Below are 64,884 nucleotides of genomic sequence, written 5' to 3' on the forward strand. Positions count from 1 at the left end.
TAAAGAGCCAGTGCAGCAAACAGGCAGAACCTCTTTTACAGAAAAGGAAGTAGCTTTTTTTGGCTGTTGTTAATGACTCAAATTCTCATAAGCTGGCACAGCCCAACCTACTCTGCCTCACCTAGACAAACAGAGAAACTCCCGCGTTGTTGCAGTTGCCAGTTACTCTGATTTGGCAAGCGTGGAGTTTTATTGATGCAAATCCTACAAGTTTAGGATACGGCTGTAGTCCACATGGCAGTATTTTCAAAGGATTAGTCTCTCTGTTGTAGCTTTCTCTTTCCTGTTTTACAAACTGAGACAATAATACTTACTACAGTTCCTGTTTGGGTCTGTTTACAGTCACTCAGTGTTCAGCCTGGGCAAAAGTAGAAAGGATTCAGGTTCACTACAATCTTGTTACCACCAATGCAGAAATAAAGCAATTTATTTTTGATAAAATTGTCATTAGTGCAATACATCTTAAAACAGAAGAATGAAAGTATTTACACATAACTTAAGCAACAAAACCAACTGTGGTCTGAGGTCATTTTAGTGTTTCTTAAAGTAAAAATAAGGCAAATTAAAAAAACCCTTCAGTGTTCTTTACCCAAACTAATCCAACTTAAAAATTAACGATTGTCTACACATACTGTTAAAAAGTACATGGTTTTCCAGACAAGCTCAGACATTTCACAGCAGAAAAAAAATATTCCAGAGTTACAGAATTGTTCTTTTCTTAAGTAACGTGTAGATATTTTCAGAAGGCTGAGAGACTTCCATTTCTCCTGGCTGAGAGACTCTCCGTGGACTGGATTTCACCTAGACAGGGGGAGCTTTCTTCATCGTGATTAAAGGAGTCGTACGTGCTGAGCAAAGTCCCATTTGCCACTCTCTCATCTTTCCGCAAGGAGAGGGGCAGATTGGCGAGGGTGAAGTTAACATCTTTGAAGGCATGCAGCAAAAAGATCCCCACAATAATAGTCAGGAAGCCACTGAAGGTGCCAATAATGTCATCGGCCGCCATGTGCTGCCATTCCTTGAAAAGGATGGCAGAACAAGTTAAAACGGATGTCGTAAAGATGACGTAATAGATTGGAGTCACTATCGAGGTGTTGAATATATCCAGAGCCCTGTTTAAATAGTTGATCTGCGTGCTCACACAGACAATAAGGCTTAGCAGCAGAATGTAAAACAAAGGATGTTTCAGCACTGGTTGTCCTGCAAAAAGTTCCTTTATGGCGATGCCCAAACCTTTTACGCAGGAGACTGATAATGCTCCAATTACAGAGCAAATTGTTATGTACACAAGAATGTTGGTCTGTCCATGGCGAGGTCCCACCACAAATATTAAAATTAAAGACACAATGACAACAAGAGTTGCGAAGACCACAAAACCTGCGGGTGGGGGAAAAAGAAATAATGTTGTTATTTATGTACACTAGCAAAAGCATCTCAGAAGTACCAAAAAAACACACATCAACAGTGCGATCAGCTCAGTTTTAACTGAAGAGTTCAGAATGTTTCTCACTACTCTTCCACATCAAAGTGAAAATGATTTTAGAGTGGGTTAGCTAAAACAAAGAATTAAACACGGGCATGTTGTATTACCTTTACCAGTTCATCAGCAAGGTGACTACAGGATTTGATTGCTAAATTGCCTTACAGACAGATTCACCGAGGTGTAGTTGCCACTGGACACAGACTTGTATCTGAATGCTTTTTAGGGAGATACCCTTTGTCAGGCTGCTGCATTCATTGGCAGGTTTCCAGTATCGGGTCAGTCCTTCAGATCAACTTTTTAATCTCTGTGCTGGCTGTTTCCTTGTGTTTACAATGGGATTTGTCTTTCCACATATAGTATTTTGCAGGTGTATATTTGTGACTGCCTCATCTTCCACATAAGCAGAGCTCGTCTCCAGGGTTACACTTCTCAGCAGACACTTACCACAGAACCTATTTCTCATTTTAAGGATGGCTCAAAGTTGGGCTTAGATTCCATTAAAATTTATGGAAGGCGTTTTTATCCAACTTTGCTGCTGCATTTGTTTACACTGTAACCTCAGTGGTTCGCATCAAGACACTTGGTTCAAGGGCAGACAAGTTCAGTAGCATCATGCAAAGAAAGCTTCCTATGGAATTATGTCACGGCATTCAAATCTCTGCTTCACTTTGACAACATGAAGCAGACATGGGCTATCTTCCTGGAACCTGAAAGCAGCAGTGAGGAGACTGTAATAAAAAAATAACAAGCTGCATGCATAAAAAGCCAGCGTTTTTCTTACCTGGATCACCTAATTTGTGGGACATTTCATTTAATGTTTCTACTTCCTCCTCTTGTGGAGCGTGAATTACCATCACAGTTGATCCCAGTATACTTAGCAAACACCCTATTTTTCCATGTAGATTAAGTTTTTCATTTAAAAAGAAGGATGATAGAATGGCACTAAGAAGAAAAAAAAAAAAAGCACCAGCAAACATGGAATTAGTAATATCTCATTAATTTGCTTGTCAGCTTACACGTTGCTCTGGCTGTACAGGTCACTAGCACAGGGAGTGTGAAGCTTTGGTGAGCAGGAACACTGTTAATGTCCATAAGTCAGTTACAGTAAATTAACTAATTGAGCATTTACTTGAAATAGATACATAGTTGATTTTCTATCTCAAGATACGTCTTATGGATAGAAGCACCTGTTAATATTTGGCATCTTTCTCCAAAACCCCTTTTTTATGATGCTTCCTAAAGCTCTGTATCTAAGAGCTTGTAAAAATATTTTTTTAAAATGCTAAAATCTTAACTCTAATCTATTTTAATCTATTAAAATACTATTCTTGTATACAACACATTTGAAATGCAGAACATAGGTAACAGCTTTTCACAGAGGGAGGTGTAGATGCATTGCTAAAACCCTTATAGCACAGTCACTTCACATTTGGAGAAACTTTTAAGTTACTTCTGATGTTTATCAGCACATTTTATGTATCCCTAAGAAGAAACTACATTTATTACAGCATAATTCAGTGACACTTCTTAAAAAAAATATTTTACTTCTCTCTCGAAATCACACTGATGTTAAGTGTTTCTTACCTTACAAGAACACTGAGAGCTCCTAAAGGAGTCACTAATGTAGCTGGTGCAAAAGCATAGGCAGCAAAGTTTGCTACTTCACCAGCTCCCACTGCAGAGTAATAATAGTAATAAAAGAAAAAAAAGGAGTTAGGCTTTCTTACGCAACAAACCCGTGAATCAGTGCAAGTGCACTGGCAGATGCAAACATGCAGTATGGAAAGAATGGAATCATAGAGTGGAATCACAGAATGGTTTTCTTTGGAAGGGACCTTAAAGATCATCCAGTTCCAACCCCTCTGCCGTGGGCAGTGACACCTCCCACCAGACCAGGCTTCCTTGAACAACCTGTGCCAGTGCCTCAACACTCTCATGGTGAAGAGTTTCTTCCTAATGTCTAGTCTAAATGTTCCCACTTCCAATTTAAAGCCATTCCCCCTCAGCCTATCACTCCATGCCCTTGTAAACAGTCCCTCCCCAGCTTTCCTGTAGCCCCCGTCAGGTACTGTAAGATTGCTATAATGTCTCCCCAGAGCCTTCTCTTCTCCAGGCTGAATAAGCCCAACTCTCTCGGCCTGTCCTCCTAGCAGAGGGCTGTGCTCCAGCCCCTTGATCATGTTCATGGCTCTCCTCTAGACTCATTCCATATCCATGGAGAATTCTAGTTACAGCATTCAGCTATCAGTACTAGCAGAGCGCAACCCTCTCATTACTATATTTTAAAAACAGTTAAAAACAGGCTTGTGGAATACAGCAGGTATTAAAATTGATTCAGTCAGATTATTTATTATTTTTAGGTGTATTATTTTGGTGCCTATGTTGTAGCCTGCCAGCTTGAGTTAGGAACTTCTTCACAGAGAAATAGCAGGATACAAGGCAAGTAAGTCCAGAGGTTAAGCAGTGGAAAAAACCAAAAAGTTTCAGAAAATAGATATCATCCCAAAATGCGCTTCCCTGTAAGAATCTTGTATATCTAAGCACTTCTCTGCTAAGACAAAAACCAGAATGCACATGCTAAGGATAAGGTACAGCAAGTCCAAAGTCTGCCAAGCGCCAGTGCCCAAAAAAGAAAATAAAGTTGATGTAACTTCTCTCACACCACAAGTTCTTTTAATAAAATCATTAGAGCTGCACCATCAAATCACCAGAGAGCACTACCATACATTGCAGAATCCCCCATCTTGCTCATTTTTCATGACCACTGCTGCTGCCTGGGGCAGAGTCATTCTGTGATTCTGTGATTTAATGAAATTATAGAAAGCAGATTCTATATTCGGTACTTACTGGAAAGAAGTCCAGCCCACCACAGCCACTCCTTAAGATACGCATGACCACCTTGACCTAAAATTGAAAGAATGTTTGTTCCTCCATAAAATACATACATCAACAAGCAGTAAGCCCTGTCACAAAATCACCAAAATAATTTTTGCAGCCTGTGCCCTTAAAAACACGGGCAATCTTTTGATACCTCAGCTTTACAGGGGAGCTGAAATAAGGCATTCAAATTTCTCACGTGCATATGCCTCCCACAGCCTACATGGAAAAATGGTTATTTAATTTCTTTCGTATCAGTAAAGGCACTGATGACCATATCTTCATACTTTAAAAACAGTTCTTCCAGCTCAGTGCAATGATGTCAAAAGGCAAGTTTCATTTCTCTTACGAGAACGCTACTTTGTGGAAATCATGTGTGACTTATGTGGTTGATTACACACATAGATATGTGAAATGCAGTAACACTTTCCCATTCCAAACCAGAGAGCTTGACTTACGTATCTTGAGATCAATCTTTCAGAAGCAGAGATGACAGGTGCTGAATTAAAAATATTCATATTCAATCCTCTGAATCATCTGAGGATGCTGCAATCATCCTACCTAAACCTCTGCTCTTTCTGTTTAAAACTACTGCCCCGTGTCCTGTCACTACAGACCCTGCTAAAAAGGCTCTCTCCATCTTATAAATCTCCTTTACTTATCAAAAGAATCATAGAATCATAGAATAACCAGGTTGGAAGAGACCCACCGGATTATCGAGTCCAACCATTCCTATCAAACACTAAACCATGCCCCTCAGCACCTCGTCCACCCGTGCCTTAAACACCTCCAGGGAAGGGGACTCAACCACCTCCCTGGGCAGCCTGTTCCGGTTCCCAATGACCCTTTCTGTGAAAAATTTTTTCCTAATGTCCAGCCTAAATCTCCCCTGGCGGAGCTTGAGGCCATTCCCTCTTGTCCTGTCCCCTGTCACTTGGGAGAAGAGGCCAGCACCCTCCTCTCTACAACGTCCTTTCAGGTAGTTGTAGAGAGCAATGAGGTCTCCCCTCAGCCTCCTCTTCTCCAGGCTAAACCACCCCAGCTCTCTCAGCCGCTCCTCGTAAGACCTGGTCTCCAGCCCCTTCACCAGCTTTGTTGCTCTTCTCTGGACTCGCTCCAGAGCCTCAACATCCTTCTTGTGGTGAGGGGCCCAGAACTGAACACAGGATTCGAGGAGCGGTCTCACCAGTGCTGAGTACAGAGGGAGGATAACCTCCCTGGACCTGCTGGTCACGCCGTTTCTGATACAAGCCAAGATGCCATTGGCCTTCTTGGCCACCTGGGCACACTGCTGGCTCATGTTCAGTTGCTGTCAACCAACACCCCCAGGTCCCTCTCCTCCAGGCAGCTTTCTAGACAGACTTCTCCTAGTCTGTAGCACTGCACAGGGTTGTTGCGCCTCAAGTGCAGGACCTGGCATTTGGCCTTGTTAAACCTCATGCCACTGGACTCTGCCCAGCGGTCCAGCCTGTTCAGATCCCTTTGCAGAGCCTCCCTACCCTCCAGCAGATCGACGCTTCCACCCAGCTTAGTGTCATCCGCAAACTTGCTAAGGGTGCACTCGATGCCTTCATCCAGGTCATTGATAAAGACATTGAACAGGGCTGGACCCAGCACTGAGCCCTGGGGAACCCCACTTGGCACTGGCCTCCAGCTGGATTTCACACCATTTCCCACCACTCTCTGGGCCCGGCCATCCAACCAGTTTTCCACCCAGGAGAGTGTGCGCCTGTCCAGGCCAGAGGCTGACAGTTTCTCAAGCAGAATGCTGTGAGAAACTGTGTCAAAGGCTTTGCTGAAGTCCAGGAAGACCACATCCACAGCCTTTCCCTCATCCAGCAGCCGAGTCACTTTGTCATAGAAGGCGATCAGGTTAGTCTGGCAAGACCTGCCTTTTGTAAACCCATGTTGACTGGGCCTGATCACCCGGTTCTCTTGCATGTGCTTCATGATAGCACTCAAGATCACCTGCTCCATGACTTTCCCTGGCACTGAGGTCAGACTGACAGGCCTGTAGTTCCCTGGATCCTCCCTGCGACCATTCTTGTAGATGGGCACAACATCAGCCACCCTCCAGTCCAGTGGGACTTCCCCAGTCTTCCAGGACTGTTGGAAGATGATGGAAAGGGGATTGGCCAGCACATCCGCCAGCTCCTTCAATATTCTTGGATGAATCCCATCCGGCCCCATAGACTTGTGGGTGTCTAGTCGGGCTAGCAAGACTCTGACCACCTCCTCTTGGATCTTGGGAGCCTCATTTTGCTCCTCTAGCTCCTGGGTTTGTACACAGATGGAACGACTTTCTTTACAATTAAAGACTGAGGCAAAGAAGGCATTAAGTACCTCAGCCTTTTCCTCATCCCCTGTCACTGTTGTTCCTTCTGCGTCCAATAGGGACTGTATGGTCTCCCTAGTCCTCCTTTTATTATTTATACATTTATAGAAGGATTTTTTGTTATCTTTCACAAACTTTGCCAATCTGATTTCTAGCTGAGCCTTAGCCCTTCTGATTTTTTCCCTACACAATCTCACTTCCCTCCTGCAGTCCACCCAAGAGGCCTGTCCCCTCTTCCAGAGCCCATAAACGTTTGTCCTCTTCTTGATATCACTCAAGATCTCTCTGTTCAACCAAGCTCGTTTTCTCCCCTGCTGGCTTTTTTTCCAGAACATGGAGATGGCTTTCTCCTGAGCTGCTAGGATTTCCTTTTTGAAGAGCTCCCAGCCCTCATGGGCTCCCTTGCCCTTAAGTACTGTCTCCCATGAGACTTTGCCAACCAGCCTTCTCAAGAGTTCAAAGTCTGCCCTCTGGAAGGTCTCCTTGGAGCCTTCTCTTCTCCAGTCTGAACAACTCCAACTCTCTGTCCTCACAGGAGAGGCGTTCCATCTCTCTGATCATTTTTGTGGCACTCCTCCAGACCCACTCCAACAGGTCTATGTCTTTCCTGTGTTAAGGGCTCTAGAGCTGGATGCAGAACTCCACGTGAGGTTTCACCAGGGTGGAATAAAGGGGGCAGAATCGCTTCCATTAACCTGCTGGCCAAGCTGCTTTTTATGCGGCCCAGGATACATTTGGCTTTGTTGGGGCACAGTTACTGGCTCACATCCCACTTTTTGTCCAACAGTACCCCCAAGTCCCTTTCTGCAGGGCTGCTCTCAAATCCATTCATCCCCTAGTCTATATAATATTGGGGATTGTCCCCACTCAGGTGCAAAACCATGAACTTGGCCTTGTTGAACTTCATAAAGTTCACACAGGTCCACTCCTCAAGCCTGCCCAGGTCCCTCTGCATGGCATCTCTTTCCTCCAGCGTATCACCTGCCCCACTCAGCTTGGTGTCATCTGCAAACTCGCTGAGGATGTGCTCAATCCCACTAAGTCACTGGTGAAGATACTAAATTGCACTGGTTCCAGTATGAACCCTTGAGGGACAACGTTTGTTATAAGTGGTAATCACATGTGACATACAGTTTTCTAAAACAATCTCCTGACACTCAAACACAGTTAACATTCTCCTAAATTCACTCATTCAGGAGCACAGGTGCAGTTAAGAGTGTTGGTTCCAAGTTGAATTAGCAAGTACAATTCAGTTTTAACTGACATGCAAAGGAATCATCCAACAAATGTCCCTAGAGGGCATTACATGTGAATTAAATAGGATGTATCACACAATTAGGCGTCTCTGACACCAGAGAAAGAACATATCAGCTATATGCTGTAGGTTTGCTGTAGCAAACAAAAGTCAAAACAAGATCACAGGTTTAGTAATCTTCTGTTAAGCAGCAAAACAGAAATGTCAGCAAGTTTCTCAAGCATGTATTTACCTGCTCTCATGGAGCCTTTCCTAGCTAACCGGAGAAGGCCTTTCTTCTTCAGGATGAAACTTCCTCCAATGAAGATGCTGGAACTCATAGCCAACACCAGACCAATACAGAAGTCATATCTCCCACGAGTTTCGCTCATCTCGTAAACTACTAAAGACTGTTCACATCGATCAATGAACAGCAGAACTTCTGTTACTCAACACAAGATGATGCAACACTGAAACCTGCACAAATCAAACACATCAGAATTAAACTGGTAGAAATACATACTGTGTAGGAAAATCCCCAACAGTTCATGTGACTGGTTCTGATGTGAATGGTCCCTGATATGAGTGTTTGGAAAAAAAAAAAGAAAGCAATCTTTGAAGCAATCTTTGAAGCTTGAACCACAGATGGGTGACTAAAAACACCCAGAAGGAAGGGCTTCTGATCTGGCATGTAAAACTGAAACCCAAGCAGATAGAAGCTCTTTGAAAAAAGTTAAATCGCCCATCTTTAAGTTTTCCTTATTTTTCTTTCCATTAAGTGCACAGATATATGTCTGGCACAGGATGTTACCAACAATACTTACATCAAAATCAGTTTGTACGAGAGATTGAGAACAGCCACAGCATTTCTTCCATATAAACTCACTAGAAAAATGAAAGAGAAGATTAGAATGGGTCCTTAGTCATATATTAATTTCCCTAACAGAAATAAGCTTGAGATGTATCCACATGCACTTAGCCCCCAACAAGCAGGGAAGTCTGGAACAAGAAATAAGGCATCTTGTTTGTTGTTATATTTTGCAAAGAGTTTCCTATACCTGTATGAAGCATCCTTCCAGCTTAGTTACAGTAACTTTTAAGAGTTTATAGTTTAGATGCCTTCACCTACCCTGCTAAGACTCCAGATTCAGTTAGGCAAGACCTTCAAAAGGTCTTAGCAAAAGATAGCAATTTTTAGGCTAGAAATCCAGATTTTACATATTCAACCTCCAGCTTAACAAGATTTATTTCAGTGCATCTTTTCTCCTGTTACAAGCTGCAATAAGGATATCCTGGCTTCCACCTAACACACAAATCTTGAATTTATATACAACTATATAAATAACTTTAAAGTGAAGAAAAAAAAAGCTCAAGGTACTTTCAAGGTGATTAACCTCTCTGTAGTATGAAGGGAAATCAAAACTGGTTTTAGGCTTTGATTTCAAGATAACTGATAGTTATGACAGTATAGAGAACTGTTCTAAAGGAAGAAAACACCTATAGATAAACCAATTTTTTTCCAGTAACACCAAACACAGATCTGCCACGATTATCACTTAATTCCCTAAGTAATTTTTTTCCAATACTCAAAAGCTTGGCATATGACATAAGTTGCATTAACAAGCTTTTGATTTTAAAGTAAAGGGAAGAAAAGGATGGAATAAAATGTTTCCGTTTCAGTGCTCACTGGAATCTGAATTCAACAGCTTTAATGCTGAGATACAGCAGCAGCTTCCTCAGGCAGAAGTACAATGCTGGTGCCAAGGCACTGCAACATAAAGCATGCTCTTTCATGCCCAGCCAGAGATGGATGCACCCACTTGGCATCCAGGATTAAACAAAAATCATATCCCAGTCTGCCATGCCAGTTCACAGTTCCAATTCCTATATCTGTTTCTTCAAAACCTGTTTTCTTCCAAAACTACCTTTCACTGTACGTTGTTGCTTCCGACTTCGATTAATTTGCTATATCCCTAGGAAAAGCCTAGCAGAGAGCTATAGGTAAATTAACATTAAGCCTAAACACAGAACCTCTTACTTGCATCCGGTTACGGCGTGAAAAAGTACATGAAAACAGTCCTATTTGATAAGCACTCAACATAGCACTACTCCAAATGCTGCAAGATCCACAGTTCAAAACTCTCAAATCCTCTTCCCTTAATCTTTGCATAGTAATTTTTAATATTTTGTAGGGAAAATGTAAGTAAATAAACTGCAAGGGTCTGCTTTCATTTTTGAGCAACTTTTCAGATAAAACTTAAGCAGATTCTTGCATCAAAATCACTTAAACAAAGCCAAAGAAGACAAATCATTAGTGTGGGAGACAGACCAGAACAAGTCACCTCACTGGCTGCATCAAATACTTCTGTGTTTTGTGGGGCCACTGCTAAGTTATAAACAGAAGACAAGCCAGAAAACCGAAGAGTTGAACAAAACCGTCAGGGGTTTCATTTGTATTTGGTGTAGTTCTGCAAAGGTTCTTTAATCAAGTTCGCAGATGATTTTATCACAGACAGTACTTCATCCATCCAAGACCAGCAGGTTCACGGAGGAATCCTAGTTTGCTGCTCTGATTTCAGAGATGTAATCAGGGGATAAGACTTTCCTATCCATGGAAGCTACAACTGCTACAATGCCTGGAAGAACTACCCATATGTGAACTCTCTGTGGATCATCTTTTATGTGTCATAACTCTTAGCATGCAACAGTACAATGACAGACAATACAGAGAACATATACTAAGTTTGAAGGTTATCAGAGAGGGAGAGATGGAGAAAAAGCTTTTAGAAAAATCTACAGGACGTAAGCAAGTCCAGATTAGCCACAGTTTGTTTGCTTATTTTTAAGATGTAACCAAGAAGCATCACAAATGCTGACAAGATACAGATTCTCTGGGCTAGAACATCAGGAAACACTTCTTTGTCTCTTAAGTCAAATGTCCTTTTTGCCCAAAGCAGCACACACAGAGCACTCAAAAGATGTTTACTGTAACAAGTGTGCTGTCTAAATATTCAGAAACACTAGAAGTGGTGCCATGAGATGACAAATCATTTTACATTTAAAAGCAGATACGCATAAGTATGAGGAAGTAATCAGCCAAAGAAAATTAGTATCATTTCCACAAGTTGTACATTGAAGGGAAGCAATAATTAAAAGTAAACATGGTGGATTGTTCCAACTTTGCCTACACGGCCACCAGCCCTCAAGAGTTCAGTAGACAGTGTTTTCTCCTAGAAGTAATCTAAATATATACTAAAATATTTAAATGCTAAAATTCACATTTTTCTTGTCTAAAACCTGATATTCTTAACTGTAAACAGGATGATGTCACTAAGCTAAAGAGGACCTTAACAGGCCATTTACTTCGACTCTTTGCCATGTACAACATTATTCACTACCGCTCCTCATTACAGACAATTCAGGCTTCTCCAAAGAAATACTGACAAAGGAAACTTCACAAATACTGCAACCATGCTTTAATGCCATTAGGAACTCTCATTATCTAATGATCTTCACTTCCACTACCAAAGCCCATTATGTTTGTCTATTGTGGACTTGGAAAAGACTCCCGTCATCTTTGCATCCACATTTTAACATTACTCTACAAGTTAGGTGCTTGGTGCTTCGTCCTCTAGGCTGTTTCCCAATAATCCACTTATTTTATGAAGTGCAACTCAGCCGAGTTCCTATTACTTCCACAGCACAGTGGAAGACTATACTTCTTTTCATACAGCCCAGAATGGGTTGTTTCCTTAGTCCTTCTGGAGCACTCATCTACTGTTGGATTCATCTTCAACTGCATTATTAAGATAATTCTTCACAATGAGGGTGGTGAGACAGAGGAACAGGTTGCCCAGGGAAGCTGTGGATGACCCCTCCCTGGGAGTGTTCAAGGCCAGGCTGGATGGGGCCTTGCGCAGCCTGGTCCAGTGGGACGTGTCCCTGCCCATGGCAGGACTGGATGATCTTTAAGGTCCCTTCCAACTCATACCATTCTATAATAACCTCTAAATTATTTTCTATAAAATTACTGTCTTATAAACTGTATTTGTATAGCAAATTATTCCTTCTTGGGTGTAATAACTTTTATCCACTCCTATGAAAGGCATCTCTTTTTCAGAAACGTTTCCTGAAAATATTCATCTGAGTTTACACACCCTTCCCTGCTCAATGCCATCAATTATTTCCTTGTCCTTTCAGCCAGATCAAGATTAAACAGCACAAGATATGACTCACATGGAAGTATTTTTAAATAGAGATTTGTTATGAAAAAACATTAGTAATAGTTACTGCAGGTACAACCATTCGGGATCTTTTGAACTGTTGTGAGGTATTTTGTTCTCAATTCTGCTTATTTACAAGAGCTACATGAGAAGTTTTATGTTCCTAACATTGAAATAGTGTACTTATTTAATGCTCTCCTAGCCATAAAGCATTTCATGCAAGAGAAAGGTGTTGAATAAACAAACTGCTTTTAACAAATACACATTGACTGTTATGTATCACACTGACTATTATGTGTCCCTTCTTCCTTTCCACGGGCAGAGAACCACAGGAATCAGAAACACTCCCTAAGAACGTAAACGCAAATGTTCTGTGGTGAGCCTTTTGAAGGCTCATTATACATACCAATTTTGTTCCAAAATCCAGAGGCATTCACTTCTTAAATACTTCAGTGTTAGGTTTCTAAAATATAAGTTAAAAATAACATTAATTGGCATTTTAAGGATTCAACTAAAAAAACCCGACGTCCATCATATCAAATTAATCTCATTTTCACGCATGACACAAAAGACTGTATGTTGCCTCATCTATGCTTTAAAAAGGGAGAGAATTTTTGTTTTAAAAACATTTTAATAACAAAGTAGTGCAATTTTAAATGTGATCTTCCTTAGGTATGCCGCACCTGAAGCGTTACAGTTACTTCATCCCTTTGCTTTTCACTTCACTTATAGAAGAAACTAACTTGCAATCCAAGCTATGCTTTAGAAGGCAGCACACTAAAGTTGAACTAAAATACTACCCTAGTCCTTTCAGTTTCGTTCTGTAAAGTAAGTGCTAAGGCACTTCTACTACAAAAACTAATATAAAGTTTGGTTTGGCTTTCCTATGGTGAATTTTCAGAGGATGTTTACATAGAGAACTCTGGGGTGGCAGGGAGAATGAACACATAAATATTCCCAGTAAGATTACCAAGATCTCCAAAATACAGCTAACTCTTTAAACCAAGTCTTCCTCAGTTATGTTCTGTCCATTCAGGAACATATTTTCAAACATAGGTATAGAAAGAACATTGAAAGGACAGCTGTAACACAGCATTAAGACAAAAGAGCTACTGGTTCGAAAATTAGACACATGCATCTTTAGGCCAAGATGCAGGTGTATAGTACCCAAAGATTCAGAACGTATTATTAAGGAAAGCGTATCTTTAGTTTCAAATTGTGAGTCTGCCCCAAAACAGGTATAGTTTTCCAAGTTGTCAAAGTTAAATGAGTTTGCAAATTTGTAAACATAATTATTTACATCTCACATAGACAAGGTGGAAAAAAATTGTTTATAAAGATAATGTGTTCTATATGCACTTGTGTAACAACATTAGAAGCACAACTACTCAGAAAGCAATATATATGTTAACAGTTCTAAAGCTGCCCATTTTAAAAGTTTTAAAGTGGAGGGAATGATCCTTTATGGCAGATTACTAATGCAAAAGCAACAAGCATTCAATTTCAAGAAACTGAGAGAAAACAAGAAAAATGCCACACTAAAAGTTTCTGTACATCTTGTCCTTTGCATTTGTTACTTGTAGTTGATCTCTTCTGTGAAAAGAATGAACTTCAATTAGAGCATTTCCACATAAAACTAAAATGCATCCCTGTTACAAGAGTGCTATTCATTAACTGAACATGAAATACAGACTGTTTTATAGCTGATAACATATTGACCATTTCCTAGAAATCTATCAAAATAGACTCAAGAAAAGAGTAAACGACATGACTTGCTTCATATTCACTGTACCTGGTACATTAGCTCCACTCTCAGTAGGATGAGTCACCAGCCCAGGTTCACCTTTCATACTTAAGACTGGCAGTTCCATTTTAAGACAACTCAATAGGTTAAAGTCAAATCTAGACATTAGTCACTGTTTCCCCTTTGACGTGACTGATAACATTATATCCTGCTTTCTTTTTGCCAGATTTTATCCTGAGAATTAATAGTCAAAGGAAAACAGAACTAGCGTGACCCTGAATTCTAAATACAATTATACTGATGAAAACTTAATCCAATTACTTTTACCAAGCAACTTGTTACCTTTCAGGGCAAAAAACCCTAAACGTATACAATGAGGCACATTGAAAGTACTCAGAAAGAGGCATAATAATTACATTTATCATGTATTAATTCATAATGTTAAAGATATTGGCAGAAAATGGAGAAAGCTGACTGGCAGAAAAAAAAAAGATGAGAAAAAAGTCAAGGACTGAGAAGTCAGACCCAGCCTGTCTTCACAGTATAAGAATGAACACAAATTGTCATTCTGAAATATGATGCAAAGTTCAAATGATTTTTTTTCCATCTCAAACTAAAGCACTGAAACTGATCTAGGACCAAGCTGCACTACCCTCAACCTAAGCTAAACTCAACTCTGAGCAAAACTGAAGGCAGACTGGTTTAGCTCCCTGATTAACACCACACACGCTCCATTACTAAGCACATCATCTCTGGCAGAACCAGCATCCTGTCACTTGCCAATCGTGCCCAGCTAGAAAGCTTAACAAATATGGAGATTTCAATTTTTGATCTTGACCTCCAGAGCCCAAGCCACAGCAAGGTTTCCACCTTGCGAAAACTGTTAGAAGAGTATTCACAACCACTAGATGCATGCCCTGAACAATATGACTTATCGCTCTTAAGATCTCATACTAAATTTTAGCCCTTATCATTTGCCTTTTAACTGGTAAAATCGAGATATCATATTTTGACTCACATTTCACTAACTGATACCAAATATACCAGCAAATAAACTGTCTAAGGCTTATTTTGGAGTTTTAGCAAGCAAGGACCCTTTAATCAGGCCTGGGCAACATGTACTGACCTCCATCAATCTTGTGCAGCGAGACAAGAGCTGGGGACAGAATGCATTCCTCACTTTCACGCATATGGATAAATTTTCCCTGAAATCTCATGCATTCTAATTTTAACGCTATTATGAACTTCACAAAAGTCAAACTTCTTACTAATTTGGAGCTCTGGAGCCAGCTCTGCCTTATTTTGCGTTTGAGATGGGGAAAGGCTGCAAACAGAGGTGATCGCAGAAGAAAAAACATCTGTTCAGCACAGATCATATTGAACACAAGATGTTATCATCTCCAAGGAATGAACAGTGTCCGGAAAATACACTGCCTGAAAGGAAACATGCTAGCAGAGCTGTCTAACTTTCAAAAATACAGTAACTTATATAAAAGTTAACTCTACTCTAGCTTAAATCAAAATTATCCCACTTTTTATAATATTAAACACTTCTTCTGCCATAACAGCTTACCTATTTTAAGAATTTGTGAATTAAGGATATGAACCCGAACATCAGCACCATGGCGAAGTTCTCCTTCGAGGCCAAGTCCCACCGCTCGCCCTGACCCTTAGTCACCCACCCTGCGCGGCTCGGGGGAAGCGGGGCCGGGGCGGGAGGAAGGCGGCCCCCCTGCACCGGGGCGGAACGGAGCAGCCAGGGCCGCGGGGCGGGGCCGGAGCCCGGGAGTGAGGGGCAGGCACGCGCGGGCCCCGCCTCCATCCTCAGGCCTCGCCCCTACCGCAAGCCACGTCCATAGAATCAGAGAATCACCAGGTTGGAAAGACCCACAGGATCATCGAGTCCAACCATTCTCATCGATCACTAAACCGTGCCCCTTAGCACCTCGTCCACCCGTCCCTTAAACATCTCCAGGGAAGGTGAATCAACCACCTCCCTGGGCAGCCTCTGCCAGTGCCCAACGACCCTTTCCATGAAAAAGGTAGTTGTAGAGAGCAATGAGGTCTCCCCTCAGCCTCCTCTTCTCCAGGCTAAACAACCCCAGCTCCCTCAGCTGTTCCTCATAAGGCCTGTTCTCCAGCCCCTTCACCAGCTTCGTCGCTCTTCTCTGGACTCGCTCCAGAGCCTCAACATCCTTCTTGTGGTGAGGGGCCCAGAACTGAACACAGGATTCAAAGTGCGGTCTCACCAGTGCCAAGTACAGAGGGAGAATAACCTCCCTGGACCTGCTGGTCACACCATTTCTCATACAAGCCAAGATGCCATTGGCCTTCTTGGCCACCTGGGCACACTGCTGGCTCTTGTTCAGTCGGCTGTCAACCAACACCCCCAGGTCCCTCTCCTCCAGGCAGCTTTCTAGACAGACTTCTCCTAGTCTGTAGCACTGCACAGGGTTGTTGTGCCCCAAGTGCAGGACCCGGCATTTGGCCTTGTTAAACCTCATGCCATTGGACTCTGCCCAGCGGTCCAGCCTGTTCAGATCCCTTTGCAGAGCCTCCCGACCCTCCAGCAGATCAACACTTCCACCCAGCTTAGTGTCATCCGCAAACTTGCTAAGGGTGCACCCGATGCCTTCATCCAGGTCATTGATAAAGACATTGAACAGGGCTGGACCCAGCACTGAGCCCTGGGGAACCCCACTTGGCACTGGCCTCCAGCTGGATTTCATACCATTTCCCACCACTCTCTGGGCCCGGCCATCCAACCAGTTTTCCACCCAGGAGAGCGTGTGCCTGTCCAGGCCAGAGGCTGACAGTTTCTGAAGCAAAACGCTGTGAGAGACTGTGTCAAAGGCTTTACTGAAGTCCAAGCACAAGCCCCGCCGCCATCCTCAGGCCGCGCCCCAATCGTGAACGCCGGGTCCTTTGCAGGCCCCGCCCCCAGACGCTGGCTCCACCCCCAATTAGTCCTTGTCCCAATCGCAAGTCCCGGTTCCATCCCCAGACCACGCCCCCACGCACAGGCCCCGCCCCCACGAGCCCCGGCTCCACCCGCAGGCCCCGCCCCCAAGCACAGGCCCCGCCTCCATCCGCACTCCCCGACTCCACCCTCAGGCCCCGCCTCCAAACCAGCGGCCACGCCCCCCGCGCAAGCCCCACCCCCTCCGCCGCTCCCCTGTTACCTGCGGTCACATCCCCGCGGGGAGGGACCCCGTAGCCGCCGCTGCCGTCGCCGCCGCGCCAGGACAAAGAGAAGGAGGAGGGGGGGGCCGGAGCGGGCAGTGGGAGGGGCGCTCCTCCGCCATGAGGGGAGGAAGATGGACGGGAGAGGAATCCGGCAGCGGAGCTCGGCGGGAAGCGCAGGCAGGCGGTGTCCTGGCTCCAACCGCCCCCCGTCCCCGCTCCTCCTCCCTCCCCAGCGATTCCGGCAGCGCCCGCCGGAAGGGGCGGGGCCGAGCGCCCGCGCCCTCCTCGGGTCACGTGGGCCGCCCCGTAGGCCCCTCCCACTTCCCAGTGACCCGTGGGCGCCCCCTGGCGGCCGGTCCGGGCACCGCTGCTCGCAGGGGCCGTGGCCGCGGCGGGAGAAGGAGAATGTTTGTGATTTAGGCTGAAACAGAGTTAAGTTTCGTCTAAGCAATTGTATTTGTTTTTTGAAAGCCAGTCAGATTGTCCCTGTGACAGCGTGTTTTCTTTCAAGCAGTGTTCTTCCCTACCTGATCTGTGCTGATGTGTCCTCTGTCATCACCTCTGTTCGCAGCCTTTCCCTCTCTCAAACGCGAGATCAGGCAGAGCTGGAGCCGGCTCCAAATTAGCAAGGGCTTTGGTTGTTGTGAAGTTCGTAATAACGTTAAAATTACACCTTGGAAAGTAAGAGAATATGCACAAGATTTCTGGGAAATTTTATCCTTATGCATTGAAGTGGGAAATCGTTCTGTCCCAGCTCTTGTCTCGCTGCACATGGTTGATGGAAATCGCTCCCGCATGTTGTCCAGGCCTGATTAAAGGACATTTGCTTTCTAAAACTCCAAAATGGGTCTTAGAGAGTTTATTTGCTTATTTACCAGCATTTGATATCACTGCAGGAACAGTTCTGCCTTGCCCAGTGTTGACTACGGGTTTTAAAATGCCCTTTAACGGGTGCCACACCATCTCGCGACAATGCTGTTTCACTGCAGCCATGCCTGGTTCATCCCCACGTCTTGCCCAGGCACTCAGAATCACAGAATTGTTTAGGTTGGAAAAGACCTTTAAGAACATTGAATCCAACTGTAAACCTGACACTTCCAAGTCCACCATGAAACCATGTCCCTAAGCATCACGGCTGGCTATCTTTTAAATACCTCCATTGACGGTGACTCCACTGCTTCCCTGGGCAGGCGGTTCCGGTGCTTTACAACCCTTTCTTTGAAGTAACACCCAAACTTCACCATTGCCCTAGAACCGAGACAAAATTGCTTTGTAATAGCAGTGTGACGTGGAAGGGTTGGCTGTTTTATGAACTGCAACTTGCTTTATCACATCTCCAGCTCTGCAATAGGATCTGCATGCCAGGTGCTGTCACAAACAAGTAGAGTTTAAAATAGGAGGTTTCTTCCAAGCCAGGTGTATAGCTAAAGAGATGTTTGCACTGGAGACAAATCTTCAGGAAAAGTGCCATAATGCACATTACCCATTTTTTACATTCCTACAGAAAAGACAGACTGACACAAAACTCACAATAAGGGAAAGAGGCGTTTAATGGGGTTGAGTAAATTGCATGGTTAATTAATCTACTTTCATCCTTGCTTACTGCCCAGAAAGCCAACCGTATCCTGGCCTGCATCAAAAGAAATGCAACCAGCAGGTCGAGGGAGGTGATTTTGCCCCTCTACTCTGCTCTCATGAGACCTCACCTGGAGTACTGTGTTCAGTTCTGGCGTCCTCAGCACAGGAAGGACATGGACCTGTTAAAGCATGTCCAGAGGAGGGCCACAAAGATGATCAGGGGGCTGGAGCACCTCTGCTATAAGGACAGTTGTTGTCGGTCAGCCTAGAGAAGAGAAGGCTCTGGGGAGACCTTACAGCTGCCTTCCAATACTTACAGGGGACCTACAGGAAAGGCCTCTTTTTATCAGGGAATGCAGTGCTAGGATGAGGGGGAGCAGTTTTAAGCTGAAAGAGGGAAGATTTAGATTAGGAAGATTTTTTTTTTTTTCTGTGAGGATGATGAGGCACTGAAACAGGATGCCCAGGGAAGTTATGGATGCCTTGCCTCTGGAGGTGTTCAAGACCAGGTGGGATGAGGCTTTGAGCAACCGGATCTAGTGGAAAGTGTCCCTACCCACAGCAGGAGGGGGTTGGAACTAGATGATATTTTAGGTCCCTTCCAACCCAAACCATTTTATGATTCTAAGACAGTCCTTCACACTGCCACATAACCCCTACTATTTCTAGGCCACTCAAACCATATGGATTAATTTTAGGCCTATTTTATTCCCTAAGGCATCATTCCATTCTCCAGCTTAAAACTAGTCTAGTATTCAAGACGTGAACCTTGCACTTCTGCAGAAAAGTAGGGTTTTATATATATGTATGTATATATATGTAAAAACCCACGCTAAACAGTATGCAGTTATTACCTATGTAATTATGCATATACCAAAAATTACAAGATACCAAAACTGTGAACTCTGTGAAGAAGTTCAACAGCTGTAGAAAAGGACTCCTTATATGGATTAAAAAAAAAAAAAAAAGACAAATTTATCATCTAAAACAGGGCAGTATAAATGGAAGCATGTAAGTACCAACACCCAAGACAGTTTAAAGGAGCTAAAGAAATTAATGAGCTTAAGATCATGTCAAATTTTGGAAACACATCTACAAATATTCCTGAGTTCAACAGTGACAATGTCTGAAGAAGTTTAGTCTTCTCCTTTTACTCTCATCTCCTTCTACTCACCTCCTTTCAAAAACACCTCTCAACCAACCCCAAACTATAACGAAGGGAACCAACACATGAAAGTAACTTGATACCTTTAAGCACTACACGCTCTTTGTGGAATCTCAGGCATTATCTGTTAATCCTCTTCCTCATGTTTCTTCATCTGCTAGTTCCGCCTAACATCTATTCACACAAAATATGACATTTTTGAAGTGCTCTCAATTCATCCTGTATCTTTACTTCAAAGCCAGGGCTTCTGCTCAGTAACAGAAAATACTCAAAGCATCTCTGAATAATTTATTCAGAGGTATGATATTTCAGGCACAATTGTAAAGTATCTGCAGCTCCCAGCCATCAGAAGGGTGGGAATCTGTCTAACCCAACCCAGTCTTGTAGGGTAACTCAGCAGCACAAGCCATCTTTACACTCAATGAATTTCACATGAGAGGTTGGCTAGCATAGATACTCTTGCAAGGCTATGGACTGTTTTTTCAGGACTTACTATCTACTTTGTGTATAAACATAAGGTTTCAAAGGACAAAGAGCAAAAATACCACCCAACCAACCTCAGGAAACATTACCAGATTGGCAGGCAGTCTCGCTTGTGTCGCATACCAACTGACGCTTGTGCAGTAATTTCCAACCACATACACACAGTGAAGAGACAACAGTGAAAGTCACCATGCGCCAGCTCCCCAGAGCCACTCTGTGCTACACTGTCCCTGGGCAGAATGGCACCAGCTGGCAGAGTTTTAAAGCATCCTTCCAGGGGGGGTGAATCCAGTGAGGTCTGTACCTGGCAGAAAATTGATTAGGGAACCAGGCAGCTGTAAAAGGGCCTCTGGTGGCCACATCCTTGCTGCATTGAACAAAGGCAGCTGAACAGAACAAAGAAGACATGCCTGTCAGTCTACTCGTACAACAGTTGCACCGTCATGTACAAGGGACTCTGCTCAAGACTGAAGCTCGCAGGAAAAAACTCAGAAAAATCAATGGGACACTATCAAGACTGTGGTGTTTAACATTCTTCCTACTAAATGTGTGAGTGAGATACATATGTTCAGGACTGGTTATAACCCATGCAAGGATAACAGTGTAAATGGCACGTTGGCTTTTACCACAATGCTGCCTTAGAGGCCGAACTCTGGAGGTGCATAAGAACAGACCTGGGTTGAATTTTCCTGCTAAATACATGTTCTCGAAATACATATTCCTTATCCTATTTATTTAAAGAACAGAGATGCTGCATGTAGAAAGGAAAGCCACTCTTGTTTTCTGGTCTATCTTTGTACATTGCATTAATATTATCAACACTTTTAAAAATAAAATTGCAATGACAAACCCAGTCAAGAATCCATGCCAATCTTTTCCATCGCATACACCAATTTATACTGGAGAGGAGCTGATTTCCTTGTGTAAAAATAACTTCTAATTTTGACCAGCAGTAATACTGATACATAGTCTGAAACATGAGTGCAAAGACTGAAACAGTTCTTCATCAGAACCAAACCAAACCAAAAACCATGCCTGGAAGTTATGTATTTGCCACCACCTGATATGAGGACCTAGGAAATTCAGATGAAAGATATTAGATGGGCAGCCACTGTTATTTTCCAAGTGACTCCTTCCAAAGGAAGCTCTTGTGATAGTAAATCAGACTGGTGACACAGACTTTCTTACAGCTGTTGCTGCTCAATGCACACCCAGCTGTGGAGTAGTAGATCTTGAAATAAAAGCTCTTGCAATTAGCCAGTGTAGAGAGTGCATGAACAGAGCGTGTTGTAATGCTTAAGACACAGTTTGAAGTCACTCAGGCGCCAACAAACATTGCTGTCAGAGAAGCGCTCGTTTCACCTGTGAGAAAATTGAGTACAATGAAGACACTGCCTACAGCCACCACTATGCGACAACCGAGTCCTTTATGTGGCAACTGATCTGATCACATGAAAGAATCTGCTACTCAATAAAATCAAGGCTGCTATTTTATTGAAGGGTAACAGGCTTTGGAATTGAGATTAGGTTGTACAGCAGCTAGGTGTGTGGGAAACTGATTTTCTTCCCTTGTGTGATAAAAAGGAGGAGTCACAAAACAGGGGTTGAGCTAGAAATAAATCATTTATTTTAAAACAATACAGGTTAATAAATAGATTAGTTATCAGAAAACTTAATAAATAGCCTTTTATAATTTACACAAGGCAAATACAACATGCCTATAACTATTTCTTAAAAAGCAAAGAGAGTAAGCTTGACCTGTAAGCCATTAACAAATCTATATATACATTATTTGGAAGCTAATAAAATAAACCATTTTTATGTAATCTGTAGTAACTATATTGCAATAGCATTGAAGCAATCAAACCTGACACTGTATGTCTGTTGCCATCTGCCTTTTCCCCATATCCCATTAGAACTAGTTTTTACATTCCAGGGAAAAAAAGATTAAAAAAAAAAAAAAGGAAAGTTCCACAGTCGAAAAAAGATTTAACTTAAAAATACCCCTTCTGTGTAATATTTTCCACTCTGTAAAGCAACTCTTGGGTGCCGGGCTGGGGGTGGGGGTGTGAGGTGGGGGGAAAGGGAGACACAACAAAAAAAGGATTAAAAAAAACTTATTTGCAGCTTTTCAAAAAGATTTCTTAATCCATAACATTTCAACATGGGTGTCTGAAACACTTGGGCACTAGTAATAACTGTTGACAACATTGGTGCTTAACATGGTTCTGCATCACTTATGCCCATATTCAGTAGCACCAAAGAATTATTACAAAGACTAATCTCTGTAAAGAAAAGATAACAGGTAGTAGATAAACATTTCATTTAATGGCAAAATTTCAGCAGCTACACCATCTCAGGACAACTGAAGAGGATCTGTAGAATCCTTGATGTTTTATATTAATGAAACAAGAAGGTAAGAGGTGTATAACATGCAAACAACAAACCATTTTAAGCACTCTATGTTTAATAACCTTGAATCTTTCTTCAAATACAAATCCTCTATTTTTTAAATAAAAAGGGAAGTTAAACCTCAGATTCTAGTATTTCAATAAATAAAATCCAGTGGTTTCATTTTCCAGTGCTAGTTACTTCAGAAAAACACTATGTTCCATATAAATTGAGATTATTAATAGGAAGCCTCACTTGTCAAACTGTGGTATAACAGGTTCTAACTGATGTTAAGTGTGCAGCTCACTAATAAATAGGCTCTATTTACACATACAGAATCCTGGAAAGTCAATACAGCAGATAGCTTGTTTAGCTATTTTTCATTTTTAAATAAGTACTTAAGGTGTAACAAATTTTTTTTTTGGTTGTATCAAAAAGATTTCTATTCTCCTACTGAACATTTGATGGATTTTTGTGTTCAACACCTAATAAAGATCGTGACTGACACATGTAAATCCTCCATACACTGAAGGGATAATGATCAAAAGAGCTATCTCCAAGTGAGTACCAAGTAAATATGTTTGACAAGTATAATAGAAGCCAGACATAGAGAGTGAAACGTCTTTCATGTGGATCTGAATTTAATTCAAATGCATTCCACCGCTGTGGTTAAGTCCACTTTTCTGTAGCCTCTCCCACTCCTACTTTGGAATCAGAACTGAAGTCATCTGGCTCATAACTATCTATAAATATGAAATGCAAAGAGAACGTGAAAAGGGCAGACCTGTGAGGGACACCAAAGCTCAGGAGACAACTATGCACATTTGCTCCCTGAGATGATGGAACTCAGATATCTGTCATATCCAAAGTGCTTACTTGTCAAAAGGGTGGGATGAAAAGAGGGAACAGCTAAAATTCAGCTTCAACGGTACCTCCTTTTAAATTGGAAAAGCAATGGGACTAGAAAAGGTAGGACACCTATAACAAGGAAGGCATGGGATGGAGGGAGGAAGAATTGTACCAATAGTGACAACATAAAATGCTACTACATTTCTGAAGTTAGAACTGAACTAGATCCAGGTACAGCAGAACTCAAAAGAACACTGCTGCATACCGAGCAAAGGTGCAAAAATAAAGGTTTTCATTATTCAGCATTCATAATGTAAAAGGCTGCAGATATAAATGATGTGCAAGGCCACGAGAATTTCTTTCACCTTATGTGCTGGCTTTTGACGTATCTGTTTTAAACAAGGTTAACTAGACATCTCTGGAAAGCTCATCACCGGTAAGAAGCAGCTGTGGAAGAGAGAAGAAACCTATGCAGACATTTACCATCTGTAAGTGTGGGTCAGAGAACCACATAACACGGCTCCTACTTTATTCTTACTCTGCATAAGAATAAGATCAAGTAAACTTGCTTATCAAGTATACTTGTGTGTGTGGTGCAGAAACCTGCAAGGTATAGATAGGGCAGTCAAGTTATTTTGGATCTAATATTTGCTAATAATTTGCATCCACTCCTAACATAGTAGGATAGGCACTTTCTAAATAAATAGGTATGAACTTTAAAACAAACCAAGACACACAGATATGGCCAAAGGAGGACTAAAATGACACCACAGTAATTTCTATTGTAACCTAAGTCTTCAAAGATTAAAGGCTAGTACAAAATCAACATGTAACTCATGAACTCTGAATTTTAATTTTCAGAAGACGAATGCTTCAGAAGACAGTTAATAGTTTTAAAAAGTAGGCCACCACAGGTCTCATAATTTATGTACAATTCCAGGTTCAGTCAAAAAAAAAGGGAATTAATACGACAAAACATAACTGTCTGCTGACAAAGAAGATACCGTCTTCCTATCAATAATGGTAAAGAGGTTAGTTTCAACCAGCTTTCATAGTCCAGTTCCTCTCATCTACAATTCTCAAAATTTCTAAAAACCATACATGATATTTGAAAATCCGTGAAGATGCTCTTTTCTCTGCTAGCACTACTTCATTTCACAAAGATACCCAGTTTCTGTGCTGGCCTATAACAATGTGTGTTTCTGCCAACTGACAGTCATTTCCCCCCCTCCCCAAGTTTGCAGTGATAAAACAAGCTAGCACACAACATAGTGGGGATCTTATTCCCTCAAAACAGTCCCTTCAGAATACTAAATCTTTAGGATTCACTGTTCCCAATTATTGCTGCCATCAGAAGGGTTTTTAACATTCCTTTTAAATTAAAATGGAGCCTGAGTTGTAAGCTAACATTAATTCTGGTCAACAAAAAATGTCACGAGAGTGGACACCATTACTCCCCATTCATCAACGTCCACATCCCTATCAGCCAGCCACAACGCTACATTCATGATTTCTTGCTCAACTGTCATGAACTGTTTCAAATGCTGTCTCGTAATCACGTTGGGGTTTTTTGTCTGTTTCAAGAGATGTTCTGAATTAGAGATGTTGAGTTCCGCTGAACCTTTCCATTTTTGTACTTAAATAGAAACCAACATTCATGACTTTTCAAGCTTTCCTTACAAGCTTTTGACTTGTGATGTTTTAACTACCAAATATAAGTACAACATGAAAATTAACTATTTCTTGCTTTGACATATCAATATTCTCTAAATGGTTTAAACTGAACAGTTCAGAATAATTCCAATCATAGCTTAAGCAATTTGTACTACTTATCAAAATACTATTGCTGAACTGTTCACACAGGTCTGTAAATTACTGAATTTGAACGTCTATCCCAGTTGGATATCTGAAACTTATCTCTGAATGCCTATGCTTTTTCAGTCTTTAACCTCATTTTCCCACGTTACAAGAGGATCAGACCATCCTTTTTGAGCTCTGAGAAATCTCATGCTCTTCTCTCTCTTAATTTTTTTTTCTTTGTGGTTGCTGCTTTTTTTTGTAGCTGCTTCACAAAATGGTTTCCTGTATTTAGTCACTTAACTAGAACGAAGTCATGCTGGACCGCTTTTAACAGTCCTCCCTTGGATTACCTCTTCCCATTAGGACTATGGTTTTTCAGAAACTGTCAAGGTGTCTAAGGGTTTCAGTTCAGCTTTGTAAATTCTTCCAAAACTCTGTGGCTCCTGGATGCTTAACATGTTTAGAATTTGAATACAGTCCAATATTATAAACAATGAAATTGGATTATTAAACCGATATAGGCCATCTGAAACAGATACATTCACATTTATGCAGTATTTTTGGATTACAAAGGCACTGAAATAGTTCTGAGCTGCTTACAAATAAACCACCATATAAGCAATGAGTCTGTGCATCATTTCCACATCTTTCCAAGTCTTTCTGTCTGCTCCCAATTAAAAACTCTCAAATGAATGTGGTATGTCTTAATGCACGTAAATTACAAAGAAAAATGCATACCTGGACACTACCATCAGCTGATAAGTAATTAGTGAAAGGTTTTTCAGGGTCCACTGCTCTTTATAAAGAATTCAACTTAAAACTCCCTAGTGTCTTCACCGCATGGCAGACCAAGTTACTGAGACAGTCACTAAAAAGGACAAATTTGCAGTCCACGGGTCAACCAACATTTGTTTCAGAATTCACAGCCTTGACGGTGAACACATTGCTATGTTGAGATAAACAAATTGCTCCACCCACTTTCTCCTCCCCCCATACATCACTCATGAAAGGCGTCAGATTGAGTGCATTAGAAACTGATGTTCTGTGCCCACAGAAATGGTACCTTAGAAGCCACAGTACAAGCTTTCACGCACAGGTCTCAGAATATCCCTCAGTCTTTCCTGAGGGATTACCTTTTACACTAAGGAAATACATCAGTCTCTATGCTGACTCAATCAGTGGTTCCAATTAAAGTCATATATTGTGTTAACTAGGGTACATGGACAACTGCTCCTTTGAAACTGGATGGAGGCCTCCAATCCATTTCACATAGGCCACCAAATCATCAAAGGGTAACTACCAACCTGAATCATATTTAAATCAGTAACCTAGAAATGAAAGGCTCTGCATCCTTCCCTGAGCCATCCAGTTTCCCCCAAAAAATATTTTAATCTGTCTTCATGTTTGGTTTATTTAAATCCCCAATATTGAAGTTGAATTCCTTGAAGACTTGTATAAGAACAATTCCAATAGATACTGTGGTGAATCCACAAGCCATTCCCAAGAAATCTACTACTCCTACATTACTCCACTCCCTGAAAAGAATGGCTGAAGCCAGCAGGACTAGGGTGGTAAACACAACATAGTAGATGGCACCAAACACAGAGGAGTCAAAACATTCCAGTGCCTTATTGATGTATCTGAACTGAATGATAATGCTACATCCTAATACTGCCAGAAGTACCAGACAGAGGTACAGAGCCCTTTGACTTGAGGGGTTATTGTGAAAGATATCTTGAGCAGCCAGCCCAATGCCTTTTGTGCTGGGAACAGTGAAACTGCCCAACAGAGAGCAAATACTGATGTAAACCATGATATTAGTAGGTCCATGTGCTGGAGCTATCCAGAAGATAAGCAGGAGAAGCATTAGCAGCACTACGCAGAGATAACCCACGAAAACTGGAAAACAAAAAGAAAACAAGATAATAGCAAGGTGAGAACTCTTTTCTCTAAAGATTTTAGCAGGTAAATCATGTCATACCAGTGAACTTCCTGTATACATCTCAACTAAGATTTGTATTGACTATAGATCCAAATCACTGAGCTTTTACAGGTGATGTGGGCATCTGTGACTGATGATGTTGTCATGTTATTTGTGTAAGGCAAATCACCACGTAGTAAGATACACGCTGTTGCACGTTTGAACTGGATTTAAGATGGCTTTTACTTTTTTTCATTCTTTCTTCCATCAGGATTATACTCCTTAAGGGCCCCTGTGACAGCTAGCAGAGGTAACACCTCATCATAACCAGTTCAATAAAGCACTATGAGTGGATCCAGCAAAGACCTTACACATAAAGTTAGATCCCATTAAGGTTACTAGGGAGAACTGGAAGAACTGGAAGGCTATATCATTTACATTACAGCATTGCTATGCAGATTAGATTGGTGAAAAACGTTTCATGCTTTGAAGTTTTAAAGAAATTATTTCCAGTTGGTCAGATTGAAATGATAAATTTAGACCAGGGTAATTGTTTTCTATTCTTTGTTTGCAAATCTTTCGGATACTTGATGTTATTAGGTTTGAGTTTCTCTTATCTAAAGCAATTAAAGGAAATTACAACAGTTGGAAGCTTAGCTCTTATGCAAGAAAAATAAAAATGGGCCTGGCACTTATTAGCACTAGTATGTGTCTTCCAGGAGGTAATGGGGCTTTACATTCTCCATGAGTAAGAACAGGCATCTCGGCATACATTTCTACACACCTTTATTGTGCAAAAAATCTGCTAGGAAGATAAAAAAAATATGCCAAATTAAAGAACAAAAGACAATCAGTATTTTTTGTGTTATATAAAACAACTTAAATTGAGATCCTGGATCTTATCTTTTATCTCTAAGTAGCAAGATACACTTTTTCATAATTTTAGAAAATTCCAGGATCAAGCAGCCATTGTTCTGAGCTTGCTGTGCAGGATGTTTTCAAAAGCATCCACATTTTCCTTTCTGTGCACATGTATTAACAAATCTGTTGAATTCCAAATACAGCAAGGCATAGTTTTAGCACACAAAAGCTGTATTGGTTTGCCTCTGCCACGTTGTGGTTTCTCCACAAGTCAATTTTCGTTACTGACAGGAGTGGCAAGCCTCTTCCTCCTGCGTGCTCTTTATCAGTCTCACAAAATCATTATACGTTAATAAAAGAACAAAGTACCTGGATTTGTAAGCTTCTCTTCAAGCTCAGCCTGAGTCGTTACACTCTCGGATTTTGGGGAATGGATGATGAGAACAACAGACCCAGCACAGCTCAGCAAACATCCCAGCTTGCCAAGAATGTTCAGTTTTTCTTTCAGTAAGTAAGAAGCTAAAATGGACCTTTCACAAAGAGGAAGAAAATTAAAAGTTTGACTATGTCCTGTTAATAATGCTCCAACAGTGATGTGCCACATGAATTTCCCTCTTAAAGGAATAGTATCAAATGTTGGTGGATCCACAAAATGCACTTCTGATTTATCTTAGGAAAGATCCATCCAGTCTCAGTCTTACTCAATCCTCAATGTTTTATCTCAGAAAAACCAAACCAAAACACAAAAACCCCAACCACAACACCCTCAAAGCAACACCACAGCACCTCCTCAAAAACACTCCCGAAAGGTGCATCTGGCACCCGAGGCAGGTATCTACCCAGTAACAACTTCGTGAGATGTCACCAAGCCCCATTTTATAGGTACTATGCAGTCATAAGCTAAAAGTGGCCTTTGGTTACAAAGATCACAGGACTCAGCTCAGACACGTAGCTGACTGAAACACACAAAATTATGTGGCCTAGGATAAAATAATAGGTGGTAAGTAGACCACTAGCAGTGTGCTTCAAGGAGTATAAGACTAAAGACAGCAACGAAGCCCGTACAAATCAATCCACACTCTGAAGCAGATGACCAGTATGCAGTCAAATACACAACTCAGCAGACAACCGGAAAATTTCGAGGCAACGTATGGCTTTGATTTAAATAATTGTACTTTTTCACTGCTGTTAGTTTCACAATTGTAGTTCACAAAACATTTGGTTGCATATTAAAACTCCTTTCAGGAACACTCACTGCCTTTTTTGTTCCCTTCCCTTACATGAACATAACATTCAAGAAGCTGTGGGCATCCATATGCAAGGGACTCCCTCGCTTCAGGAAATGGTGCCAAATCCAATTAAATGAAAATCAGCATCAAACATATGCGGGCTGTGGATAGCAGGGGGGAGAAAGAATGTGATACAGAAGAAAAGATCTACATAGTAAGGGAACTGCAAAGAAGAGAATAGGCAGAAGAGTGCAGAATAAGCACAGCGAAAGGAAAAATGTTTATCTGTTCCAGATCACAGCAACAGTTAAAGCAGAAGATACTCAGGAACCCTTTCTTCACCATTGCCTTCCCCTCCCGTCACTTTGATGGGGAGAACAGAAATAGGTGAAGTTCTAATGCAACTTTAACAGTCATAACCCTTACATCTTCTCAGTGGACCTCCAGTGATCACTGAGTCTATCTGACTTTCTATTAAGTAGCAACAACATTCGGATAAGAACAAGAAAAGCAAACTCTTACCCAAATGGAACACCAAGGGCTCCCAAGGGCGTCACTAGCACAGTTGGGACAGCAGTGTAGGCCAAGAAATTCCCTATTTGACCCAGAGCCACTGTCAAAAGAACCAGAAATAGGCCTTTAAATCCCTTTGTAAAGAGAAGTAATAAAACTTACCCAATACTGTTTGGAAAATACTGGAAAACAGATGTTACAGATTTGCTTAGCTCTATTAATTCTGCACTTAAATCAAATGACTAGGATTTTTTTGTTTCTAAAGTACTTTTTAATATAGGATTTATATTTGCCACACAAGAAGAAACAAGAGGGCATGGTAAATAATCTCATTTGCAACTTCTCTTAGTTGAATATAAATAAGACTATGAATTAGAAACACTCATTGATTACACTCAACTATATCAATATTACACTCAAATATTTTTATATGAGGAGAGCTAAAAGTATATATAACCCATGTTTTCAGCTTTAAAATGTGCATATAAGTAACACAAATGCACTTGATTACAGTTCCCAACAGCAGTGTTACTTTTGGGAGGGAAAATAAGGACAGTACTAAGGAAAGCAACCTAATAATAAAATACTAATCACATGCATAAAGGTTCTTCAATATAAAGTAGAACATATCAAATTTTCACAACAGTATATAACATCAAAATTCCCGACCACTGTAAAAAGAACACATCCTTCACAAGTCATAATAGCAGCCTCAAAATCTTATTTTTTTCTTTCCCCCAACAAAAGTAAAATCCAAAATGTACCACACTATTGCACCTCACAGCTGTGATAAACAGTTCATGCATTCAAGTTTTCGGTTAGAGAAGAAAAGCTGGATGCTTTTGCAAGTGCTGGCAAGTTTATACTATGTCAACATGATGCTTGCATAGTTACAGGGTCTGTGGTAACTGGCAAGAACCTTGAAACTGAACATAGACAGCTCAAATTTCCAGTTAAGAGCCATTATCAGCATTTAAAAACATTTCAAGAATCCGAGATGTATTTATGCTCAAGCTGGCATTGCCCTTAACCGTCAAGTATTGTTACCATCATCCTGTTCTTTACATCTGCAAAGTGTTGTGCAAACATTGATTAATTTACCAAATTAGCTCACATTATCAGTAGAGCTGACAACATGTGCAACCTACAGGAAACATAAAGGAGACAAACAAACTTGCAAAACTGCAGAGTGTGGCAAAATTACAGTAATTCAATTCACTGAGTCTTTCTCTATGTGCAGGAGTGAGCCAGGAAAGTTAATGAGCAGCATTTCTAGAGTGCTAAGAGTCAGTGATGGTCTCCTGCATACTCCCTGCCCCTGGGAACTGAGAAACTCAGCTATCGGCCTCAGGCTTGGTTTTCAGCAGATGTATGAGACAACTTTGGCATTATCATCAAGGCATCTGAAAGCACTGGGGCAGATCTTTCATGGAGGACCAGGCACAGCTGGCACACTCTGTTTCTGCAGACTGCATATATTTCCAAATGACTCTGACAAAATGCTGCTTTTTTGGAGGTCAGATGCTTTAACCTTCTGTTGGAAGAAGCCTAACAGATGGCACCAACACCAATCCATAAATTAGCTCTCCAAGGCTTCAAAATGCACGTGTTGTAAGGCAACTGAACTTACCCGAAGTTTTCAGTATTACCACGAAGTAATAGTAACAGTCTCTTACCACCATGAACGAAAGACCAGGACTACATAAGACCAGTTATAAAAAGAATCTCAGTAATTGCTACCATCTACCTGATGTAGAAGACCTTTGCTGCCAACCTATCCAGTCCGCCCTGGACAGAAATTGCTCTCCAAATACACCAATGCTGTAAGTCAAGACATGTCTTCAGTTCTTGAAGGCACACCAAGCTAGAATCTTGCTAATGGAGTACTAATATCCTTGAAGATACTGCAACACAGAACTTGATGCGCACTGACATGCCTACATTAGTAAGGAAACCAGGAGTAGATCTTTATAGCAAAAGATATCTGCTCTGTGCATATCAGAGGTCTTATTTCAGACTAACTTCAGCCTGTTCTCATGGACTCAAAGTCTATTTGCAGCTGGTGTGCATTATAAATGTTCCTAGAGTGCATCTTCCAGCCCCGTTTCATCTCAGACGTCCAGTTTAGGAGCTCAAACACTGCTCCACAAAATGAAATAAAACCCAGTCCGTGGAGACAAACTGGAGATTTGCTTCACAAGCACATTCCCCCTCTGCAATAAAACACTAACATAGATGTATCCACTATAAAAAAACAGCCACATACAAGCTGCTATCAAAACCTGTACTAAAACTAATTAATTAGCTAATTAATTAGTTTAATGCTTATTGAAATACCTGTACACATGTTGCAATCACTCTTTTGACTTTAAAAAAAAATCCCTTAGCAGAATCTGCAGCCCTTCTTTTGAAGTCTTCAGTAACCCAGTGGATCCCAAGGCCCCAAAATGGTTAGGCAGTGTTATGCTGAGTCAGCATGCCAAGACAGAAATGCTTGTTCACCATCTGAACAAATATTGTGAAAACATGTTGACAAGAGTTCATGCAGGTTTTGTTAGTCATCCTAATTCCAAATTCCCTGCTTGAGAAAATTATATCAGCTGTTATAATTTCACCCAGATAACTGGGGATACTGCTAATTCCCCAAACAATGCTTTTCTCTGCATCCCATAGGTACCTACTTGGCCCTGGCTATTGCTGTTTGTGACTCTGTCGCAGTTCTGAATCTATAATATCCTAAAGCAACTCTTCCCTTGGTTCCTTTGTAAAAACTTACTGAGGCTTTGTTTTGAAATATCTGCACCTAGCTAGTGGACAAAAGCCAACTGATAGCATTCCCTTCAGCTATTTTGCCTTTATTCAATTCAGTCAGCTCTTTTAAGCATGAAATTGTTTTCTCTGATTCACCAAGATAAACTCCTGTAATAAAATCTCTCTTACTTTAACTCCTTCTGCTCAGAGAGTCAAGACAGGAGCCTCACCAGCGATAAACAGCAGTGATGAACGCATGCATTTATTGCTACTTAGGCAGTTATGGTCCTGGCAGAGGAGGAAGCTGACAAAGTACTACTTAAACTCAGGTTAAATTAGCTGAGGACTGTCCTCTGAAGTTCTGTTGGCTTCTACGCTTGTGAACTTTGTCCTTGAGGAGACCTATCGGTTTCCATTCCTTTTGCATAGCTTGAAGACAACAAAACCAAAGACTTACCTTGTGGCCATGATAGAAGCAGCACAGCTGAACTCATATACATCTCAGAAACAGTGTAAGAACATGTTGAAATAATTGGCAAAGGGCTGGGTTTAAGTGTAGAAGTGGAGTATGATTTTAAGTGGGCAGAACTAGGGCTGAACTGCAAGAGGAGAAAGCTAGCTGCTCCCCATGCTCTGGAGTCACATCAGAGGGTGAACTTAGCCTGAGCAGAGTCTACAAAGATACTAATAGAGTGAAATTACACTGATCTCCTATCAGCATCACACAAGGCTTCACATTAACCTTGTAGATTAAAAGCAAAACCGAAACTGTATCTGTTGAAGTAGAAATCAAAAAGGATTTTTCTTCAATTGAAGCCGGCTAAGTGCTTTCTGATCTAAAAAAAAAAAACGTGCTCAATGAGCCCTTTTGTGCAGAGTGACAATTTCTTATTCAGCTTTGACTTTTATTAAAAACTGAGTAGACCAGTGCGACCCAGAAGCACAAACTGTGCAGGAGCCCAGAGCCAGAGCAGCATGCGGCTGCCAATGGCTGCAAATACCGAATGGTTTCGAAATCTGGAAAGACATCTGACTTGGGATTGTCCCAGCTCTTTGCCCTCTCAGACACAGAGTTTACTAAAGGTGGGATATTTCTGAGGGGTGGGAATTTCATGACAAGTGAGCAGGAGATTCAAGATGAGAACACAGATTTCCTAATGTCTCATTTTACCATCTAAACGCAACGGCTCCCTTCAGAAAAACCAACAAACAAACCTTGTAAGATACTTACTTGCAATAGTACCAGACCACCATACTATATCTGTTAAGTACGAAGTACCTGGAAGAGGAAGTATAAGAAGATATATTAGAAAAATATAAAATTGCAATATTTGAACTACAAAACAGAATCATTTCAACAGTCTCAACTATTAAAGCCCTTCATCTTAAAACCCTGTTCTCCAAGACAACTAAGTGGGAGGAAAACAAGAGAGTGGGTGCTTAGATTTGGCCTAAGAGTCCAAACTGGCCTTTAAGACTAAATTGGTCAGAAGTTCTGCTTTCCAGTGAAGCATCTATGCGGTGCTAACATGATATTACTTAGGTGAGCATCCAAAATGTCACTGAATGCACGTGAGGATACCATTGAACGTACCCATTAGAACCTCTACCAGAAGAATAGGAAATATATGGAAATGAAACATTATTTGGATCAATTAGTTAGCTAATATAACCTCAATTAAATGATATCAGAGTAATTGTAGCAGAGAAATTGTTCTGGAGCACAGTTTTCGCAGTACCAAAGTGTGGAACCATCCTCCTCTATTTGAGCATTAGAAAATGCTGTGACTGAAGCCTCTGAAGTCCTGACTTAGCACATTTCAAAGACAGAAGTAAAACCTCTACGTTGTCCCTTAGTGTCTCCTAAGTTCAAGGATGATTATTTTTGTTATCAGACTATAGGCTCTTGCCTTGGGATGTAACCGGGGAGCCTGTGCAGCACATTTTAGAAGTTCTGGTTCCGTAGAACATCAAGGCTAATAACCACTTAGTAAACTAAAGCCTGGTCTCCAGCAAGCATGACCTTGGCATCACTCTGTGCTTGTACATTCTGTTGCTCTTCCTAGCAATTCAACTATGCATTTATTCGGGAAAATGCTCTCTCAAGAGCTGCTGGAGCAACAGGCAATATTATACCTACGCTGAAATCCCGAAAGAAAGAAAAACACAGTAATCTATAACTCTAGAGACGTATAACATAGTAAATGCTTGGAAATCACACTATATAATTGAAATTAGATAGCAAATGACTAATGAAAATGGCCAGCTTTGGAGTGGGTGTAATTTTCTAGACTTTAGTTATTGCATATAAAATAAAAACACTGTTGGGGGCACAAATTATAGAAAATATTAACTCAAGTAAGATAACTTTGCACAATATTTGTCACTCACTGCTGTTTCTAACTAAGCAAGAATTACTAATTGCATTGATGCTATACTATTGATTCACTAGAGAAGATAGTAAAGACTTGAAGGGCCTCATTGTTAATTATACAACACCTACTGAAGCCAGTGGAAAAAAGACATCATCTGACACTGATGATCTTTGGCTGATAGCTCTGACTGCCAAATTCAAGACAGAACAGCACTGCTGAGAAGCCTAGGGTATTTGCTTGGATGTCTCCACACTGAGCATGGCAATAAGAAATACTATGAATTGCTTGGCAAGAGGCACAAATAAACATCAGAAATATCTTCAAAACAGGACATTTTCCAGCTGCGTGCATGGAGAACACAGGCAGGCACAAACTCATCACCCACTTAACCCAGCGCTCCACTGAAAGCTCTTTGGGGGTCATTAGACCCAACTACACTGCAAAATGGAAACTTCTCCAGCTCCCTTGGGTTGGAAAGTCATTTCTTTTTCCCATTGTTTCCCTTACAAAAAAAGATTTGTATTACTGATGCAAATGTGATCTCTCTGTGGACAATAAAAACGAATTATAGCCATCTTGGGGTGAAAGGGAGACTACGCTTGCAAAACAGTCATTTGTCTGAGGCCCTTAACCGTGAGGTCATTGTAGAAAAGGCAAAATAAACTTGTTAGATCAGGCTGCCAGCTGGTAGTAACATAGTTGAAAGCTTGCTCTGCTCCACTGAATCCACCCTGTGCACGCTAGATGCAGCAGGCACTGGAAATGCACTGCTGCTCTAGCACTAATCACCTTAAATGCATGTGCGTGTGCATATATATATATATACACATACATATACAGAGAAAATAGCTAGCAAGTCGTAGTCACTAAAAAGGATTCTTGATGTGAAAGAGTTCCCAGAACCTACAGACGCATGCTCACATACACACAGACAGAATTGCCTGCAAAACAAATGGTCGTCGACCACATAAATACAATTAAAATGTTTCGCCCAGCCTGCGTTTACAACTTTCCTCTCACAGGCTGCCCAGGGAGGTGGTCGAGTCACCTTCCCTGGAGGTGTTTAAGGGACAGATGGATGAGGTGCTGAGGGGCATGGTTTAGTATTTGATAGGTATGGTTGGACTCGATGATCCGATGGGTCTTTTCCAACCTGGTGATTCTATGAATCTATGATAAAAGCATGATCTTAAGAACAAATAAATATATTGTGCTTTCCTATATTCAAAGCATCAAGAAGCAACTAAAAACGCTATTCAGATGCTGCATGAGAAGCTCGTTTCAGAAGAAAATACAGAAGATCTTAATGTTCTGTGAATTTACAGCTTTGTTTTGGCTAAACTGTCCATACAGCACAGTCAGTTCCTGAACGCATTCATCTCAGAAACTAATGACGAGGCATGGGATTTCAACATGAAAAAGCAAAGAAACAAAAAGGAAATCGCCACGTGACCGAGGTAACTTGCAGTGTGTGTCCATGGAAGAGCTAGGATAAACAAGTGACAAAGATGCGCAGGGGCTGTTCATAGCAGGAAACTATCTGAGCCAGAGAAATGGGTAGAAAAGTCCCAGCAGCGCGTGAAAACACCGCAAGGTAAAACTGCCTGTGCACCCTCAGAGGGACAGGCGAGTCCCCAGCGCTGTGTGACAGACCAAAAGAAGCGCAGGGCGCAGGCCAGACACCGGGAAGCTGTTGCTGGTGACTCCGCTCCACGCATCCCCCCAACCTCCCTTGCTCTGCACCCCCATAACTCATCTCATCCCTAACGCCGGGGTCAGACGCGCTTACGGTGACAAACCTCGATGTTGCAGCCTGGACGGGTGTCTCCGCGGTGACACCTCCCCTGCCTCACGCAGAGGGTCTGCCCAGACCCCGGTCCCCATGGATGCTCCCAGACCCCGTGGATGCTCCCAGACCCCGTGGATGCTCCCAGATTCCCCCCGTGGATGCTCCCAGATTCCCCCGTGGATGCTCCCAGATTCCCCCGTGGATGCTCCCAGATCTCCCCGTGGATGCTCCCAGATCTCCCCGTGGATGCTCCCAGATCTCCCCGTGGATGCTCCCAGATCCCCGTGGATGCTCCAGGTGCCCCCGTGGATGCTCCCACCTCCCAGCCGCGGGCGCCGCCGCAGCGCGAAGCACCCCCGGCCCAGGGGAAAGCCGGGATGCTCCCGGGGCGAGGGGGCGATGCCCGAGGGCCCGGGGAGGGAGGGCTGGGAAGCCGCGGTCGGGGGGAGGGGGGGTTTCCTACCTCGCCCTCGGGCGCGCACGATCCCTTTCTTCTGCAGGACGAAGGTGGAGCCGTTGACCAGGCTGGAGACCACGGCCACGCTCAGGCCCAGCGACACGGCGGCGGGCCCGGGGCTCTGCGCCGCCCCGTCTCCCGCTGCCGCCCCCACCGCCATCCGCATCGCCGCCAGCGGCCCCCGCGCACCGGCCAGCGGCTCCTGCGCCGGGACCCGCCCTGCGCCGCGCTGCGCCGGGACCCGCCCCGACGCGCTGCCGGGAGAGGCGAGGGAGGTGCCACCCGCCCCGCCGGGGGCGGCTCCGGGCGGGCAGCGCCGCCGCCCCGGCCCGCGCCCGCCGGGGGTGACGTCATGGCACCGGCCCATCAGCCGGGCTCTGACGTCACGGGTTGGCGCTGACCCCCCCCCCCCCCCCCCCGTTTCTCCGCGCCGGCCCCGCTGCCGCTGCTGGCGGGGGGTGCGGGGGCACCCCGGCCTCGGGGGGCGAGGGGGTCCCCGCGGGGCAGGGGGGTGCAAGAGGACAGAGACATGAGGGAGGGTGTTCGGAGGGATGCAGGAGGACGGAGGGATGCGGGAGGGTGTTCTGAGGGATGAGGGAGGATGTTCAGAGGGATGAGGGAAGCAGGAGGATGCTCAAGGGGATGCAGGAGGACTGAGGGATGAACGAGGATGTTCAGAGGGATGCAGGAGGATGTTCTGGGGGATGCAGGAGGACAGGGATGCAGGAGGATGGAGGGATGCAGGAGGGTGTTCAGAGGGATGAGGGAGGATGTTCAGAGGGATGAGGGATGCAGGAGGATGCTCAAGGGGATGCAGGAGGACTGAGGGATGAACGAGGATGTTCAGAGGGATGCAGGAGGATGTTCTGGGGGATGCAGGAGGACAGGGATGCAGGAGGATGGAGGGATGCAGGAGGGTGTTCAGAGGGATGAGGGAGGATGTTCAGAGGGATGAGGGATGCAGGAGGATGCTCAAGGGGATGCAGGAGGACTGAGGGATGAAGGAGGATATTCAGAGGGATGAGGGAAGCAGGAGGATGCTCAAGGGGGTGCAGGAGGACAGAGGGATGCGGGAGGATGTTCAGAGGGATGCAGGAGGATTTTCTGGGGGATGCAGGAGGACAGGGATGCAGGAGGATGGAGGGATGCAGGAGGGTGTTCAGAGGGATGAGGGATGCAGGAGGATGTTCAGGGGGATGCAGGAGGACAGGGATGTGGGGGGATGGAGGGATGCAGTAAGATGATCAGAGGGATGCGGGAGGACAGAGGGATGCGGGAGGACAAAGGGGATGCAGTAAGATGTTCAGAGGGGTGCAGGAGAATGGTCAGAGGATGTGCAGATGGATGCAGGAGGATGGCAGGGTGCAGGAGGATATTCATAGGGATGCTAGAGGACCAAGGGATGTAGCAGAACGAAGGGATGCAGAAGGCCTGAGAGATGCACGAAGATGTGCAGAAGTGCGTGGTTTGCAAAAGGATAGAGGGAGCCCTGCCAGGCCAGGGTTTCTGGTGTGGGAGCAATGCTGCTTTCCAGCACTCCTAATTTCCCTTGGGGTTTTTAAAATTTGTGTCACCTCCCAGGTCCAGTGCACTGCAGCAGCAGAGCACGAGTCATCTGGAGACCAGGGAGGAGCTCGAGGCCACCACTGCAGCCCCCACCTGTGACCTGTAGTGCTACTTGATCCACACCACCAGTGTGCTGAGCAGAGGTAGACAATCGGCAAGTGAGCATGTGGCTACAAAATGGGAAAGTTTGCCACTGCCAGAGGTTGTGCAGATTGCATGAAAACTATGGGATCCATAATCTCTCCAATTTAATTTGACAGTAAATCCCAGAGTCTGCATTTATTTACATGAAAAAGTTCACTCTTCGCTACTGACAGGGCATGGTCAGCTTCTCAAAATCATGAGTTTCCCAGCCCCTCTCAGCTGTCATTCAGCAACTTTAAGGCTCTGGGAGGGCAGGACACAGTCATCCCTCCCTCACGGAGAAGAACTAGAGGTCTCTCTTAGCAATACCTCTGGGCAATCACAGAACCACAGGTCTTTGTTGAAGAGAATTTGTTCTCTCAAAGCATGAAGTTCTGAGCTGAAAGCTGCCCTCCTTGATAGGCAGAAATATTTTGTATCATGTATTTTCATTGCAGTTCTTACCATACCCAGATACATGTTGAAATAAATCAATCCAGAAATGGGTTATTGTGGCAATATCTATTTAAGGAAAAGGGACGTGGTATCTTGACTTGGTGTGAATGAAAGTGGACATTTTTGTCATTTGTAACTGTTGGGCATACTTTATAGCGTAAATTTTAGCTTTCCCAGGAAATACAAGTTTAGAGGCAAACTCCTGAAAATGCTTCTCGTTAGCATATTTCTCACTGCTTGAGGCAGCTGTCCTAGGAAGACAGAGGAAGACTGCAGTATTCTTTTGTTAAGGTTCAGCATCAGAATATCATAGAATCATAGAATTGTTTAGGTTGGAAAAGACCTTTAAGATCCTCAAGTCCAACTGTCAACCTAAAACTGCCAAATTCACCACTAAACCATGTCCCTAAACACCACATCTACCCATCTTTTAAATACTGCCAGGGATGGTGACTCAACCAATGCCCTGAACTGTTCCAGTGTTTGAAAACCTTTTCAATGAAGGCATTTTTCCTACTATCCAATCTAAACTTCCCCAGCACAACTTTAAGCCATTTCCTCTTGTCCTATCACTTGTTACTTGGGAGAAGAGACTGATACTCACCTCACTACAATCTCCTTTCAGGGAGTGATAAGGTCTCCCCTCAGCCTTCTCTTCTCTAGGCTAAATAACCCCAGTTCCCTTAGACGCTCCTCATAAGACTCATGCTCCAGACCCTTCACCAGCTTTGTTGCTTTTCTAACACAATACTTCTTGAGGTATTGCCCTTTTTTTTTCATCTAGGTTACTTCATCAGGTCATTGTATAAATATTTAATGCTATGGAAGAGAGTATTCATCCTTGTGAGACTCACAAGACCTGCAAAATGAGAACGCAGGAGGTGGAAGAACAGTTATCCATAGCAACCCTTGGAAACAAAGATAGAGGTGAAAACAAATACAGGCTAATTATAAATATCCATTTCTGGTCTATATACAGCCTAGTAACATGTACAGTGAAATTTATTACAGGAGATACTTTATGCTTGCACAGTGGAAAAATGATACATATTTAACAGACTTTGCATCTAACTACCAGGCAACTTTCTAAAAAAAGCTCAAACCCGACCAGTTTTTATACTCAGAATCTCTCCCTGGTGTGGCTGAACCAAGACAAAACCAGGTGCAAGAGATCTCAAGAAAACAGTTTATTTCTCTCTACCCATATCATTTTAATCTCCTCCTAATCGTAAAACTTACATATGCCTTTCTAAAGTAGGTAATTGGATAAGCAATTTCAAAGACTTACAAGGCACTTACAACACAATACTTACTATACACTTAGAATCATACAATCATAGAATCGTTAGGGTTGGAAGGGATCTAAAAGATCATCCAGTTCCAACCTCCCTGCCATGGGCAGGGACACCTCCCACTAGATCAGGTTGCTCAAGGCCCCATCCAACCTGGCCTTGAACACCTCCAGGGATGGGGCAGCCACAGCTTCCCTGGGCAACCTGTGCCAGTGCCTCTCCGTTCTCATAGTGAAGAAGTTCTTCCTTATGTCTAGTCTAAAGCACTTAATCTCTTTATTCAGTTTATTACTGTTACACTTGCATATAATAGTTGTAGTAATTTTGAGGATTAGAAATCAACTAAAACAAGAAGCACAATGTTGATAAATACTAAATTTGCAAATATCTCTTAAAACAGAGCCTTACTTCACTAATGTCTTATGATGCAAAAAAAAAACCACCTGCATTATCTGGTTTACAAATATTTTGCAGTGAAACATAAAGGTACCTCAAGGATAACAGCTGTTACCATTATCTGAATGGAAATTACATTACCTTAAACCATTACATATATACAGTATATAAACTCCCAAGGTCCATCTAGTCTTCTGAGGCTGAGTTTTGTTGTTACAACATTATTCCTTCTGCTGAAGTTGTGTCATCATGTTTGTAGTACTGCAAAACAATGTGGTTTGGGTTAGTTTGGTTTGTACGTTGCGATACTACAGTATCACTGATGTTACAGTGGTCTGATGTATCTTGAACACTCCAACTGCATAGGAGGAACCTCAGGTTTATGTGGCATTTCCTCCAACAAACTCTGTTCCTCTCCATCAGTCTTATCCAAATCCAATTAAACTCTCATTGCACTTCTAGTTCCATCCTTGTTGGCCACTTATTACTTAATTCAAGCAGTATCCAAGAGCTGGCATAAAAAGTGTCCAGGTTGCTTTATAAAAGTAGATAATTTGACTATGAAATAGTATGGGTGTTCAGGATCAGTCAAGAGGTAGGAGCAATATTTAATAGATTTATTTAGGGCTTCTAACCAGAGGAATGGATGAGTAATTGACATGAGTCTCTTAGAAGGGAATGAGCAAAGTTTGTACAGGTTTCACTTTTTTTTTTTTTTAGGGGTGATGATCTCTTCTGGATAGAATGGGTTTTCCCCTGATCTGAAATGGAAGAAAACTGCTTGTGCCTGATCTGAAGGGGTGTATTGTTTCTTCTGTAATGTCCTGGATTGCTCTGTTATGTTTAAGTATATGTTAGTATATAAAAATGATAATTTTTTTTAATTAAAGCAGTTGTTTGTAGTGTTTTATCTAGGCTAAAGGAAAATCACATCATTTTGTATCTGACACAGAATGAGAGCACTGTAGCTGTGCCCAGAAGATTATCTGAAGCCCTTAGCTGGGAAAGTAGGGTGGAAGTTTACCAGCTGTATCAGACCCTGAGGCAACAGCAGTAATTCTGCTTGGCAAGTGCGCTGTGGAGATGCACTTTGCCAGCAACCGAAGCAGTAGGAACTGAGACTGCAAAGAAGACAACAAGAATACCATGGCAATTCTTGCTATTTTTTCCAGCTCTTGAGAACCAAAGACCACTGTAAGGACAGTTATATGAAGACTGTTGTAGTGGTCCACTGAACCTAGGAGTGAAAATGACCTAAAAATAATTTCTAAGGAGTCTTGAGCAGTTGCCTGGGGTATAAACTTTGGTGTAAGTGGCATGAGTGGGTCCTGGTTTGGAAAGGAAGTAACTTGAATCTTGGTTGTAATACAGATGGATTATATGGGAGATTGCACAAGCTTCTGTGGTCTCTCTATCCTATGGGTTACAAGAAGAAAGGCAGCCCTTAGGGTATAGCAGCTCTTTTCCAGGGCAGAATAACATGCTGCAAATCAGTACAATTCTGTCCAGGCTGAAACTGAGTGAAAAAGTGAGGGCAAGTTAGGTTTCCATTCTTAAAGGGTCCAAGGTTCATGCACAAGAGTTTGTTATTGATATGCGATTTTAAAATCTGGACTCAATGAGTAATAGAGACTCGCTGTCACTTTTTTTCCCCATGGAAGACAAGTCCTCTGCTAAATGACAGTGGCCACACATAATTCTGGAGTTTTGGAGAACTTCAGCAGCCTTCCTGAAAAGGTGGTGCAAGACTGGTGTCAGGTTATTGACACAGAAAACATGACGGGTGTACTGCAGGCTCTATCACAATCTTGTGTGTGAAGAATTTGCCTGTCTTTCCCATACCATGGCTGTTAATTAGCCACATTAATCTTCTGCTTGAGCTAAAGGGAGTTATGGGCCATGTTTCAGACTTAAAGAAGTATTGTAAGCTTTGACATGATAATCTACATCACTTCATAAACAGCATACCAGACTAGAGTGTAGCAAATGTTGAATCACCTGTGGTGACAGTGTCTTCCAGTTAAGCTGGTCAGCTGCTGAATTTAATGAGTGGAGATCAAGTTTTAGGGTGTGCTTTGGAGACTCAAGCAATTCAAATTCTCTCAAGTGAAGGACATTGGAGGCACTCCTACAAATCAAGTATATTTTCTCCTAAGATTTGCTAGGTAGTTCCAACAATATATATGTATGGATTTTCTAATACATCATTCCTCAGAAAAGATTTTTTTCTAGCAGAGATCTCAGGGAATATAGCAGTCAGCTGCCTGCTCAGACATCAATCTTTGTAAGGTTGAGTGCATTCTGTGCTCCAAAGCCTGAGTTTCATTGTCAAGTTGATTTTTATGTGGGTGTTTTTGAACGGGGTTTCAAGGCAATATTGTTGGAAGACTGTAAATGCATTGCAATGCATCTCAACTGGATTTCTTTGTCATCAAACTAAGCAATGGGGTACCATTTTCATCATGATAATAGCCTATATTTAACTACTTTCCTCTTGAAGTTTCACTTTCAACTGACCATGGATTTGCAAACTGTAAGCCGTTGAGCTCCTGGGACCCAGTTATTCAGTTCTGAGTGTTTACAATATGCCATCCCAGTAATATGTTTTATCTGCTAAATATGTGCCTACTCAGGAGCAAAGCTACATCCCTGACTTCACTCACCATTGCCCCTGAGGTCACAAAGAAGCAGCCTGTCTGCTCTAGGACAACAGCACTGAGAAGCTGGGGTTCTCAGCTAATGGGCTTAAACAGGGTCCTAGCAGGAGAAATGGTGATGGGCTGATGGAAACCTTTTCTAGGGAGAGCCTAGGTAGAAGGAGGCTTTCCATGAAGTTCCTCTCCTCCAAATCAAAGCAGTTGCAGAGCCAGTTTAGTATTTAATAGTTAATATTTAAAACTCAATTTAATATTTAAAGCAGAGCCAGTTTGAGAGTTATAATGAAAGGCAGACCCGGTAGTTACTTACCTAAGCTGGAAAGAAACCAGCTGGCATGAGATTAGTCTTACTGTATTCAGCAGATGTTCAGTGTTATCCCAAAATCATCGCATATGCTGATTTGCACCTTTTAATAAGACAAGGCTATATTTATATTAAGCATAACATTAAGATTTTGGGCAATGCCAGAAAGTCATTGTCACCTTCTAGGGGAATTCATATATCTTCTCTAAATCCTGGCAATATCTATGCTGAAAAGTCATTTTTTGTAGCAGTTAAGATGCCTGTTATGTGATAGGTCAATACTAATGCCCTGCTGTACGTCATGGCTCCTAACATAAAGTGGGGTTTAGTGATGACTGAAATGCTCGGGCTTAATTTGATCTGAATTCATGCAAAATACCTGACAAGAATGCCAATCAACTTAGGTGATATAGGAATTCATGTTTCTGGTTCTTAGCAGATGAGGTACCAGGGATGCGGGACAATTACTAGACTGAATTATTGACTTTCTTCTTATTTCAGCTATTTCACCTATGTATTTGGTATCTCTTTGACACACATCTGATTTCTTTGATAGCATTTGCTTCTCGGATACTTAATCCGAAGGAGTCAGTCCCTCTTACAGTTCTACTGCTAGCTGGTGCCACATTATCTTTGTCCTGGATATATGAAGACTGTGATTACAGGAACTATGACAGCAAGTGACTTGTGCACAGGAGGTGTGAGGAGTGCTGAACTGTCAGAAAGAGATTGGAGAACAGGAATCCCTGTGCTTAGCTGTCACTAACTTTGAAGGGCCTAAACCCATTTACTGGCTACGTGAGATGTCCAGCAAGTATTATAGGTAGCATCAGCCTTCAGGGCAAGTCTTCCTGTGTACAAACTGCAGAGGTATTTAATGTACATCATACTATCTCTGGCTTTAATGATAAAAAAGTATTTTAGTGCTGATTTTAATGATAACCACAGCTGAAATGCAATCTTGTGACTGAGAGTCATGGATGACTGTAACAAATAATAGTGTCTCAGTTCTAACGATCTGATCTTAAACTCAATGAAACGATGAGGTTCCTTTGTTAAGTAAATGTGACTTAAAAAAAAGAAGCAGAACAAGCCAACACTTTCAAAAAGGAAACTGTGAACAAAGAGTATTTTTAAATCTTTTGTCTCAGGAAGCTTTCCTTCAAACGAGGCTGACTGCATAATAGCACTGTGAAAGGCGGATAAGATAATTGCTACTTCAGCAATAGAGCAGCAGGAATATCTGAAGATCCTTTCTCTCTCTGATTTAGCCAGTAGATGAAACAGAATAGTTCTCTACCTTAATGTTCCTTTTGGACTCTATTTGGCTGACTTCAGTTTTGCCAACCCCCAAAATTAATATTTGGGAGACTTCCCTCTTTTGGTCCTTAAATAAATCATTGTTTGGTCTGTCTGGTTGTTGTTGTTTTGTAACTGCCACTGTTGTCAGAGTTCCCTCTCCTCATAAAGAAAAAAGCCAGCTGGATTTTGAGATGGGAATTAGTCAGATGCATAGGGAGAAGGAAATATGCCAGCTGCAGTATCAAGTAGGAAGACAGAAACCTTCGTTCAGGAAACAGAAGTATACTTCACAAATACTGCACTGCACCCAGAACTACAGCCTGGCTGAGGGGGAAGACACATTTTGGGCTGTGCCAGCTTGTTGGTTCTTTCTGCAGGTTCCTATACCCGTGCTAGTTCATCCTGCTGTGGGAACTGCTGAAGAGCACTGTGTATATAAGGTATCCTGCACCAGTCATGGGGAGCCACCAAGTATTAGCAGATTTTTCCTTCTGCCTTTGCAATAAGAGTGTGGCCATGTGGTTGCTGACAATACAGCAAGATGTAGAGCCTGGGCACTTAAGCTGTAAAACACAAAGTAGTGTCAAGTGATCTAAATAATAAGAAAAAGAGTAGAAGCAGAATCAAAGCTGTTTGCATTGCTGCTAGAAGATAAGCTACAGCCATGCAGTAGCTTAAGGAAATGACCACCATGCTGAGATGCTGAGACAAAGTCGATGGAAATTCTTTTTCTGTCATGAAAACATCCCACTATTTGTGGTCTTACTTAAAGCAAATACATGCAAATACTTGCACATCTGAACCGTGAAATGAATGCATTGCTGTTAGCCTGTAAGATTCAGTACTGAGCTCTTCTCAGTATTTGAGATAAGGCACATGGGTCTACTTAGACCAGTGTGCTGAGCAGGAAGTGTCACACCAAGATGCCACCTAAGTGTCTGGGCTCTGAGCCTTCTTTTCCACTGGTTCACTGATGTCTGGGCATCTTTTTTGAAGCACAGAGGACTGCAAGCAGGAAAATACAGGATTTTGAGTACACAGCGACTATTCCTTGGCGAAAGCACACAGAACATAGCTAGGTTTATCCAGCCTAGCATGAAGCATCACTACTCTAAGTACTGCAATGCAGGGCAACATGTTCTTCTTGGCCACACAGTTGTCAGTCACGTGGGAAAATATCAATCTTTGTTGTTCCTTAGGGCAGCTTAATCTTCTGTCTTGCTGAGCTGCTGTCTGCTAACTACCTTCTGTTTTTTTCTCCTCAATTTTCTAACTTTCACCTTAGTGGTTTTCTCCTGAGGCCTTGAGTTAATAACTAATATGAGTCAACATTTTTTTCTTTGTGTGTGTGTGCTTTTCTTAACTTCTTACCTTGCCTGGCTCTCTTGCTGCCTGACAACAATTTTCTTCAGTAAAGCCACACATCTTAGTTAACTAAATGGACCCCGGGCTGGGGACTATTGTTTATGATCTTTGGAGAGGACATGGGATTTTGGCACACCTATTCTCAAACTGATAATGGTTGGTGCATTAGGGATGCGGGCAATACATCTCCCTGTGAGGGAAAGTGGTCTGTCCCTGGGGAGCTGCTAAGAGACTAGTAGGGGAGGGAGGAAAGCAAGAAGATGGCCTGGGAACAAAGCCAGGAGGTGAAGAAGTGCTTAAAAGGCTCCCTCTGGGTGGGAGACAGGCAGCACCAAGAAGTGTGGCTGAGGCAACTCATAGATTTTGAGAACTGTTGGGAAAAGCCACCTTCTCCTTTTTTCTTTGGTTCTGGTGTCCCTGCTGAGGGCTTTGGCTCTGGTTTGGCTCAGCAGTCACAGACTTCTCCTGCTTCCTTTCTCAGCCTTCTGTCAGGAGCTCCTTCACAGAGCTGCTCCCTCTGCTCTTTCCTTGTCATGTCCCCTGCTGCACTCCAGCCAGCACTCCCCCTGCACGCATGCAAACCAAAAGCAACTCTTATGTGGGAAGAGCACCCTGAATCCAGAACACACTTATGGTGAGGGGGATGTAGAAAAGCAATCCGAGGACTGCTGGCTCCATGCATCTTCTCCCACACTGCTGAGGAGGAAGTGGAACTTCTCTGCATCCCAAAATAGCAGGGCAACATTTGGATGCCTAAATGGCACTTTGTGTATATATGCCTTTGTCACAGGACATACTCTGTAGGGGTCGAGTCATGCTAGTACCTGGCTGGCTCCCAGGGGAAGAGTTAGGAAACCTATGGGGACTGATGCTCATCCTGATGAAATTTGCTAATAGCATCCATCCATCTTCCCTGGCTCTTCCAGGCAGTTGTCCAGCCTGAGAGCCCTGCCTAGTGGTGACTTAGGTGTAAATAATTCAGGGCGTTTTTGTTGGTAAGCTCCCAATGCCCTTGAGGGTTGTGCTCAGATGAGCTCCCTCCGTCAAAAGGAGCCTTAGGTCTACCTCCTGGCATCACATGACAACCTATATCACTAGCTTACAAAACCTAAAAGCTAGCAAACCATAAAAATATGTTTAAGGTGGTTTCAGAGTTAACAAGAAATGCCGAAATTTAGGCTTCCCAAGCAGTTTCAATATGGTTCTTTGGTGAAACTGTATGCTAATAGTGCAATACTGGTTCAAAACCCTGAGATTCACTGTTACCAATGACATGATTAAAAGTCAACAACATGAACTTGCTTTAGGGAGAAGGCTACTACAGAATGGAGGTCCTAAGCTTCTCGGAGCAATTGAAAGATGTCAGATGACTTAGGGGTCCAGATGGAGAGGACTGTAATTATCTTCAACAACTGAATATCATGTGGGATAGCTGGACTGTTTTGCTGTCAGGGCCACGAGGGCCCCTGCAGGTGTGACTTGCCCTGGCCAACCTGAGCTGGGACCCCTACCCACACTCTGCCCATTGATACAGAACTTCCACTGAATCCTGGGCCGGGGTGTAAGCTATGTTATACCAGCGTGTGCTCCAAAACAGGTTTCTTCATGTCTGAACCGTTGTTTGCATCTCCAAGACTCACCTCAGACCTGACTTGTTACTTTGCCTTTGCCTGCCAACATCCTCCCCTGCTTACCCAGCTCAAGAATTGTGCCCTGCTGGTGAAGGCACTGCCTGCACTGTGGTTGCCCTTATCTCCTGACTTGCATTCTCATCTAAAGTAGCTCTTCTCCTGCTGTTCCTTGGCAGTTAGCTCAGATATCCCAGAATCTGTCCCACAGCCTATGCCAGGGTCTGTCCCCAACAGGTTACCGGCTCTCCCTGCTGCTCCTGGCTGACCTCCACAGCCTGCAGGAGACTGCAGCCAGCATGCAGGGGCAGACAGAAGCCCATCAGGCTTCGTTCACACCCCCTACATGCAGAGCAACCTCTGTTCCCTAGCTCCTTGAACCATTCCATTGAAATTGGGCAAGGTGTATTGGTCCTGACCAGCAGACCATCGTACACCAAGGATCTGGTGATCCACATAACACTCAACCTGAACAGGCCCCGTTCTGTGCTTTGCTGCACATAAAAGCTGGACTTCAGGGAGTGCCGTGCTGCACATACGCTTTGGCTGCAAGACAATCTTGGCCAGATTCCTGCAACGGCTCCCACTCAGTACCAGTGATTATACCACTTGTATGTCCTTGACTTAAACAGTGCAGCAAGGAGTTCTCACGTGAGCATCCTTTTTGTTTGAAAGTAGAAATGATGAATAGAGTTGTTTTCTTGTCGGAAATCCCACAATAGCTTGAATGATCAAAATGGTGTAACCTTTTCAACAGATAAGGTCTGTGTGTTGTGGTGTACATGGATCAGAGGCCGGCATCTAGAGGGATATAAGATTATACCATCCTATCTTTCTTTAAGGTGTAAAGTTTAATAAATAGGATTTTTTATGTCACTTTACTGAGTCTGAGTGACTTTATTACTGCTATCATCACGGACTGGCGTCTCCTGGAGCAAAACATAAGGGTACAGGAGTTTGGGGCTCTTTAAGTAGGCAGACCTTACTAGTCCTCACATCAATAAGATTCATTCAAAGGATTTCTCATTCACTCAAAGTTGTAACTAGTGAAACTATATGACTGCAAACAAGTTCAGATGAAACCATAGATATATCTGTGAGAAGAGAAAGGTCTGGAGGAGAATGGAGGACCTACTTGTTCCTGTGCTAAAAGATCTTCAGGGCTTTACAGTGCCTGCTGCCTCCTGGGATTTCTCCTCTGTTTCAAAGGCAAGCTGGGTAGGCTGTTGCTCTTAACTGGTACTTTTGTGAGTAATCTTCATGAGAACAGAGAAGAATGTTCCTAATTCTAAATCGCACTGTGTGTAAGTGCTCTCTAATATACAAGAGGCTTATGGTCTAGTCTGCACTAAAAAAATAACCAGCTATGCAATCTTTCATACAATTATTAAGATGTGTGCTAGGTAAACACTTTTCACTTTCTTGTAACTTTGGAATTCAGGAAAGCCTTTGACACAGTTTCTTACAGCATTCTGCTTCGGAAACTGTCAGCCTCTGGCCTGGACAGGCGCACACTCTCCTGGGTGGAAAAATAGTTGGACGGCTGGGCACAGAGAGTGGTGGTAAATGGAGTTAACTCCAGCTGAAGGCCGGTTACAAGTAGTGTCCCTCAGGGCTCAGTGCTGGGTCCAGCCCTCTTCAATGTCTTCCTCAATGACCTGGATGAAGGCATTGAGTGCACCCTTAGTAAATTTGCAGACGATACTAAGCTGGGTGGAAATGTTGATCTGCTGGAGGGTCGGGAGGCTCTGCAAAGGGATCTGAACAGGCTGGACCGCTGGGCTGAGTCCAATGGGATGAGGTTTAACAAGGCCAAGTGCCGGGTCCTGCACTTGGGGCACAACAACCCTGTGCAGTGCTACAGACTAGGAGAAGTCTGTCTAGAAAGCTGCCCGGAGGAGAAGGAACTGAGGGTTTTGATTGACAGCTGATTGAACATGAGCCAGCAGTGTGCCCAGGTGGCCAAGAAGGCCAATGGCATCTTGGCTTGTATCAGAAACGGCGTGACCAGCAGGTCCAGGGAGGTTATTCTCCCTCTGTACTCGGCACTGGTGAGACCACTCCTCGAATCCTGTGTTCAGTTCTGGGCCCCTCACCACAAGAAGGATGTTGAGGCTCTGGAGCGAGTCCAGAGAAGAGCAACAAAGCTGGTGAGGGGGCTGGAGAGCAGGTCTTATGAGGAGAGGCTGAGAGAGCTGGGGTTGTTTAGCCTGGAGAAGAGGAGGCTGAGGGGAGACCTCATTGCTCTCTACAACTACCTGAAAGGAGGTTGTAGAGAGGAGGGAACTGGCCTCTTCTCCCAAGTGACAGGTGATAGGACAAGGGGGAATGGTCTCAAGCTCTGCTAGGGAAGCTTCAGACTAGATATTAGACAGAAAATTTTCACAGAAAGGGTCATCAGGCACTGGCAGAGGCTGCCCAGGGAGGTGGTTGAGTCACCATCCCTGAAGGTGTTTAAAAGACGGGTAGACGAGGTGCTCAGGGACAGGGTTTAGTGTTTGATAGGAATGGTTGGACTTGATGGTCCAAGAGGTCTTTTCCAACCTGGTGATTCTATGATTCTATGAATGATAGACCTAAGCTCAAACTTCTCATTTTTTGGTCTCAACACAATGGACACGGAATTAAAGTTAGAGGATCATATTTTGTGTGAGCTGATACAGGCAGGATGCAGGAACAACCACAAAACCATGGATGAAATGCAAACAGTATATTTATTTCCATAACTTCTTGAAGCAGGGGATCCCTGAAGCAGCACCTGGGCACAGGAAATGTAGGCAGCAACACGGGCACCACAAAGCCTGGTCCTTGCTAGAGAGTATTTTCAAACCTGTTGTTTTCACCTGTGAATCAGGGATTCACACAGGTGTAGTTTTCCACTGTGCTTTCATCTTTTCCACAGCAGGGCAGGAATCTCAAGGATTTTCATTTGGGTGCCTCTGAGTCTATCACAGGCCTATGTTATCTAAACACAGACGTTCTGCTTGTGGAGTACACGAGTCTAACCAACAAGTAGTATGATCTATGTGTTTTCTTCACCCCAGCTGCAAGTCACTTGAGTGTGTTTATAATCCTCCTCACCAATCTTCCATTATTTTCCCCACATCCCACCTCCTTGCTCAAGAGACCACCTACGCTGGGGCTGGCAAAGCTGGAGGTGCCCGTTTGGACTTGCAAGGTGTAGTGACAGTGATTTACAGAGGCATGCAATAAACACATACACCAAAAGGAATAAACATATCTCTGCAATAATGCTTTGAATTAGGTGTCCCATTCATCTTGTCAGGGAATTAAACCACTTAGCCAGTCAGACACCATCAGCAGATTGTTTCAGTTGATGCATTAAGTCCTGGAGATGTTGAATCTCTTATGCTGGCTGATTCATTGGTTGTGTTGAAGCAACACGTGCCTTCAAAATCAAAGCAACATTTTTGGTGTTGAAGGAGGAAATAGTCCACTGTCAATCAGTTGTGTAATGTTCACGGGCGTACAGACATTACCTACTCAGAAAAACAGCAATGAGAAATATTAATATCAAAATCACTTAGCAGAGTATAATTCTGTAACGCAGCTACTGGTGTTGGCACACCAGTGAAATACATTGCCAAAAGAGCTGCAGCTGTTAAACTTCCCTTAATACAAAAGGTAGATGCTTTAATTACAGTAGAGGCTAACCAAAGCTAAGTATTTACATGCTGATCTTGCAGAAATCTATCCAGGGTATGTGGCTGTAGTACGAAATTATAAAGCACAATGAGCCAGCCCGTGACTGGGAAGGAAACCAGGAGCATCAGCAGCTCTTTTCAGTAATACATACATACACTGTTTCTCCGGGTCCTTTAGGTAATATTACCACAGATTTGATAGATATGGTGTAATTGTGCACATTGATGGACAGCTATGGCTTGTAATTTTTCAGATCGAACTTCAATTTGATGTTGGGTTTATGACACCAAGAACACTGTTGCAATGCTGTCTCATCTGTATAAGACACATGTATTCATCAAAGATACCTGAAATGCAAGAATTCAAGAATCTGATATCAACAAAGAATGTAAAATAAGAGGTGAAGATGGGATACAAAGCCATATGATGTTCTCAGGGGTTATTATATGAATCTTGATGTCTAGTCTAATAGTTCACACAATCCAGTAATGTAAATAATTCAATTTCCCCTATAGTTAATATTTTGGGATAGATACCATCTGGAAGAATTTCAGTCCTTATCTTGTTTTGTACTGGAGGTGTGGCACTTCCATTGGTAAATCAGGCTTCTTTTTTGTGCTCTTCTACTAACTCGTCATAAGGGGGAGCCGCCTCCACAGGAGATGCAGAGATACCGTCAAGATAAATGAGTTCCCCCTAGTGTGGGCATAGGATTAAACGATACTATTCACAGAATTCTACAGTGAAGTGGCTACATGTGGTTTTCCCGGTAGAGTTTCCATTTTCAATGTATCATCACTGCCTCAACTACCCCTACATGAGCCCTAACGGAATTATCAGCAATCCAACCATCCATATTCTATGTCAAAGTGACCCGCCTACTGGATGAGGAAAAGACTGTGGATGTGGTCTTCTTGGACTTCAGTAAAGCCTTTGACACAGTCTCTCACAGCATTCTGCTTCAGAAACTGTCAGCCTCTGGCCTGGACAGGTGAACACTCTCCTGAGTGGAAAACTGATTGGATGGCTGGGCCGAAGGGGTGGTAGTAAATGGAGATAACTCCAGCTGGAGGCCAGTTACAAGTGGGGTTCCCCAGGGCGCAGTGCTGGGTCCAGCCCTCTTCAATGTCTTCCTCAATGACCTGGATGAAGGCATCGAGTGCACCCTTAGCAAGTTTGCAGACGACACTAAGCTGGGTGGAAGTGTTGGTCTGCTGGAGGGTAGGGAGGCTCTGCAAAGGGATCTGAACAGGCTGGACCGCTGGGCAGAGTCCAATGGCATGAGGTTCAACAAGGCCAAAACTTGGGGCACAACAACCCTATGCAGTGCTACAGACTAGGAGAAGTCTGGCTAGAAAGCTGCCTGGAGGAGAGGGACCTGGGGGTGTTGGTTGACAGTGACTGAACATGAGCCAGCAGTGTGCCCAGGTGGCCAAGAAGGCCAATGGCATCTTGGCTTGGATCAGAAACGGCGTGACCAGCAGGTCCAGGGAGGTTATTCTCCCTCTGTACTCAGCACTGGTGAGACCGCTCCTCAAATCCTGTGTTCAGTTCTGGGCCCCTCACCACAAGAAGGATGTTGAGGCTCTGGAACGAGTCCAGAGAAGAGCAACAAAGCTGGTGAAGGGGCTGGAGAACAAGTCTTATGAGGAGTGGCTGAGGGAACTGGGGTTGTTTAGCCTGGAGAAGAGGAGGCTGAGGGGAGACCTCATTGCTCTCTACAACTACCTGAAAGGAGGTTGCAGAAAGGAGGGAGCTGGCCTCTTCTCCCAAGTGACAGGGGACAGGACAAGAGGAAATGGCCTCAAGCTCTGCCAGCGGAGGTTCAGACTAGACATCAGAACAAAATTTTTCACAGAAAGATTCATTGGGCAGTGGCAGAGGCTGCCCAGGGAGGTGGTTGCGTCACCATCCCTGGAGGTCTTTAAAAGACGGGTGGATGAGGTGCTGAGGGACATGGTTTAGTGTTTGATAGGAATGGTTGGACTTGATGATTTTGTAGATCTTTTCCAACCTAGTAATTCTGTGATTCTTTGATGTATGTGTGTGTACACTTACACTATCTCAGCCTGTTATTCTTTCAGGTTCTTGTAGTGCCCAAATTACAGCTAAGATTTGTTTTTCCTTTGGGGTATAATGTATACTGGAGCCTTGTAATGCCTTGGACCATAACCATACAGGTTCTTTCTGATTTTTTGGCTCAGTCACCTGTCACAATCTCCACAAGACTATATCACCTAGAATTGTTGTTTCTAATTAAACAAGCTGTCCTTGTCTAGGAGTATATAATTGCACATGCTCAATCAAAGCATTTTTGCATGCATAAAAGGCTCCTTGTTGTTGCTTGATCCACTGCCAAACAATCTTCTTCCTACTTAATTTCTGCAGAGCTCACATTAATATTGCTAGATGTAGGATAAAAGTTCTCTAATAGCCTAAAAGTCCCCAGAAGGTCTGTAATTGTTTTACTGTGGTTGGTACAGGAAATCATTGGACTGTTTCCTGTACCTTATTTGATATTTTTCTAATCTGTGCATTGCAAACTATTCCCCAAAATTGTACAGTAGTACTGGGGCCCTCTATTTCCTTAAGATTAATTCTTCAGCCTTGATCCTCTAAATGCACTTTCAGCAATTTGGCAGCTGCTTTGATTTCTTGTTATGACTCTGCCATAATCAATAGATAATAAAATAAAATGGTAAATAGTAACAATACCCAACTATAGCTCTACATCAGTTGCTGTCATTTGGTGGCAAACAGAGGGACTGTTTTTATATCCCTGAAGCAATACTTGGACACCATATTGGTTTTGTTGCCAGGTAAATGCAAACTGGTGTTTGTTTTGTGAAGCAATAGCTATTGAAAAGAAAGCATTAGTAAGATCTATCACCACTTTCCAGGGTTGTAAATTTTTGCTGTGTTTTTCTGTAAGAGTAACCATGTCTGGGACCGCAACTGCAAGTGGGAGAGATGACTTTATTCATTTGTCTATGATCTACAGTAATTCTCCAAGTGCCATCTAGTTTTTGAAGAGGACAAATAGGATTGTTAAAAGCAGTCATGGCTTCCTTAACGATATCCACTTGTTGAAGTGCCTGAATGCTTTGAGTAATTTCCTAGCCCCCCTCCCCCCCGACCCTCCCTCCTGAATATGATGTTGTTTTACAGTTACTACCTTGGGAGGCATAGGCAGCACAACAGGCTCTCACTTCAGGAATACCACATGAGACAGTTATAGATCAAAGGGCAGATCCTTCTTGTGAAGTTCTGAAGCGGAACGGATCACTAAAATTTTCAACTGTTTGTCCTGCCAACAATATCAATACCCAAGATGCATTCTTTAATTGGAGCAACTGACATGGTCACAGTAAATGGCATGGCATTTCCTCTTGTTAAGGTAATGTCTTGCATTGACGTGGCAGGCAGGGCAGGTGATATATGTGGATTTATTGGTGGGGCCAGAGGTGGTCAGCTTTTAATGTAAATGCTAAGTTTTGCCATTAGTGAAACATTTCTGATGTTGTCATATCACCTATTTCTGATCATGGGATACCGGCTTGTACAAGGTTATCCTACCACATTTGTTTCTTTGTCATCTGTGCTGTAACTCCTTTTGATTTTGCCGGCTTTTCTTTATTCACCACATAAACATACAGTCCCGAGATTACAGCCCCAGTTTCCCTCATGGTATTTGCTAGGGTGCCTACATTACCTGTAGCATTTGTCATTGCTACCATAATTGAGGGCTTTAGGGAGGCAAGCCCTATAAAAAACTGCATTTTGATACTTCTTGTTACTGCTGCAGTGTCCAGATGCCAGCGCCTGAGACATCCCCATCTGTTACGCTAAATTAATACCTTCTTCTATTATACACAAGCTTCTGAGAGATTACACTAATTCAGCACGTTCTACATATACTGCTAAAATGGCTGCACACAACCACTGATATTCCGTAGATGCAGTAATGTCCATCAGGACCTCTGACATTTTGCAACTGAGCATATCTTCATTGTACCTGATTATCATTAGCTACAGGGCTTAACAAATCTTTTTCACCTGGTAATAAACAGATAGATGAAGCTCCACTATCCCAAACTTACAAAATCCATGCCAGTATGCTTTTCTCACTCCTTTGCTGATAAATCTCTAAAAATTCCTTTAACTCTTTCGGAGCGTAAGTATGCATGATCTGTCTGTTTGCTTCTGCTGCCCCATCATTTGTATGAGGGATCCTGCTTCCACTACCTCCCTACCTTTTCTCTCCAGATCAAATTTAAACTTAGATTTGCAGTCCAAGGATTTATTTCATATATTTCCATCTCATTCTTCAGGATCCTATGACTGTTCTCTGGTGAGAGCATGAACTTGGGAAACCAAAACCTTAATTTTTCCATATTTGATCCTCTGTTTATTAGCGATACATGCTACCAACCATTCTACATTATCTTGCAGCCCACAGCACTGTTCTGCTTAGTAGTAATTATTGCTTGCATGATCACCTTTGTTCTTCCAATTGCCTGGGGGTAACCACCTCCCTGCCATCTATTCAGGCCATGCTTCTGGTGGAGCCAATTCAGCCAGAAAAGTGGCCACAGGAGTCCAGCGCTCAGTACTGGGCCATCCTGGAATGTGGGGAGTCATCATCAAGGCCTCCCCAGCCTCCAACTTCTTCATCAGCCATGACATGGCCGTTCCTGGATCCTGCCAACTACACCGAATGTGTGAGCCAACACAGGCAGGATGCAGGAACTATGACAAAACCACACACGAAATGCAAACAGTGAATTTCTTTCCTTTACCTCACAAACCCGGGGCTCCTGGGCAGAAGAAATGCAAGTGGCATCACAGGAACTATGGATCTCAGTCCTTGCTTAGATAGTGTTTTCAAACCTGTTGTTTTCACCTGTGAATCAGGGATTCACACAGGTGTAGTTTTCCACTGTGCTTTCATCTTTTCCACAGCAGGGCAGGAATCTCAAGGATTTTCATTTGGGTGCCTCTGAGTCTATCACAGGCCTATGTTATCTAAACATAGAAGTTCTACTTGTGGAGCGCACAAGTCTAACCAACAAGTAGTATGATCTATGTGTTTTCTTCACCCCAGCTGCAAGTCACTTGAGTGTGTTTATAATCCTCCTCACCAATCTTCCATTATTTTCCCACATTCCACCCCCTTGCTCAAGAGACCACCTACGCTGGGTCTGGCAAAGCTGGAGGTGCCCATTTGGCCAATCTTCCATTATTTTCTCCCATATTTATTGATTCATATTCCCATGCTGAGAATTTAACCACAGGCAATATTACTGTGGAGCCATTTCTGCCTTAAGGAAAACTTAACAGAAGACCTGTATGGTTCCAAAGTTAAGGCTTAAAATAGTAATGCATAAGAGGCTGAGACAGAAGTAAACACATATGCTTCCTTATAGGGTTAACCTATGTGCATATATATGTGTAGCCTGTTATTCCTAAAGCCTGGGGGGGGCGGAAATAGTTAAAGAAAAGAAGCATATCCAATTGTCCAGGTTCCCTTCACCCCTTCCCTGAAGCAGGAAGGAGACTGGAGGCTAAAAGGAGGCAGAATTAGATGATAATTTACCATTCTTTCACTACTCAAGAATTCTTTGCTGCCAGTAAATGTCAAAGCTGTATTCTTTCCTGGAGGACTTGCTTGCCTATTGAGGAGCAGGGTTTGGAGGAGGTTTGCTTTTACTAAATGATCAGATGCTGCTGAGGAAAACAGACATGCTCTTGAGTGGCTAGGTCTATCTATAGCAGAAGCTAAAACCAGCACAGCATGGGAGATGGCACTAAGTGCAGGAACTGAGCTGCCTAGGAAGATCACTACTTATGACCCTTGCTTCTTCTTACCAAAAGGTAGTAGTCAGCACATGTCTCTAATAGCCCTCGTTTCCTCAGGATCCCAGGGAAAAATAAAGCTTGAGGATAATCTCTGTTAACATGGGCAGGAGTCCTTTCCCTGTTCTGCACAAATAGCCTTCCACTCCCCCCGCCACAAATCCAATTCCCATAAAATTATTGTATGAGTAGGTGATTTGGGAATGAGGCCTAGCTGGCCCTGAGGCGTGAAGTAAAAAAAGCAGAAATGCTAGTTCCACTTGTATAACTCCTTTTTTTTCTTCTTTTTTCCTCTCAAATTCCCAGTACAAACAGAAGTTGGTTTTTTTTTCCTAGAATAAGTCTTTTCTTTTTTGGACTAGAAAAGGAGCTGGTTGTCTCTGAGACGATGGAGGTAAAAATGAACTCATCCAACAATTTTTGTAAGACTAATGCTGACAGAGGCACTGAATCATTTATTTGCCTGCTCACAGAGGTATCCTACATATAAATCAATAATTACATTTCTTGGTTCCTTATTTAGTGTGATGAAGTAGGAGGAGCACCTGATGCTGCTGAAATTGCACTGCATTACGGCAACAACCATAAAGTAAAGGAGCATGAACTGTGAACAAGAGCAGCACCTGGCCTGGGATTAACGTAGGCCACCTGCTGCCCTCTGCTCTGCCCTTTCATAAAAGCTGAGGCTAAAACCTGTTAGCTTCCTCAAGTCAGAGGATGAGGTGCCTTCCCTTCCTGAGACCCCTCCTGAAATAAAAGGTTGGTCAGACAGCTCCAGAGTGGTTTTGGGGCAAACGTTTGCCGCTATTAGGGATATGCTATACTGCCAGTCAGCGAGAGGAGCAGCAGGCAAGATCGCAAGCTTTTTAGGCTTTCATACCAAAGTAGATCCTGCCATCTCCCAGCTCAGTTGTTCATGAAAATTTTGACAGTAGCTGAGAATACTTCATCTACTATAAAATATGATTTCAGCTGAGGCTAAAAAATATGTTCAATGTGAATTGCCACGATAAATGCCTGTTCTTTTTTGATCAACTCTTAAAAGCTGTTGCAGGTATAGCTGCAGTTAAGAGGCCAGGAAAAAATGAACAATAGTTAGATTTAAACTCAGAGAGCACTAAGCTCTCAAAACAGTCCCAAGCAAATACACATTTCTGAAAAGTATGATAAAGAATTAAAAGCTGGAGGACAAGATGGAAATTATTTTCCTTAGAGAGACAGCTGATACTGGCATTAGTCCAGAAATGTAGTTTAAAGTGGCTGAAAGAGATATTAAGAAATAAATTGGTCTGAAGTGTAAGTGTGTAGGTGTTTTGATAAAGTGGAAGGGATTCTGGAAGGATGATGGGCGGGAGAAACAGGCTGATGTTCTAACATTATTAAGAAAAATTTAAGCCTATTTTCATTGTGTTTAAGAGTACAAATCTAAGTCATATCGGACGACATGTTTGCATAACTCTATTGGCCCTATCTCTCTCCAACAGGTAAGGTACTTTCCTGCTATGGCATGGATGAAGGGCTAGAGCAGCAGCATCACCTTCCATCTTCTCTGGCACAAAGAAGAAAAAAAAATCTTATGAGCTACCCCAGATCTCTTCACCATACCACACAAATCATTTATCCTTGTATAATGAGGTCATGATGTCATTCAACTCAACAAGCAATCCAAGGCTGATGTGATCAAAAGATATAATCCTCTGTTCCTTCTTGGTTGAGGGGGTATTGATGTTCTTCAGTTCAGTGGGAAAAGCAGCACGAATGGTTACTAGTTAGAAAGAAGTGTATTTATTTGATTTTGTTTAGCAGTGGTGATGACCTGATGGAGCAAATTCTCAAGGGAAGCAATAGAAAATCTGGTCAGGGAGCACCAACCATGAGTTGTCCAGTAAAGGAAGAGGAACGGGGTGTGACACTGGGGCAGTGACCTCAGTGAGAAGGGGTGCAGTCCCATAGTAAAGTGAGCGTAACCAGCTTCATCCAGCTGTCCAGATCACTGCACAAGTTTATAGTGCCGAGTCAGGTCTGAGGCCAAGTAGGGAAGTCAAGATGGCAAATTGGTGTCTGGTTCATTGGGTATGTACCAGGCATGCTGGAGCTGCTGTGTAGTTTAGGCAGAGACCAAAATAAAGAGTCTCATCTTAAAAGCACCCCTTGAGAGAAGAGAGTGATCCACCACCAAAGCTGGATGTTGTGATTCAAGGCTAGGCAGCTGCATTACAGATCAGCCTGGAGCCTGGTCAACCAAACACTCAGGAGTTAGGGTAGAATGCACTTGATCCCCTGACAGACTTCTGCCTCTTCATGGCTTCACATCTAGGCTGGGTACGTATTTTATGCTATCTGTGTTTGTTCCCAAAAGAATAAAACTTTACATGCTATGCTATACTGAAAAATGGACTAGATGATGTAATATTTCTGAAATCAAGGTCTAAAATTGTATATGTGAGCAAGCTATAGAAGTTTGGTTCATTTAAGATCTGGAGGGTAATAATGCAACCCTGCAGGAGTTGATCAGAAAACATTTAGTGAAGAACTCTTGTTCATCTGCAAGCAGGCAGTACAGTAATTACAGCCAGTTTCCTTTTCTTGGTCCTTAATTGCACTGAAGTATTTTAATCCCCATCCTGTTAGAATCTGCACTGCAAGGCTTTTCTGATTCTAAGGCCAGGAGTTCATTGCCATCTCTTGATCTGTGTTATTGTTTCATGTTCTGCTGTTTTTAGTAGCTTTGTTCTCACAGACTACAGCACCTGAGTCTCTTGATCCCATCTCCCAGTTGCCTTACCACCACCCTGAAATGCTGGCAAGTGTCTCTTTCCAGCCTCTGCTGCAGAGAAGCCCACTGTTCCCAGAGCACCTCCCACTGTGCGAAGGAATGCTTAGTCCACCAGAGCATGTGTCTTCCAGGGTGCTCTCATGCAGTATTTATTCAGCCTGTTGGCCATACTTCAGGCCATTGAGTCTTTGTTCTTGATGGACACAGCTGCATAATGTGATATGGCCTCTGAGACAGGGCCTGGGCTAGTACAGTGTCCCTTAAATTATATAAGCAGGCCTTGAATAGAGAGACGTAAGTGGCTGTACTTGAATTCCAGGAAACTTATGGCCATGACCCTTTCTAATAAAAATAAACCAGGTGAGTATTTCAGCTGCTCTTTTTGCATGGAGAGGCAGAAGAGCTCTTGTACAAGAAAGACGTTGAAACAACAACTTAAGGGGGGTCCTAGTTACCATATCTCTCACCTGCTTGAAGCTAAGGAATGCCTTTGTGATTGTAGTAGAAAAATCCTGGTTTCATCATGATGGGAGGAGTCTTGTGCATTAACGGGTCTTTCACAATGTATATTTCTTTAGTGCATTTTTAAAACTGCTGCAGTGTAATTCTGTCTCTAAATGTACTGTTAGAATACTGGAAATGAGAATTTGATTATCTGTAAGGCACACAGCCAGTGCTGCAGCTCCTAAAATCTTTGTTCTGTCCAGTAATGGTAGGGTGGGTAAATATCACCCTTTCTGTCCTTGATGTCCACAATATCCTGGGTATGGTGGAGTGGATGAGTTCCAAAAAAATGCAGTGCTGTTAACCCTGATTGTTGTCTAGTTTCAAATGCAACGGTTGCATAAATCTCTGGCTCTTCTCCCAGGCATTGATCCTTAACTCCAACTTGTCTGTTCTAGAACAGGAGAGGGGCTTTTCAAGTTCATTGAGATCATCTGAGGTTTTTCTTATAATGTTTTCACACACTGAGATTATAGTGTTTGCTTAAATCTTTTAGCAGTCCAGGTGTATTCTCAGCTTCAGCCGTCTGGTTGCTGCAACTCCAAAATTTTTAACTGATTTTTGTCAAAGTACTCTGGAGGTCATTTATGTACTTATGTAATATACTGTAAATCCTGGTGAATGTTTTTAGCAGTCTAAGTAATTTATGAGAGGTTCTGTTCAAGATGTGCAATAGTAAAATGGTTCCAGACTTAACCATGACATAGCAGTACCTGTAGGATGGAAAATGTTTGCAGAGTTAGAATGACATGACTTGTGAAGGCAGAGTCTATGACCTCTCATCCCAGTGGACAGTGATCAAACAGATGGCTATCAACCTGCTTCCCCTTCAAAAGTTTTGAGTTGTGCTCTTTAGTTCAAATATTCAAATTTACTTTAGTGTCTTTCTGATGATTACTGTACTGGGACTGCTTTCTGTACTATTCTTAACCTTGCTGGTGCTCTCTGCTAATGCTTTGGCTTTCAAATATATTTCAAATAAAGACTTACATTAATGATCATAACACAAATAGAAGCCAGGAATATAAATTTAGTTCAGAACTGCACCAGATTTTAAAAAAAATCAATCAAAAATTGGCTGATACATTATTTCTGAAGCCCACGACAAACTACTGTACAGTATAGTGATGAAACTACTAAAGCCTGTGTGATCTGTATGGCATGCTAATAGCCTTGAGTGAAACACAGAAAAATAGGACTGCTAAAGAGTGGTAATCTTTAACTTAGAGGATGAATTCTGTTGAGTATTTAAAATGGCTCTGCAAGATGCTTTCATTACAAATGGCACTGATCAGTTAAAAAATGGATTGTTTGTTACTTTATTTACCAGCTGGGTTGTTAATGGAGACTAACTGTACACAATTTGTAATTTCTTTTCAAGTCCAGGATGGATGTGTCAAGGAAATACATGGGATGCTGCCAAGAGCCAAATTTGAATGTAATATTTGCATAGCAGGCAAAAATGTCTTACAGTACAAATCCATATTTACTTGGTATCACTAGCATAGTTCTGAAACAAGACTCTGAAAAGCTAAACAGGGCAACTGAATGAATACATGCAAAGTAATTTTCATTGGTGGAGTTACTTGTTTTGTAGTATTACTATTACTATTATAACAGTAACAACAACAACATAATAACAATAATTTTGTTGTAGTAATATTTAGTCTAAAATTAGTAAGATATTAATTTATATTGCAGTTACATGATGGATATTTAATGCTTTAAAAGTAAAACTCTAACTTAGTTTAGCCCAGTAGCAACCCTTTAAAGCTAAACTCATACAAGTCTGATATGTAGATTTAATATCAGGCACCGTATGCCAGTGAAGTAAGACCAAGCACTACTTAGAGTCTATCCAAATTGTTAGTCTTGGTGATTACTGTAATGCATCCAATTTATCAAAACATAGTCTAGTAATACAGAGGCAGAAGTAAAAGAATTGGGACTAAACTGATTTCTTTTTTGTATTAGAGCAGTGAAATATTAAAGCAATATCATTACATTAATATAACATAAACAACTTGATCAATGGTAGCCTCAGAACTAGTTCACTATAAATGTAACAGGCTATAAAACTAGATTTACCTCTTGGCTCTTGTTTCAAATGTAGTAGATTAGCTTCAAAGCCAGCTCAGATTTTCTCAGGTCCTCTTGAGGCTATGTTAATAAATAACATTATCAGAGGGAGAAGAGAATTAACAAGAAACTGATAAGAATCTAAAATGCCATCAGTAACTCAGAAGGTTGATCATACAAGTGACAAAGGCTAAAATCTTTAAAAAACATTGCTGTCTCAAATGTATTATATCGAGAGTTGAGTCCATCTGGGACAGAAGTAAGAGCAGGTATCTATGTGGTGGTGCAGGAAGAAATGCATTTAGTGTTTGGAAATGTATGTGCACACAGAGCTAAAAGGACACACAATTTCTAGAGGCCATTATGTGAGTAGCAGGGATCCTGTTGAAGGACCCTGAACTGCTTTGTGATACTGCTAGAGTCTTAGTACCACAGACATCAGCTTTCTGTCATAGTGGAGCAGTCAGTCAACTTTAGAGCAAAGGTTTTGTAAATGTTTATTAGAATCTTATGAACCGTCTGTAAATAGAGCAGTAATTTCAAATTAGTACGGAAGAGAAGATTCATAGCAGCTTATTTCCTGATGCTGCAGTTTCCTGGGCTCTAATTTTCTTCAAGGGATTATGAATGAGAAAAGATGAAAGAGACATCCAAAGTTTAAGTTTTCAAAAATACTGGTAACTGATATGTTGAAATGACATGGCATAGGCACAAATCTGTGATCTGGTTGAGAGGTGAAATAGAAGTACGGCTCTGAAAAAAGCATTAAAACTTGGTCCAACTGCTATATAGTATTTAATGGTGTTAATACTCTTCTACTGAAAGCAGCAAAGATGACAGGTGCAAATGCTGTTGATTTTTGTTTATTGTGCTTGCATACCACAAAATGAACAGAAAACTAGGGCCAGAACAAGCCAAAGGACACATTGTCTTGGTAGATTGTTCTTTCTGTTTGAACTAATTACTTCATTTTAGATCACCAACATTGTTGGCATCCCCTCCCCAAACTTTAAGGGCACAATATACATTAGCATGTCTGAAATATCACATAGTTCTCCTTTGAGGATAAAACAGTTTCTGAAACTGTAGGAAGTGGGGTGGGAATTTGCAAAACAGAAGAGATGCAAAAACCTCCTTTTATAAATGGGCACGTTGGAGAAACACAACAGGGATTCTCCACAACTGTTTTTACGCTTCTGTGGAAAGAGAGCTTATGGTGTTTTGAGCTGGTGTTAATTTTACATAACAAGGATAGACCTAACAATCTGGCTTTATTCCCTTCCTTTCTTCCTCTCCCCACCCAGGCCAACATCCCTTGACTTGTGCTTTGACCAACCTGTCCTTGACCTCCCTATTCCACTGCTAATGCCTCTCCCAACACCCTGCAACAAGGACAAAACATGGCATGAGTCCAACATGCTCTAACTAATCTTTTTAAAGTAAGTTTTTTTCCCTTAAGAAACATTTCTGTATAAAAGGATGCCATATGGTTCTAGGTTAACAACTACTCTATAGAAATACTGCTTCCTTTCCTGCTTAAATGAGTACAGATTTCTATCAGCATTCATAAAGTGTTTCCTTATATATTAAGCAATACATAAAAGCTGAAGTGTTTTTGGCCACCTTCCAGGGATTAGGAGAAACTCAATACTCGGTAGCTCCTAAATGGA

The 64,884-nt window shown here is 42.5% G+C and overlaps 2 protein-coding genes across 5 annotated transcripts; both read right to left on the minus strand.

Annotated features, from left to right (window-relative positions):
- Positions 1 to 230: 230 nt before the first annotated feature.
- Positions 231 to 17,289, minus strand: NIPA2 (NIPA magnesium transporter 2). Of its 4 annotated transcripts, none has more exons than XM_069876205.1 (8): positions 17,079 to 17,289; positions 12,559 to 12,615; positions 8,741 to 8,814; positions 8,183 to 8,406; positions 4,331 to 4,387; positions 3,068 to 3,158; positions 2,265 to 2,425; positions 231 to 1,377 (listed from the first exon to the last, which is right to left on the minus strand). In XM_069876205.1, exons 4-8 carry the CDS (start codon positions 8,319 to 8,321, stop codon positions 740 to 742), a joined length of 1,086 nt encoding a protein of 361 aa, XP_069732306.1. In that variant the 5' UTR covers positions 8,322 to 8,406; positions 8,741 to 8,814; positions 12,559 to 12,615; positions 17,079 to 17,289; the 3' UTR covers positions 231 to 739. The 4 variants fall into 4 exon arrangements, with proteins under 4 accessions (XP_069732306.1, XP_069732283.1, XP_069732299.1 ...); XM_069876182.1 differs by having other exon boundaries at positions 232 to 1,377; positions 8,754 to 8,814; XM_069876198.1 differs by lacking the exon at positions 17,079 to 17,289 and having other exon boundaries at positions 232 to 1,377; positions 8,754 to 8,814; positions 12,559 to 12,648.
- A 9,044-nt stretch (positions 17,290 to 26,333) lies between these two features.
- NIPA1 (NIPA magnesium transporter 1) lies at positions 26,334 to 37,472 on the minus strand. The gene is made up of 5 exons (XM_069875951.1): positions 37,251 to 37,472; positions 33,855 to 33,902; positions 29,882 to 29,972; positions 28,500 to 28,660; positions 26,334 to 27,247 (listed from the first exon to the last, which is right to left on the minus strand). Exons 1-5 carry the CDS (start codon positions 37,408 to 37,410, stop codon positions 26,736 to 26,738), a joined length of 972 nt encoding a protein of 323 aa, XP_069732052.1. The 5' UTR covers positions 37,411 to 37,472; the 3' UTR covers positions 26,334 to 26,735.
- Positions 37,473 to 64,884: the final 27,412 nt, after the last annotated feature.

Source organism: Phaenicophaeus curvirostris, chromosome 1, assembly GCF_032191515.1.
Source record: "Phaenicophaeus curvirostris isolate KB17595 chromosome 1, BPBGC_Pcur_1.0, whole genome shotgun sequence".
NCBI lineage: Eukaryota > Metazoa > Chordata > Aves > Cuculiformes > Cuculidae > Phaenicophaeus > Phaenicophaeus curvirostris.

Bases quoted from the DNA above. Each gene is read 5' to 3' on its own strand.
- NIPA2 (XM_069876205.1), bottom strand. From the start codon at position 8,321: ATGAGCGAAACTCGTGGGAGATATGACTTCTGTATTGGTCTGGTGTTG. The intron at 3,159-4,330 runs GTAAGTACCGAA...ATTACTCTGCAG, and splicing joins GTGGGCTGGACTTCTTTCCA to TGGGAGCTGGTGAAGTAGCA. The intron at 1,378-2,264 runs GTAAGAAAAACG...CCCCACCCGCAG, and splicing joins CCACAAATTAGGTGATCCAG to GTTTTGTGGTCTTCGCAACT.
- NIPA1 (XM_069875951.1), bottom strand. From the start codon at position 37,410: ATGCGGATGGCGGTGGGGGCGGCAGCGGGAGACGGGGCGGCGCAGAGC. The intron at 33,903-37,250 runs GTAGGAAACCCC...TTCCTCTTCCAG, and splicing joins CGTGCGCGCCCGAGGGCGAG to GTACTTCGTACTTAACAGAT. The intron at 27,248-28,499 runs GTACTTTGTTCT...TTTGTTTTCCAG, and splicing joins AGAGAAGCTTACAAATCCAG to TTTTCGTGGGTTATCTCTGC.